The following is a 56,095-nucleotide window of genomic DNA, read 5'->3' on the forward strand; positions in this document are numbered from 1 at the left end:
CCCCTTCGTGCCTTGATTGTTTTCCCTTGTGAAGTTACTTAACAATTTTAGGCTTGTCTTTTTCAACGACGTTTTCCGAGGAGAGGGTGGCGTTGTGGGCCACACAGCTGATAGGTCCGTACGGCGGGCCAGAGCACCGCGACTACGAGGCCAAGATCAGCGAGGGGGGATGTCACAACATCATTGCGAGGTGCTTCGGGAAGATGGTGCCTGTGCGACAGGATCCAAAGCTTGGTCGCCTTCTTCAAGTGGGCGATCGCTACTCCCGCTTGGCTACACCGTCGATGTTGGCAGTGGGGTCCAAGCTGCGGGATTCCTGTGGGAAGGCAAAGGCGGGGACGGCGGTGCTACGCCGGGCGGTGCCTGTTGCGCCGGTCCCCGAGATACCTCGTCCGTTGAGTGGATACAAGAGGAAAGCTGCCCCGACTCCTTCTCCTTCTCTTGACTACGCCCCGGCGGACTCGGCGGATCCTGTCGTGGGCAGGTCGAGGTCCCCCCTGAGGGTGACCTTGGACCTGCACATGGAGGGGAAGATTGGACTCGAGCAAGTTCTTCCTCCTTCGAGTCACGAGGTTGAGGCTTTCACTCGTGAGACGGGGCTTCGGCTTCGGAGCGACTCAATGGTGGAGTTGTCGACCGGAGCCAGCGGTGCGGGCGTCCAGGTGTTCTCCATTGGTCGCGAGCGCCCTGAGGAGGATGCTCCTACCTCGGGTGAGTGCCCTTCTCTTTTGTTCACGTCATTCTTTTTTAGAATGATTTTGACATGATCTTCTTGGCTTGTTTTTAGGTGCAAGGGCCGCGGAGCCCGGGGTTCTTGAGGGAACCCGACTCAGGCGAGGCACGAAGCGCTTCTGACGTCCAAGGACGGAGCGAGAGACCCTTTCGTGACACTGGAGCTGGTGAGCATCCGTGACGCATCTCCCTTTGCCCTTTGGGTTAGCTTTGTGCTAACTTCCTTTTTTTTTGCAGGTGAGAGGCTTGGTCGAGGCCCTGGGTGCCCTTCCTGCCCTCAAGACTCAGGTGGGGACGCTTTCCGCTGCTTTGGACGTGGAGATGTCCAAGTCTACCCATGCCTTGAGTGTGTTGGCTTCGGAGAGGGTGCGGCGCGAGGCCGTGGAGGCTGAGCTCTCCCGCGTTTCGGCGAAGCCTGCGGTCGCGGAGACCAGGGCTCAACTTGCTGAGGAGCACCAGAAGGACGAGATCACGAGGACCCGTCGAGTTGAGGAGGACTTGGTGGTAGCCAACCTTGATAGGGAGCATGCCCGCGCAGAGGCAGCTTCCCTCAAGGTGGAGTTAGCGGCAGCAGGTGACGGCCGATGCTTGCTCCTCGTGCTCGTCCTCTACCGGATCGTCATTCCGAGGTGGTTTCGCTTTTGCTTGCCAGGCCACCGAGATTCAGGAGACGATGACTTGCCTAAGGAGTGTTCCCCAGCCGGATCTTCCTCCGTGTCACACGGTGGATGAGGCGAGCAGGGTGCTTACTTCCCAGGTGGAGCTCATTGAGCCTACCGTGAAGAAGTGCCTCCTGAGTATGGGTGCCCGACTTGTTTCGTCTGCGGTGGCGGCAGTCCTTGACGGCGGTGCCGGGATGAGCGGGCTTGAGGGTAAGATGTCTCACGGGGTGAAGAAGTTTCTGGCGGACCAGGGTGCTCCTCTTCGCGCTCAGGCTCGACGCTTCGTGCGTTACCTTGAGCCCGCTCTTCAGGAGGGTGACGGTGAGGCGTGAGCCTCGTCGCCCTTGGAGGTGGTGATGTACCTCAGCTGCTTACTTCTGCGATGTTGCATATCCCCACTTGACTTAGCCTCATGTCTAGCATGCTTAGGCTCTTAGTCGTAGAGGTCGTAAGGCAGCTTTTTTGTAGTGTTTCATGCTTTACTATGTAGTCAACATTATCGAAAATGTTAACCTAGCTTGGCATGTATTTCTCATGTTTCACCATGTAGTCGACATTATCGGAAATGTTAACTTGGCTCGACATGTGTTTTTTGGAGTACTATATTTCCTTCTTGTGAAGTACTATATTTCCTTAGTTTATACAGCTCGCGATCGTTCGCTATGATCGCACTTTTGTGCCATCAATTGCTGTCGCCGTTGGGATACGACTTGGCTTCGGCGCCTTAGGCCATGGTTACGAGCCACGGGTCCTAGTACCCTTGTGAGGGTCGCTATCGATATGCCGGTAGTGATCCGGACACTTCGACCTGCCGTTCGGGAAATTTCATGCGGAATTTTCCTTCTTCGGACTTCAGGAAGCTATGCTTTCCCGCGATTATTATGGAGCCTTAGCCCGGTTACTATCATGCAGGCCCGTGCGCGACGTCTCGCATACGGGTAGCATGGTTCTCCGAGGTAAGTATGCTCATGCATAACTCGCTTATTTACAGTTCTCCTTAAATGCGTTTTAAGGAGCTTCCGGCCCTCGGGGGACTTGGTTCTACTTGGCGGATGGCCTCGAGGCACGCTAGGATCCACCAAGGAACAAGTCGCTAGTAGCGACCTATGTCCATGGACATTTTTAGAGGACGCTTAGGCCAACGGAGGCCTTTTCGCATTCCTCGGCGAGCGACACAGGGGCAGCGGCTCTTCTACGACGATGAGTCATGTGAGTGTCTCGTGTCACTCTTAATTTTTCCTCAAGGACTTGTTTTTATTGATCCTTGCTTTCTTGTCTTAAGGTATGGCCCGATGGACACTTACAAGCCTTATGTAGACGTGGCCTCGTTGGCGCTTATGATCCCTCGAAGTTTCGTAGGGAAGAGGCCGGTTGGGCGCTGATGGTCTCGTTTGGGAGCGGCAAGGATTGCCCTTGAAGGTTCTCCTTAGGCGTAGAAACGTCGGAGCTTGTCGCCGTTCCAGACATGGACAAGATCTTGCCCTTTCATGTTCTCGAGGTGGTATGCACCATTTCCCAATACTGCGGTGATGCGGTATGGTCCTTCCCATTTAGGGTCGAGTTTGCGCTGGAGCTTTGGGTCGACATTCTTTTTCAGCACGAGATCTCCTTGGAAGAAGGCTCGTTCCCGCACTCTTGTGTTGTAGAAGCGTGCGGCGCTTTGCTCGTAGACGGCGTGCCTCATGAAGGCTTTGTCACGAGCTTCTTCCACAAGATCGATGGCCGTTTTGTGGTGCTCTTCATTTTCGATGAAGGCCATTGGAGTGGCTTCTTGGAGCCTTTCGACCCGAGGTGAGCGGAACTCGACCTCGGCGGAAAGAACCGCTTCGGCTCCATACACCAAAGAGAATGGTGTTCGCCCCGTGGAACGGCTTACGGAGGTGCGTATGCCCCAAACCACGCTAGCGAGTTCATCTCCCCATGTTCCCCTTGCTTTGCTAACCGTGTTCTCTACCCTTCGGCGGAGTCCTTGGAGAATCAGTCCATTTGCCCTTTCGCAAGCGCCGTTGCTCTTTGGGTAAGCAACGGATGCGAAGTGCAGTTTGATCTCAAGGCATTCGCAGAATTTGATGAATTCCGCACAGTCGAACTGTTTGCCATTGTCCACGGTTAGCTCTCGCGGGACGCCATATTGGCATATGATATTCTCCCAGAAAAAATTTTGAATGGCCTGTGACGTGATTTTGCCGAGCGGCGCCGCTTTTATCCATTTGAAGAAGTAATCAATCATCACCACGAGGTACTTGCAGCCCTCGTTGCATGCGGGGAAAGGCCTGAGAAGGTCCATTCCCCAGGGATATTCTTCAGGGAAGTCACGGGCGCATGGATTGACTTAGCCATTTTCTGGCAAGCTTCGCATTTCCGCAATATGGTGATTGCATCTTGCACCATGGTGGGCCAATAGAATCCCTGTCGTAAGGCTTTCGCCGCAGTGGCTCTTGGCGCGAGATGGTGGCCGCATATTCCTGAATGGATTTCCAGGAGGAGCTCGACTCCCCGGTCAGGAGTGATGCACTTAAGCAATGAGGCCGCCTCTTTCTTGTATAGGATGCCGTCGAGGAGGACGTACATCTTGGCTTTTGCGAGCCGAGTTTTACCGCTCGGGCCTTCTGCTTCTTCATCCACCTCGCCTGTCAAGGAACGGATAATCGGTGTCATCCAAGAGGGTGGAGCGTTGATGACCATGCTGGTCTTTGAAGCTTCGTCAAAGGCGTCGGCTTCTTCCTTTATGGATGGGGTGCGAATCACTTTGAAGAATGTGCCGGGTGGCAACGGTTCTTTGGAACCGGCCGTTCGGGCTAACCTGTCGGCCAGGTGATTTTCTCCTCGGGGAATGCGTCGCGCCTCCATACCCAGGAAATTCCGTTCCATCTTGCGAACTTTTTCGATATATTTCTTCATCCTTTCATCAAGGCATTGATATGACTTGTCCATTTGCTTTATCACCAGTTGGGAGTCTCCTTGGATGAGAAGGCGTCAGACTCCCATGACCTTGGCCAGTCGAAGTCCGAGAAGTAGCGCCTCATACTCCGCCATATTGTTGGTGGCGTTGAAGTCCAGGTGGGCGGCGTACTCCAGGATTTTTCCTTCGGGGCTGATGAGTATGACTCCGACCCCGCCGCCGTCGAGGCGCTTGGAGCCATCGAACGTCATTATCCAATGTGCTTCGGGGGGCTTGGTTTTGGATGTGATTTCTTCGGGTGGGGCTAGTGGAGCATGCCACTCGGCCACAAAGTCAGCCAGGACTTGGGATTTTATGGCCGTTCTCGCCGTGAGCTCTAGCGAGAAAGGGGCCAATTCCGTTGCCCATTTGGCGATTCTTCCGGTGGCTTCCTTATTGCCGAAAACTTCCTTGAGTGCGAAGGTGGTTGGCACCATGATGGTATGGCCCATGAAGTAATGACCGAGTTTTCGAGAGGCCATGAGGAGGGCGTAAGCGATCTTCTCGATCTGGGTGTATCGACCCTTCGCTCCTCCCAAGGCTTCGCTCACGTAATATACCGGGCGTTGTGACCCGTCTTCCTCCTTCACGAGTGCTGCGCTCACGGCGACCGAGGTCGCGGCAAGGTACAGGAGCAAGGGCTCCCCCTGCTTTGGGCTCGTGAGAAGCGGAGGGGTCGACAAATAGGTCTTGAGTTCTTCGAAGCCCTCTGAGCTTCGTCGGTCCACTCAAAGTTGTCGAGGCTTCTCAAGGTTTTGAAAAAAGGAAGACCCTTCTCGGCTGATCGGGCGAAGAATCGTCCCAAGGCCACCATTCTTCCCGCTAGGCGCTGCACATCTTAGACGGAGCGAGGAAGCTCCATTTCCATGATGGCCCGGATTTTCTCCGGGTTAGCCTCGATCCCTCGTTAAGAGATGAGGACGCCCAGGAGTTTTCCTCCTCGAACTTCGAATGCGCTGTAACATCCCAAAATTTCAAACTTTTACATGTGCATTGCATCCATGACCATCATGCCACAATTGCATATTTGAATTCAAATTTGAATCTCAAAAGGCTTTAAAAGACTTTGTTTCAATTTAAACCCTAGGGTTTACACCCATTTGAACTTTGGATTTTCAAACCAATAGGGTTTATTTATAAAAAGGGTTTGTTGCATATATAAGCTATCCCATAATTTTTGGATAATTATTTGGAGTTGAAAAAGTATTTTATTTAAATAATTATACAGCCCTAAAGGCATTTATAGAGCAAATGTATTTTTATATATTTTATTTTGAAGGGAAATCACTCCCAAAAGTTGAATCATGGTAAAACATGATTTTACAAATTTTCTGGACTTTATTTGGACCAATTTGGAGTTCAAAAATAAAAGATATCAAAGAAATAAGAAAAACAGAAAAAGAAAGCGCTAAAAGAAAAAAAGAAGAGAAAACCGGACCGGCCCGGCCAAATTGGGCCGAACCAACCCAGTTCCGCGCGCACAAGCCGAACCGACCGGCCCGGTTCACGCGCGCGCCCGCACCGAGCCGCTGACAGGCGGGGCCCGCCTGTCAGGCTCGTCTTCCTCGTAAGGAAGGCGCACGCGATCCCCGCGCCGCCTGCCTTCTTGGCCGCCGCACGCTCTCCGCCGCAATCTCCTCTCCCGTCCTTCCTTTTGCAGCCCTGAGCGCGTCCATTTAAACCCCGCGACCCCCTCTCTTCTCCCCCCTTGCTTCCCCAGTCAATCGCGCGACCACGCCGAAGAAATTCCTCGCTGGAGTTCGCCCGCGCCGCCGCCGCTTTCTCTCTCGCCGACGAGGTTCCGGTGAGCCATCCTCGTCGCCGTTTGCCCCTTCGTCTTCCTCTCTCTCTCACGCACACCATGACGCACGCCGTCTTCGTTTTTGTCCCTACAACGCCCCGACGACCCGAGCCGAAGCTCCTTGATCGATCCCGACCGTCCATCCATCTCCAACGGCTCAGATTAGATCTCATTTTACTCACTTAATCGAACCGGTACGCACCTATTAGAACGTGACACGTGCCACTGTAAAATAAAAATGAAAATGTAATTTTAATTCCCCGGAATAATTAAAAGGCACTTTTGCAGAAAAGCGCCTGTAACTTCAAATGATCATATCTTTTAATCTATTTGGCCAAATTTATTGATCCACACCTTTTTGGAATCCTTAGGAAATGTAGAATCTTTTGGCACTGCCCATTTTCAAATTTGAATTTTTGAATCACATTCAAATTGCAGAATAGGGTTTAATGCCATTTAAATCATAACTAATTATTTAGGAGTCCTTTTTGAATGAAACCAGTGCCCAAATTTTTTTTTTATTATCCTCTGTTCAATGGGACAGAGAAATAAATATTTTGAATTAATTTATTTGACTGATGCAAATAAAACCTTATTTTAGGGATTAAACCCTAGCTTTTGCTTTTTGTTTAAAAACCCTAATGCAATTGTCTTAATTATTTATGCTTAGGATCAGTAGATCACCCAAATAAAATAAACCAAGCTCATGTCACATGTATTACATTGCATCATGGCATATATTTTTACTTTTTTTGGTATTATGTGTTTATGTATGCATTGTTTGTATTGTTTAGTTTTCTCGGAGAGCGAACTGTGTGATTGCGAAGAGTGTTTCAATACCAACTACTATCAAGGCAAGTTCACTTTTATCATTCACCCATTACTTTATTATGCACTAGATTTTATTAGTTGCATTGTTAATATTATTATTGTATCTATGCTATGCTATGATTTCTCCTAGTAATATAGGATACCTTTGTCATGACCTTATCACCAATTGCCATCGTAGTAGTAAAATGCTATGCTATGATAATAAACGAGGGCGATATTATTACAATGTGATACTATTGAATTACAAATATGGTTTTCCTAGTGTATGCAAAACAAGTAATTCAATGAACCGTCCTGGGTGGGCTACTTTGAGGAAGTGGAGATGTATGCGACGTCAGGTCCATTTCTATGGGTCCATTTCTATGAGTTGTCTCGCCATTTCTATGGGAGCGCCTGCGTTGCAATTCAGGAATGCCACCCGGGGTAACCAGAGACTGGACTAGTTTCCTGTTTAGTAGCTTCCAGTACAACCACATGGTATTATGGGCTCTGCCAGGATGGACGTAAGAAATATGGACCTGGATCCCAGGTGACATCGGTATGTAGCAGTGTAGGTTGGAACGCGTCCCTCAGGTGGTTTGGGGGAATATGTTCTGAAAATTCCTGTAATCGATGCCGTTGCTACTCCACCTGGAGGACAGCAAGGGATTAACACGTCGATTTCTTGTGGGTAAAGTGTACCACCTCTCGAGAGTGTCAAACTAAGTACTTAGCCGTGTCCCCGGTTACGGACAATTATGAGCAACTAGATATTGGGGCTGTAAGGAATGTCTCACCCATTCCAATTTCCCAATAAAATGAATGGTTTGAACTGGGTAGGAGCATTGATGTTTCTACTCAATGTGCCTAGGTTGATAGGAGCATGCGTTTTTCTACCCCGTGTCCAATAGAATTAAAAACTACTTGATTAAAAATGATAGGATTGAACTATGATGCTTTTATGCAAACAGCCAAACTCCACCTAGCCAAATTTTGCATGTACTTGGTAGGTCCTTTATAACTCTGGTGAACTTGCCAATACATTCAAATGTATTAACCACGTAGTGGCTGCAATTAACATTGCAGGTGGATCCGACGATGAGTGAGGTTCGTCGTTTTGTCATGGGTCATGTGCTTACATTCCAACATGCTCTCACCTTGGAGTAGTTGAGGCCCTTCTGTTCTACCCTTTTCCGCTGCAGTTTTGAAACATTGTTTTATGATGATGAAACAGTATTTGTTTATGCTAGCCCAAGAGGTCATGCGAGGTTGTAAGTACTATTTAAATTCTGGATGATGCGATGTAATAAAGTACTTTGACCTTTGTTTCTGTATATTTCATCATGAAACTGTGTGTGGTAGTGAGTCGATCCAGGGACTAGCACAGTAAACACAGAGATCGAACCCTAGTAAGGGGGAGGATCGCTTCATGCGCACTTCTCCGGATTGAGCTTTACGCCGTACTTGCGGAGATTGTCGAAGGTTTCCTACAGGTCCTTGGGATGAGTTCCTGCAATTTGACTTTTGATGACAGCGTCATCCACGTATACTTCGGCGTTTCTCCCCAACTGTTCTTTGAGGATGAGGCTGACGAGGCGTTGGAAGGTCGCGCCAGCGTTCCTCAATCCAAAGAGCATTCTGCGATAGCAGAAAGTGCCGACGGGAGTGATGAAGCTGGTCTTTTTCTCGTCTTCCTCGGCCATGTGGACTTGGTGATATCCCGAATAGGCGTCCAAGAAGCTCAACCTCTCGCATCCCGCCGTGGAGTCGACCAATTGGTCGATCCGAGGGAGCGGGTAGTCGTCCTTGGGGCATGCCTTGTTCAGGTCGGTGAAGTCGACAAACATTCGCCACTTGCCGTTGGCCTTTTTCACCAAGACAGGATTGGCTAGCCACTCGGGACGCCAAACTTCTTGGATAAGCCCAGCGTCGGAGAGTTTAGCGATTTCTTGTTTGATGACTTCGCTTCGCTCGGCGGAGAGTTTCCGAAGCTTCTGCTTCACGGGAGCTTTGTCGGGTCTCACGGCGAGGCGATGTTCCATGACGTCACGCGGGTTTCCGAAGGTGACCAAGCGAAGAGGTCGGAATTCTTCCGGAGCAGGCCGACGAGTTCTTCCTCGAGTTTACTCGGCAAGTCGGCCCCAATCTTGGGAGATGCGTACTTCCTTGAGCTCTCCCTCGAGGAGAGGCTTGGGGACGTAGTCCTGAGGATTGGTTTCGGATGCTCCCATGCTCGAAAGCAAGTTAATACTCTTGGATGATTCTCCCTTTTTGGCGCACTTGGTCTCGTGGCGGTAAAGTGTCTTCCTGTCGGAAGATTGCTCGCCGCAGACCGTTATCATGCCCTTCGGGCCTGGGATCTTCATGCACAAGAAATTGTGGTGGATGGCGGCACAAAGACGGTTTAGCGTCGTCCTCCCGAGGATGGCGTTGAAGGAGGCCTCCATATCCACCACATCGAAGCGTACGAGCTCGGTTCGGTGATTTGTGGCGTCTCCGAAGGTCGTGAGGAGCTCAATTTGTCCGAGCGGCTGAATGGACTTTCCTGGTACGAAACCTGTGAGGGGATAAAGGGATGGCTGAAGGGAGCCGTTCTTGTATCCCCCCTGTGGCTCCATCAGCTTCTTTAATGTGCTCAGATATAGGATGTCGACGGAGCTTCCGCCGTCCACAAGAATCTTCTTGAGCTCACAATTGGCGACGATCGCCGTCACAAAGAGGGCGTCGTCATGTGGGAAGCGTATCCCCTTAGCGTCTTCTTCAGTGAAGGCAATTGGCACGCTCGCCCACTTAGGTGGTGGTGTCAGGGTGAAGGTTCCCACGACATTGACTTCGCGAGCGTACTCCTTGCATTGTCGCTTTGATCCTCGTCCCGTTGCGGAGCCCCCGAGTATCACTCCTACGTGATGTGCTGGTTCCTGCAATGGGAGGTTGTCTTCCTTGGGTGCTGGGTCAGCGACAAGGACGTTGGCGGGGCGCGGAGCCTCGGCTGTCTTCTCATCCTTGCGCCGGGCTTGCATTCGCGCCTGGAACTCTTCGCGGGCTGCGATGAGCGTGTTGCACTCTTCGGTACTATGGCTTGCCGAGTTATGGATGAGGCACCTTCCAGCTACTCTCTCGGTCGAACGAGGTGGCTTCTTGGCTTGCCAAGTTTTTTGAGGTGGTGCTTGCCCTTCGACGGCGAAGATTTTCCGGGCTTGGTCACCGGCGCCCTTTTTCCCCTACCTCCTCTTCTTCTTGGAAGACGAAGCGGGTGCAGGAGGTTTGTCGGACGAGGGAGTTCCTTCAGGAGCGGCACGTGGCGCGTCCTTCTTGGCGATATCCCCGTCTTCGCCCCGGGCGTATTCTTGCAAGATTCGATAAAGCTCTTCGGTCGTCTTTTGTGGGTTACGACTTAGGGCCCGATTCACTTCTCCTTGGAGAAGACCTTGCATGCATGCGTCGATCACGGTGGTCGACGGCGGGTTGGCGATTTGGCTTCGCACCTTCGGAAAGCGATGGAAGAAGCTTCGGAGGGATTCCCCCGGCTTTTGTTTCACGGCGTATAGCTCGTGAGCCTGCACGGGCTCCTTAAAGTTTCCCTGAAAGTTGGCGATGAAGACCTCTTGGAGGCGTTCCCATGAGTGCACGGAGTTCCTCCGCATGTTATAAAACCAAGTTTGCGCCATTCCGGTGAGCGCGAGCGGAAAGAGGTTGCACATCTCGACGGGACCTCCCCCGGCGGCCCGTATGGCGGTGGAGTAGACATCCAAGAATTGAAGAGGATTTGACTCCCCGTCGTACAGCCGTATCGTGGGCAGCTTGAACCTTGGCGGAAAAGGCGCGTCTTGGATCTCCCGAGCGAGTGGGTTGCAAGTCGGCCGATTCTTTTGGTTCCTTCGATGGCGAGGTCCTTGGATGGCAAGTCGGCTTTCGTCGCTAGAGGGGTCGCTTGGAGAATGATCTCGATGTTTTCTTGGAGGGTCGGAGCGTCGACGGGAATTCCTTTCGCCGTCAGCACGGGCTCCGGATTCTGCCACTTGCTCATTTTCATGCATGCTAGGGTCTTGTTCTCCGCGAGGCGCAGCTTGAGGTGGTACCTGGAGGCCACCTTGTTCGATCCTGGCGGGGGGAGCAAGGGGCGCTTGCGGGGCCATCGTAAAGCGAGGTTGATGTTGAGGGTGTGCGATTTGGAGAGCTCCTTGCGGCGGAAGCCCCAATAAGGATGATACCAAGGAGCTCCTTGGGCGATCGCGGCGAGCGCTAGTGGAGGTAATCCCGGGTTGGAGGAGTCGTAGGCAGGGACTCCTTAGTTTTCTGGCGCGGATCCTCCCGACGCCACATTGTTTCCTCTTGTAGGTTCCGAGGACAGGGTTACCACCGGTCGTTGGGAAGGTGGCGCGAAGCCCATCGAGCGAGGCATGCTGAGTTCCGTATCCCTTGCGGGGGCGGCAACCGTAGGCAGCTCGCCGATCCTTGCCACTACGTTGGTGGGGGTCGAGGGACCGCCTACGATGGTTTCGAGCACCTCGGTTCCTTCCGGAACGGCCGGTAGCGGAGGGGCGACCGCGACTTCCATCGTGGCGACCATGCTTGCGGCGGCGTCCGGATTGGTGATGTTTCCTTCTTCCTCGGGAGCTCCCGAGGCACTTGCTTTCTTCGTTTGCAACCGTGTAGACTTCACGGCAAGTTGGGGACCCGATGAAGTAGGCTTCGTCGGGGCCATTAGATCTTCAATTGCGGCGAGGGTTCTCCACGGTCGGCACCACTGTTGTTGTTCTTGACAACAGTTCGAGTAAGGGGTGCCAATGCTCGATAGCACAAGTACGGGGATAAAGTTGGGGCGTGTACGCCGGCCTTATAGCGAAGGTCCCCGTACACTTGGACAAACTGACACGTTGATATTTTTTTAATAGGTTCGGTCGACCCTGTGGGTACGACTTAATCCTATGTTAGAAAAGGCTTCGAGGGGGTTGTTAGCCTAGGGCTTGGGCCGAGCGGATCTTCCCAAGACACCTTTCGGCGAGAGGTTCGTCGGGGCCACCTCGTACTTGGACCGAACGCGTCTTTCCAAGTATCGAGGTTAAGCTACCCTCGGAACTCTAACCCAACCCCTTCTCCCTCGAGTCCGGGCCGAACGCGTCTTCTCGGATCTCGAAACTAGAGCTCTTTGCAAGAGGCTCTAGCCCTCTCCCCTTGAGTTTATTCATGTTGAGAGTGAATGATACATGCCCCCATGGGGGGGTATTTATAGCCTAGGGGTCCATGACAAAAGACCATGGCTACCCTTGAGGGAGAAAGAAAAGTGGGGGCAAAGTGGTAAAAGTAACTCCTTTGGTCCATAACTTTTGTGTGCACCATGGGGGAAAAGAGGGGCTTGGTCCATGGTCCACCATGGACTAAGGGCCCCCTCCTCACACCTTTCTTGCCCCCCACTCTAACTCATTTGACCCTTTGACCATGGCATGAGAGGCTTGACTCGTTGATTAGTCTTCCTTTGCCACGTGGGATTGACCGTGCCACGTAGGCGTTTCGACTTGTGTTTGCGAAATGTTGACTTAGTCATTGCCACGTAGGATTTACGGCCCGGCCCATATAAGGATTTTATTTTACTACAACAGTCCATATGATGGCCCGAGGAATTGCACATGAAGCACAACCTACGCTTGTCACAGATATTGATGTAGTTCCCCGGGAGACCGCGGTTGAATCAAATCAGATCTCTGTACCGAGAGGATGCTCCTCATCCACCCGCTGCTGGGCCGCAGTAGGAGCCGCCACTGCGGGAGGAGCCTGAGCTTGTGCGTGGGGAGGTGGATTTTGAGCGCACAGAGGGGCCTGAGCCTGGCCCTGCTGTTGCTGGGAGCGATGCTCCCCAGCTTGCTGAGGAGGACGCCCACCACGATTCGTGCCACCATACCCGCACCAGCCGTCGACGCCTTCTTCACCGCCTCCATGTTGTTATCTATGGCCCAAGACACACAAACACAATGAACTCAAGAGGCTTTGGCACCCACACACCTCGTGTTTTTTTTTCTCTTGTTCACTTGTAAACTCAGCTGATTACAAGTCTTAAGTAGAGAGGAAAACACACGCACACACTACTGCCCTGATCCGCTAATTGCTCTCCACTAGCCGGTAGTTAGAAAGCCACGAATAATCACGTTGGATACAGCCACACGATTCAGCCAGAGTCCTCCTCAACTTGCTGATTACTCGGTCACTCTAACGGCCATGCAACTCGGTCAGCAACAGCACACCTATCTGCATGCTACTTATCCTATCGATGCCCACACATGCATCCATTCTTCACTGGACTAGCTAATTCAACTAACTAAAGTACTAAACTCACTTAGTTTGCATGCACACATCTGAACACATCTCTGCGTGTGCGCTGCCACGGCTTGCTACCTGAACGACACAAATAAATGAACATGATGAAAAAACTCTAAACAACAAACTCCAACACATGTAAGTGTCACGGCTTCGGTTAAGGCTCCAAAAATCTCTGGAGAAGCTGAAGATCTTGGGGATTGGAAGCGGATGATGAGTGGAACGAGCTGGATAACAATCGCTGGCCAGAAATCTCTTCGTCGCCACCAAATCCCTCCGGATCCAGACGAGAGATGGGTGGTGGGCGGGCCTAGAAACCCTAGCCCGCGGAGGAGAGGTATTGCCCACAGCTGGCCGAAGTGCTCCTCTAAAACCTCGTCCTCCCCACGCCATGGCGGGACCCGCTGCTCAGCCTCGGTGGACACTCCTGGATACCATGTGGTTGGTGCGTCATGTGTGCGACCGGGAGATGTGACTCCTGCAGTGGGCGCCCCCAGGGGTAAGCGACTCCGCCCGTTGGGGTGTAGCAAGGACACGCTCCTCGAGAGGGGAGGCGAACGTCAGCCGACGCGCCGTCCAGCTCGCCGGCGGTGATCTCTCGTCGGAGAAGCAAGGACGGCATGGAGAACGGCCGGGAGCGAGAACTCCCATTTTATGCTTCGGTCCCATGGTCGGGAGGGTTGACTATAATGGATGCAACTTTATCTGCAGGTAGGAATAGCAAACTAACAACAACGAGGGGCTAAACCGAAGATGCACAATATTTACTCCGTCACGGACGAGTGGACGACAGACCCTCGCCAGATCACGCACGCACGAGATACATCGTTAGAAACCGGAATCAGTCCCCGGTTGTTTGGTCGCGTCACAGCTTGGAGTAGAGCTGCGGGGTGCACCACTTGAAGAAGGTGCCGGTGGGGAGCTCGCCCGGCGGGAGCAGCGCGAGCCTGGCCCCGACGTCGGCCACCTCCTCGGCGGTGCGCTTGCCCCAACCCTTGGTCATGTCGGTGCGCGTGAACCCGGGGCAGAAGCAGTTGGCGCTCACGCGCTCCCCGCGCTCCCGGAGGCGCCGAGCCAGGACCCGCGTGTAGGCGTTGAGGGCCAGCTTGGACACCGAGTAGTCCGTCCACACCTTGGGCCACCCGTGCTCCGCCCACGTCCCGTCCTTGACCTGCGCCAGGAACTGCGACACCATGCCCTCGATCTTGGCCTCCGTCAGCGTCTCCTCGTCCTGGAGCAGCCTCATCAGCGACGGGTTGCTCACCTTCTGCATACAATCCCACATATACACGTCGCAATATAAGTTTCGCTTCTTCGCAATGCATGTGTAGAGTTTTCTGTACCCATGATTTCAGCAAGGAATTTAATCAAATGAGTACAGCTGTTCAGGCAGAGATAATTCTGGACTGGGCCAAGATTTTCCTTGGACGGCGGCAAGGCATGAGATAACTACGAGCATGCAGTGGGCGCACTAGATCATGTGCCCAGCAGTTTCCTTTCACGGTACGTAGTGAGGCCAGTCATCGTGTGTAAAGCTTGCGCCTTTATTCAGTTGTGTGCAATAATGCCTTTGCACTAGTTGAGTTGCTGACGCCCCTATTACTGTTAGAAGCAACCTTGCATCTCTATTAGTAATCTGGGTATACCAAGCACATGAGAGACCTCACTCACTTTGTTTCTGAAATGTGTATCTCCCACCACTTTCAGATGTCCCAGGCCTTTTCCACCGATTGACCTATTGTTCGTGTGGTACCTTTTACACAATTATATCAACTACTACTCAACTAGCACGTTTTGCTCTACATCCATGCATGTCTACATGCTTAAGTAGGGGCTGAAGAACGGACGGTGGATCCTTTTGATTCATTTTTTACTAGTTCTTACTCAAAATATAGCTAGTGGGCAGGATTTAACACCAACCGCTCTCAATTATTGAATGGAATGCAGGTACAGTTGGGGTTCTTTAAATAGGAGAATTAAATCAAATTTGGAGTTTCGTGGAAAGAAAAGGTAGCATCTTCCCTTTTGCTCTGTCAACGAAAAAGAAATAAAAGACCTCGCTATGGAGCATGAATGGACCGGGACAATGTATTAGGTAGCACCCTGCTGATGTGATATGATTTAAGATAGGGACTTTGAAAATTATATCTTATCTCTATGGCTAGCCTCGTGCATTCACACTTGATAGTTCACAACTTTTAGCTAGCTGTGTGTCTCACTGACTAGTCAAGTTACTTGCTAGATTTGATCCAACAATAGTAGCACGCCAACAAAACCTTAGTAAAAACAGACCGTGGTGTTTGATACGCCACATACTATGTTGCAGTGTGACCAGTGGTGTTGCTAACTTGCAATACTACCTGATTTGAACAAAATGAGTCATATGGGCACTTACATTGAGAAGGCCAAGCTGTGAGCTGATGTTCAGGATCCGGCTGGTGGCTGGCGATCGCCGGAAAAGAGGCAGGAGTGCTTCAGTCAGCAACTTGGCCCCATAGAAGTTTGTCCTAAGGACCGTCTCAGCGTGCTCCACCGAGTTGGTGTCGATCTCATTGAATGACACGGCAGCATTGTTCACCTGCATCAATAAGAAAGCAACTCAATTTCAGCGTCACAGAAAGGCCATATCATCTTCTTAAATCAGACTGAAGCTCTTTAAGAGGCTTCGGCAAGCTAGTAAACAGCTTCCTTTTTCTTGGAGCCTTCAATGTGAGTGCTGGAACTGGAAAAAACACTAGTGAGTGCTGGCCGGTGTGGTGTATGTGGTACTGGAAAAAACACTAGTGAGTGTAGCTTTCACTCGCAAGTTCACAAGTATCAAGAGATACTTTCTAAAAGCTTTTGACAACAGCTAGCTGTTGACTTGATGACACAAATGGACCAACAAGCATACGGATGTCGATAAGATAAAATCATGATTAAGCAACTTGGAAGCCCTAACGCAGCTAGGGTGGACCAGTGGACAGTGTTATCATCGAATATTCAGGTGTAGGCCACCATTTGGCGTATGCCGGTAGCACAATCAAAGTTACTGATGCTGTCAAAAAAAAAATAGGGTTGGCCTGATAGCAGTTTGTACATGAGTCAATTCTGTGAATCCCTCTTGTATCCTGGTATCATGCACAATACAAATGAGGGGATCCCGTCTGCTCCCAAAAATCCGTCTTGTGGATGTAAAACCCTGGTTTTTCCTTCCCCTGCTACCAAACAAGACCTCGAGACCAGGGTGCTACAGAGCGTATTGCTAAACCGGAATATCTAGCTAAGCAACGAAAGGATTTGAGTACAGAACAGTCTGTTAATAAATTATGCTCCGTTTCATAATTCTTGTCGAAATATTACATGTATCTAGACGCTAGATACATCCATTTTAGGATAAATTTAAGACAAGAATTATGAAACGGAAAGAGTAAAAAGGAATGGTTGATCAAGCACGTTACCATCTCCTGGTCAACGCGGTGTTGCAGATTGGAAATTGGAATTAACCTGAATAGGTGCAGTAGTGACGGGACCTGGTAAAGCAAAGCAAAGTCTTTGCTAGTTGAGTGCTCGGGTTGGTCACCAGACGCAAGCAAAGACCGGAAACAAACTAGGTCCAGGTGTGTACTGTACCGACCATCTGCATATTCCATTAATCCATTTCCACGGCACTGTCGACACGTCACTGTGACGCAGCAGAGCTCGCGCGGACCGGGTTTTGCCGGCTCGCCGTCCGGCGGCTGCAATTAAACTTGGGGTTTGGGTTGAGGCTGCCTCTCCCTGCGGCCCCGGCTTTGGGTTTGCACGGATGCGACATGACGTTTTTATTCCGTTGGTCGCTAGCTGCGCTAAGCTGTGGGGCTGGGCCGTGGCCGGTGGTGACTGCCCCTGCGAGTCTGCGGCTGCCTACGAGACGGGGCAATAATGCAGTGTGAAAACGGGACGGATCAAAGTGATCCTCCTCCTACGCAAAGCGAGACGCACTCCTAGAGCTACGGATCACGAATTCACGATGCGCATGGGTGCGTGGAATCGTGGATATCCGTGTCTGATCCACGGTTCTAAAGAAAAGGCGGAAAGAAGATTCAATTCCGTTTCGCGTGGCGCTCCAGAGATTTGACTTTCGGAAAAAAGATGAAGACAGACAGACAGACAGTGAGACAGAGACCTATCCTATCCCGGCGGGCGGAGCAGCTAAGGAGCTAGAGGAGAGCGACGAGTTGTTTTGTTACCAGGATGTCGAGCCCGCCGACGGCGTTGCGGAGCCAGCCGGCGAAGCCGGCGACGGAGGCGGCGTCGGAGACGTCGAGGCGGCGGAAGACGACGGGGAGCCCCCGGTCGCGGAGCGGCGCGGCGGCGGCCTCCCCGCGGACGCCGTCCCGCGCCGTCAGCACCACCGTGAGCCCCTGCTCCGCCAGCCGCGCCGCCAGCGCCAGCCCAATGCCCCGGTTCGCGCCCGTCACCACGGCCACCGTCTCCTTTGACCACCACGCCCTGCACGAGGCACCAGGACCCTCGTCAGCCGTCACCACAGAACCAAGCAATAATGCCCACCAACAAAGCCGAGCCGCGGTGAAGGATTGATTACCCTGTGGGAGACGGCTCCTTGGAGCTGGAGCTGGAGCCCGAGTAGTCCATCTGACGAACGGCGCGGGAAAGAGAGGGGTCAGTTGCTTTGCTCGGGCGGGCGTGCTGGGAAGAAGAGGCGGCTGCCGGCGCGGGAAGGTGGCTGGTTGGCTGGCGACTGGGAGGAGAGATATTTATACACGAGCTTGCTTATCTCTGCTGGCTGCTGCTGCCCGCATGGCTAGAGAGGAACTATAGTCAACAGTGGCCGCTATTGATAGGACGCTACCTTTTGCGCTGCCGCTCGCTCCGCTTGCTTTGCTCTGCTGCTGCATGATTGCTTCCGCTCGCTGGTTGCGTTGCGCTCTCGGTAGTGGTCGCTACCTGCTCCGATCCGGTCCGTTGTGAATTTTTAATTTTCCGCCGTTGCTTACGTCGTTGATGGTGTTACACGATGGAGTAATTGTTCCAAGGTGTTGCCTGTAAGTCGTCCGTTTTTTAAGAAATAAATTTTAAATATCATTCGAAGTTTTAAATCTGTTGGATTAAGATTTGAAAATCATCCCATTCTCTCATCTCTCATTTGCTATCGTTGATTAAGATCTGATGGCTAATATGTTGATTGATCTCTAACTAAAAAAGGGTGACTTAGCAATAGCAAAACCGTTGTTCAAAATATGTTAGGAGTATCTATGGTTAGAAAAAATATCGCCCTAGTTAAGACTCGAAGAAAAAGTCAAAATTCAAGTTGAAAAATGGCGTCAAAATTACAATTTTATATCTTGTTTTCCATGCGGGAAATAACTATGTGTGTGAGTGTTTTTTTTTCACATAAAACCTTTCTTCTGACCCTGACCCTCTTTATTTTGTTGGTATGTGTCACATGTCAGCTTGTTTTTTCTTCGGGGCTATTGTTTACTCTAAACTCTAATGACGTGTTTGGTTTGTTGGGTCACATCTCACTAGCACTCTAAGATACAAGCTGAGGCATGTTTGATTTCTTGAATCGTAACTAGAGGATGCATCCGAAGCGCAAAATTGGACGACCATCGAGCCAGGACTCGGGATACGTCCGAATTAACCGTTTCTCTTATGCAGGTCGCCCTTGCCCACACCTACATCTTCATGCGAATTCACCCCACGGATCTCTCTTCTTTTTCTTCCTCACTCCCGCTCCCTCGTCATCCCCACCTCACCCAGCCTTCTTCGGCGAGTGGATCAACCCCCGGTCAACGCCTCCTACCTCCTCCACGAGCAGCGTTTCTTCTTCGTCCTCCTTGCCGCCTCCTTCCTCTACGGACATAGGCTCCAAGGGCTCTCGACACAGGATCCTCATGTGCTCTTCTTTTATTTTTGCAAGACAATCAAACACTAGTCTGCAACTCAATTTTGCATCTTCTGAGCCTGTATCCCTCTACAGATCCTGATGCGATGCAAGTGAAATTCATCAAGACAACCAACCACACCCTAAAAAAAACATTTAGGGGAGATGGCTGCCAGGCTGACTTGTAATTGGCTAGATGTCAATAGCTGCGAGTTAACTAACTACTAGAGGGTGGACGTAGTTGATCGGCAAGTGGAGTCCACTGTCACTAATCACTTGCGCATTAGCAGAATGTTGGGCAGGGGAGCGGTTGGTTGCTCGTTATTTTTTCTCCCAAAGAAAAGGAACCCGTGCACCATTGGCCGTCATTCCGGTCGGAGATGGCATAGTTTAGTGGCACACCAGACAAAACGCCGACCATATGTTTGGTCAGATCGTGTTATTTCTAGATGAGCCCAAACTGCAAAAGTTCCCATCGATATAATCTATCGTCCAGAGCTTCTCCCAGCGGACCAGCTTCTCGGTTCCAGCTGCGGTTCCAGGCAGCTGAATCTGTTAAAAGGAGAAAATTTCCCATAGGCTGCTACTAGAGGTCCAACCCAAATCATGTGTAAAAGGGTTCCTACGAGAAACCGGTCTCGAGCAGTTTCTGAGGCTTCTCCGCACGATCAATTTCGAAATTGCCCCCACGACGAACCGTTTTTACAGCCGGAATGCTACCGCCAAGTTTTCCAACTGTTTTTACAGCCAGAATGCCAACGCAAGTCCACGAAAAACACACCGAGACCCGATCCCCTCGCGCGCAGTCGCCCTCCACCGTCGTCGCCGCTCCTCCCCCGCCCCACCTCCCCTCCACCTCCTCCTCCCCATCAAGGGCGGGCTTCCCCATCTACCCCGCAGACGTCACCCTGCGTCAAGTCGTCCAGGAGCTCGTCTCCCGCTAGGGTTCCGCAGCCGCCGCTGCGCCGTAGCCCTCGCCTCCGGTTCCGCCCGCAACGCCCCGCAGCCTTCCACGCCTCCTCCTATGAAGCTCCGTTGCCTGCGCTCGTGGCCCTCGCCCTCCTCTCGTGAAGCTCTGCCAAGAGGAACCAGATGGAGGGTGAACAAGCCTCGACGAACTCGCCCCTGACGCCAGCCGCCATGAGAGAGATCCATGCGGGTGAGAGAGATCCATGCGGGTGGCGCACGTACCAACCCGCAATCTCCATCCAACGTCTGAAGTGGTCTGGATCTGGCATCTCCTTGCCCGACGGCCTCTCACAGGATCCCCTTTCATGCGTGCAAGCAAGAACAGAAATTGGAATTTTCTTATACTTCATTCTTGTGTTTACTACTCCGCGTTCAATGCTTTGCTGCCTCCTCCCGTGGAGTAGTAGTTGCTTCCCTCAAAAATTCAGCCAAAGTTGATTTTTGGAGAAGCTGCAGCCGAAAAAAGAGAGTCATTATGGGCTTTCACGGCAGTATAATCTGCTGGTGGCTTTGGTGTGTTTAGGTGACTTTCGCAAGACGTATGGAAGATTAATGAACAAATGGAATGATTTGAATATGCGCGCCACTTGGAGGCTCTATAAATGCTTGATGGCGCCACGAGTCCACGCACCGTTTGCTAATCCAAAGGCAGACCGATCGTGCTCTCCAGTACCGGCTGGACTAAGCTCGTGGTTTACATCAGGTTATTAAGCTTGCGACGGCTGGCAAAGGGAATGGCGCTTTGGCGCCATGCGATGTGCGCGACAGAGACGCCAGACGTGTGGCCTGGACGGGATTAATTCTGCCAGAGGGAAACCGCGTATGGGGAGTCTGGAGTCAATGTCAATCGGAATTTTGGTCCAGACTCCGAACAAGCATTTAACCGAAATTAATCTTGTCAGGCTTTCAGAGCTATATTGCTCGAGGCAAACTTCTTTTAGATATTTAGATAAGACAACAAAACATGTTGTACAATAGGTCATCTTTTAGTGTCATATCTTATAATTTATGTCTACATAAATAAAACTTATCAAATACTGTAAATATTAAGAAATGGTGAAATCTAGTACAATGAGTAATTTGCCTTTTCCTCCTCTCTCTTCCACATCAGCAATTATCTTATATCCGAGTGTTAAGAAAAGGCTAACGTCATCCCATTGTACACGCCCTTAATCTTCTTGGTTTCATTTGGCCTTTTGGGTAAGCATGTCTCCAAGGTATTTTTTGCAAAACAATCCGCATATGATGTTTCAACAGCCCTAAAATTAAAACTTTTATCTAACCAGATTTGGTAGTTGGAGGTCTTAGAAATAGTGTACCACTTTGAGCAAAAATGTGCAACAGGAGAATCGCACATCACAAAACTTAATATGGAACTAGGCAACTGCACAACTGTTTTTGTGCAATTCTATGACTTACGATATCCAATTTGGTCAACCTAAAAATACATGAACAATTTCTTGAAAGACCAAGTAGCAAACCCATTTTTTTTACATGTTGTACCCAAAGGTGTCTCCTTCTAAAATAGTACTCTCTCTGCCGAAAATAAGTGATTCTATGCAAATTCAAGTCACTTATTTCCGGACGGAGGAAGTGTACGAAGTCTAATGAAGAGCTCTTCATAAAACGGCGTCTCAAAACTTTTTGTAAAACGGTGTCTCAAACGGTATTATTACGCCTGATGGCCTCCTGATTGGCGAAAGAAGATACAGACGAACCGTGGGTGCTTTGCTGTATTTTCTTCTCTTAAGGTTGGTTTCTTTCAGCAAAACTCATGTGCAATATAACCATCATCGTACTTATCCACACACACAAAAAAAAGGTGAGAACTGAATGTGCTGAGTGTGTTGAATACTTACTTGGTTTGATTGGTGGAAAAAGCCTTCATTTTTTTCTTTCCTTTTATGGTTGCTGTTAATTGCCTTGTCTGTGTCGATTGTGGTCATTCGACTATCCAAACGTTAATTCAAAGTTTGTATTGTCAATTCATGGCCAAATTTGTTACTGACTGCAACAGGTTATTTGGTTTGACCGGTGAAAAAAGCCTTCATCTTCTGTCTTTCCTTGTATGGTTGCTGTTAATTGCTTTGTCTGTGTCGAGTGTCACTAGACTATCCAGACGTTATGGCCAATTTTGTTACTGAGTGCAACTTGTTGAACTTCTCCCATTAGGGTGGACCGCTGGAGCTGGACGGTTCGCCTGTGTTTGCAAGTTCTTAATTGGGTGTGAACTCAGAAGACACGAAACGAGCGAGCGGCTACTGCTAGGCGTCAGTACTGAGATTACAGATAGGCAGCAAAGTTCAGAACAACTTCCGGGAGCTGATATGCGCGAATCCCAGAAGCTAAGAAATCCCAAAAGGAAATCGGCATTAATCATACTCACTGATATAAAAAATTCATCCAGAATGGAGGCGAATGAACTGGAATTTCATTTGATATATAGAGCACAACAGTTGCATTACAACACAACACAAACCAATGAACGAATAATCCCGTCCCCACAACATAGGTAAAAGCAGAATCAGATACTACTAATTTCTCTCCCAAGAACTATAGGTTCTCAGTAATCTTCATTCCAGAAACGGTCTAACGCGGATCAGGCCTGGAAAAGCCACGGCCAGTTGCCGGTGCCGTCCTCGCCGCCGACCTTGGCGCTGCGGCGCATGGGGTTGCCGGCGCACTCCCTATCGACGTAGGCGTAGTACCTGAGCACGAAGGCGAGCGCGAGCGCGACCCACTCGAGGCAGAAGATGGCGATGCCGAGGCCGCCCACCATCCGCAGGATGACCGCGCCGTCCTCCTCGCGGACGTAGGACTTGAGCCCGTCGGCGAGGAACTCGGAGGTGCGGGAGAAGGCGAGCACGGCGGCGGCGCCCTGGAGGATGGAGACGACGACGGTGCCGGACATGTGCGCGGTGTAGACGCGGCCCCGCGGCGGGTCGGGCGCCGCGATGACGGCGCACCCGGCCACGGCGGCCGCCACGGTGATCGCGTGGAGGAGGATGAGGAGGAAGCCGTCCACGGAGGGCACCAGGCGGAGGGAGAGCGTGAGGAAGCCGCAGCCGGACGCCGCGCCCAGGATCATGTAGTTGGACACCAGGAATGCGCGGCGCGCGCGGCGGTGCGCCGGAGACGCCGAGTCACCCGCCGGCGGTGCGATCACCGAGAGGCCCATTTGCTGCTGCTGCTGGCGGCGGCGATTGAGCGCGGAGAGCGAGCGAGCGGAGAGGCTTGCGAATTAGGGAGTCGAGGAGGAGTGAGAGTGAGGTGTTGTGGAGATTGTGGGGGAGAAGCAGCGGAGTATAAATGGGTGGAGGAGGAATCCGACCGTTTGAGGAAGAGAGGGGGAGACGAAGGGGAGCGGAGCTTCAACGGCTAGTTTGAAAAAAAAAAGGCGAAACGGACAAAGAGACAGCCAAGAGGGGTGGCCGGCCGTTGGAGAAGGACACCATGCTTCCGTGGGACCCGTGTGAGCGTCTCTCCCCGTTAGCTTACCTGCGAAGCTTCTTCTTCTTGTCTTTTTTTTTTTTTTGAGGGGGAAAGGCACCAAGCTTCTTTCCCATGAATACTGCCGGGGAAGCATCGAGGCCCGCAGACCCCGACCATGTGCTCTCTGCTAAACAGGCTCCTTCTGTTGAGCTTAGCTGCCAGGCAAGCCCATCTGAGGCCCAAATACATGGCCATGATTCCCCCCCTCTCTCTCTCAACTTTAAAGACAAGGCCCATATGAAACTGACATTATATCCTAAAAAATATTCTTCAATAAAACTTCTAGGCTTTACATCAACTTTATGGTTTTATTTGTCAATTTAATTTTCTTATATAGTTAAGACGGACCAAAATCCATGTCGACTTCAATGGATTTTGGTCCGTACATCCCCCCCTCATGTCATTTTTTCACGAAATAGACGGTTTCAATATGCACTGTTTTGTTTTGTTGTAATTAACTAGGGTAAAAGTATGCTGACCATAAATTCGATGGCCTCAATGTACATTGATGGTTTCAATATACCTAGGAAAACTTGTTTTGGAAAAAGTAACATCTTCCGTTTTGGGTGTGCAACTTATCCGTGCATATTGTCCTATCTTCTTGGCGTCGTCGACAGAATTTTTTCCCATGTTCTTTCAAGTCTTTCAACGACATATTTATGTCTATGTTGGTATTTGGTAAGGTCATGTCAGATTTGATATGTTCAACATGGTTGCAGGATCATCTTAGTATGCCGGGGACTGCTCCTGGCGAGAATTAGAGTTTGTGGTTTTGTCGATCACAAATATGTCTATTGGTCATGGGGAGTCAGGGTGGGCGTTCGGTCTAACCGAACCGATCGGTGCGGTTCTTCGGTGCTCGGAGAAAATTCGGTTTCTAAAAAGTCGCACCGATCGGTCTTCAGAAATATCAGTAACCGATGGTTTCGGTCAACCGAAAATTCGGTTCGGTTAACGGTTTTACCCAATCGAATCTGAAGCCACGTTTGATAGCAGAAATCGATAGAGTTCCTAAAAATTGAGCTAACCTTCCCCAATGAAAGAATAAAAGCAAATAAATCAGTTGAAAGAACATCGCATGTACCACTCAATTCCTTGTGCGGACATGAACACATCAAGAAATTAAGAAATATTCCCCACAGGATGGTACAGGAGATTGAATAAAGAAAGAGAAGAAGATGCAAATTTTTGGCTGTCTTTGAGATGGCTGTACACGAGCTGGAGGCGCACGAAGGAAAGGAGTACATAGTCAACGTCAAATTGATTTCCACATACGATGGACAGCAGTTCGGTAGTCGCCACTGGCTCGCTGTTGTCGCGCCGCCGCCGGCTTCTCTTTGAGCCACTGCGCAAGTCGGAGAATGAGAGACGGGGCAGGAGAAGCAGTGCAAGACAAAATCTTCGAAGAGGAGGTCGGCTGCCGGGCCGGTGTAGAGAATGCGATGGCAATGACGGCCAGCTAGGGTTGGAGGACGGGACAAGTCAAGGAGACGAGGACGACGAGTTCAGGAGTCGGGCAAACAGTTTGGCTAGGGCCTGGCGAGGATGTCACCGTCAGGATGTCGTGAGGACGTGTGGGGTGGGCTTGGCCTGGCCGCCTAAGGCCCAAGGTGAAGGCGATGCATCCAGATGCAGAGCTACTTTTTCGTTACGGTAGGAAGATTTCGGTTCTTCGGTCTTTTTCGGTTAACCGAGCGTGCTAACCGAATTAACCGAATAAATTTCGGTTCTTCAAATTTGTTGACCGAAAATTTAAACGGTTCTTCTGTTTCGGTGCAATCGGCTCCGGTTCTCGGTTATTCGGTGATCGGTTTCGGTTCCTCGGGTTTTTTGCCCATCCTGAATGGGGAGCATTCATCTTCCTTGTAGTTTTTTTTTACATGCATCTTCCTTGTAGTTAGGTGTACAATATCTATTCATTTTGCCGTTGTCTGAAATATATATTATATTTCTTTGCTTAGGTTCAATATTTCTTAAGTGTATTTCCAGTCTGACTATTTCTTTAATATGCTATCAAACAAATAATATTAAAATTATTTATGGCCGACATCTTTAATATGTTATAAAAATATTGAAATCATTTATGGCCGACATAACAACACTAAAAACATTAAAAAAAAGTGGTCTCGTCAATTGGATATTGCATTTGTCCACATCCTATGAAAATTGATCATGTAATTTGGTAATGGCTGAATTTTTTTAGGGGAGTAATAGTTTAATTTCTTTGTTAAGGAGTTAGGACTTGGAAATACCAGTTCATCTCAGGAATGATTTTTGGTCACGTTCGTAACTTTTTTTTTTACGAACCACGTCAATGACTTTTAGCTGATCTATTTTTACGCTGGCAACTACCGACGTTGATGAACTGTTGATCGGACGGACAAGGGCTTCTCTAGGCGGGCGCCGCCGCGACCCAGGTCTCGACCATTCCGGAAACTTCAGCCCCCAAATTCCTCCCCTTCCCGGCGGTCCCTTCACGAATTTCGTGTCGCCGCCGGCGACGAGCCTGGAATCCCCACCCACATCCTCCACCCCCCCTGCGCGGAGACCCATGGACAGCAGCGGCGGCGTGGGCTGGTACGTGCTCGGCCCGAACCATGAGCACGTTGGCCCCTACGCGCTCTCCGAGCTGCGAGGTACCTCTCCCCCTAATCCACTCAATCTTCTCGTCTAACTACTTGTGCGAATGCGGACGTAGATATGTTACAGGCTGCGTTTCAATCCTCGCAAAAAATCGAAACTATGCGTGCGGCCTTGTTCCCAGTCCACAAGGCTCACTAGCTGGTGGTTCCTGTGTATCGGGTAGTTTTGAGACAGTATGCAAGGCGATGCAAATCCAAGTATTATGTGTTGTTAGATCGTGCCAGTTGGCGATGTAACCCGTAAGCTCATAAATATCCTTTTTAACCAGTAATTTGATGTTTCAATGGATTTGGGAGTAACGCTAGTAGGTGCTCTCAACATTCGATTTTGCATTCTAGAGTGTATTTTTTATCATGTTAAGCGACGTTCAGTTGCTGATTTTCTGATGCTTTGTGGCCACCGCTGTTGTGTTATAGTAGTTCCTAGCTCCAAGCTGGCACAGTGGCACATAACGGTGGAGTTGTTGGCACAGGCAGGTTGCTAGAGCTAGGATTTATGTCACATGGTGAAGTTACTTGCCTGTTCTGTGTCGATGTGTTATTTGAGACTCAGTTAGCCTCCTTACTTTCTGAAGAACTATGTGCCCTGTTTTCGGTGTGGTCTGTATTTAAGGAACTTGGCTCCCCTTACAGAACATTTTGCTAATGGGTACCTCAATGAGAGCACAATGCTCTGGGCTGATGGGAGGAGTGAATGGATGTCATTGTCTTCGATTCCGGAGATCCATTCTGGGGTCACAAAGAAGGATCAACCTGAACAAGGTTAGTTCCTTCTACGTTATCTGTAAAAAATAATTAAACATGGTTCTATTCGAGTGGTCTCCTGACGTTCTTTCAAATGACTTTTTGCTCCAGAAACTGAAGATGATTTCGAGAAATTCCAGAAGGAGGTTATAGACGCTGAGTCAGAGGTGGAGGCGTTGAAACCCAAGGATGCAGATGGTAACTTAAACAAAGAGCACGGCATTGATGATCCTGACGAGCGACCATCGTCCCCACCAGATGGTGTGGAAGAATTTATTGATGATGATGGCACCATATACAAGTGGGATCGCATGCTGAGGGCAATGGTTCCTCAAGTAAGTGTTCCTGTTCCGTCGTTACTCGTTAGGATTTACAGTTTATAGTAACAATCATCAGATGGAATGAACTGTGGGTATTAACTAATCAGGATTTCAGATCACTTGCGCATAATCACGTAGTGAAACAAGTGCCAACTGCTAACCGTCTCGGCTTCCTGATTTATTAACGTTAGATGGCTTATTGTTTCAGTAAAGTTCATGCATGGCATTTGGCGCCTTGGTCTTTTCACACTGAAATGCTGTACTTGGTCGTTGGTAAGATTTTACTCTGGCTAGGACGGTCGGTGCAACTTGTCTCTCTGAAGCTGCCTTCCAGCCAGCCTTTGGAAATGGTGTAAACTATCTATGAACACATACCATTTCTATACACAACTTGATTCACTGTGTACTTTATCCTTGATTTGTCGATGAACCAACCTAGAATAATATCTGTAGGGTTGCCAGATCGTTCATGTTGGAATAGTTGGTAAGAAACAGTTCATGTTGAATTGGGATCAGAAAAAGTGTTTTGCTAATAAGAAACTATACCAAGTCACATTCTCACAAACCAACTCCGAGAAATCGAATTGTAAGTTTAAGTCAGTGGGATCCTTCACAACTTAATGAGCAACAGCTCTCAAATCTTGCAATATAGCCTGAGTATCTCTCTCCAGTAACTCTGAATACACGATAACTCAGACATGTCTCGTGTAGCTCTCCAAATGTAACTTACATTCTCCAGTGTTCACCAAGATTTACACCAAGTAATGTGGATTAGAAAAACAAAGTCGTTGTATGTGCTTGACAGGTCAGCATCAGTTTGGAAATTTTACGGAAAAAAATCTACCCTTCCATAAACTACTTTACCGAAACCAAGCTTCTGTCAAGTACATAGTGTACTTTCTCTCTATTTATCATTCGTCGTCATGTATCTTTCTCGTACCTATTTCTCACAGGCAGAAGTATGAAATTAGTTTTAGCACCAACTGAGTTCTTTTTCATGAGAAAAGCTACTATGTTTTGTTAATTTTAGTCTAAATGGTGGTTTAGCAGAGTCTAATGATTTATTATTGGTTTTGAACATTGTCAATGCTCCTTTAGGCCTGTGGGATATTTTTGGAAGATTGTATTCTATATTGCACAAGCTGTTCTTCCTTTCAGGAGAAGTACATTACCCTATTCGTGTTGTTAAACATCCCTAATTATTGTGTTAACCAGCTATTCTAATCTGTCGTGTACCTTCTACAGAATGATGTATCAGGTAAAACAGACGGCTATGAAGAGAATGATGAACCGGGTAAAAAGGATGACTATAGACTTGAGGACATGACTTTTGCACTCGAGGAAGAAGTATTTCAACCACCAGATATTCCTGGCTCATCCACATTAGATGAGAACAATGCTTCAACTGAAAAAGAAATTAAAGAACCAGTAAAGGTAGAAAAGAGACAGGAAAAGAAGCGGAAATCTTCTGAGAAGCCTGTTGAAAAGAAGGTACAGTTCTCAAGTTATTTTGAGTGAGTTCTTGATAAGTTCTGCACAAGTTAATTCTTCCTAACTGTTTTTTCTCGGGTAGGAAGCTAACAAACCTCCAGAAAGTTGGTTTGATCTCAAAGTCAACACACATGTCTATATTACTGGTTTACCTGATGATGTCACAGCTGAGGAGGTAAGTTACTTGTATCCTCCAAAGAGGCCACCTTTCGATTTCCTCTTAGGAAGGCCATTCTCAAAATTAATTGCTTAACACTTTCATGATTATATAATAAGTTTGGTTCTGACAGTTGATTCCTTTTGCAGATTGTAGAGGTATTTTCCAAATGTGGAATTATAAAGGAGGTAAGGATTATTTTTCTGTCTTGCAGAGCCAAATTAAACAAGATGCAGGCTGATTTCTTTAGTCTTGAACCTTGATGGCATCTCCATTCTTCCCTATGGAAAATCTTGGTTGTAGCAGTGCAAGTTGAAATTGTGTTGAATGTGTGTATAGGATACAGTTGTCCTGTATATGCGGAGGGGTAGGTATTGGAGTCGAACACGTGTAACCTGACCATAATATATAATGACCTCGGGGTAGCCAAAATAGACTAGAGGAAACTGGTAGGACAAAATACGAGATCATGGACAACAGTCTAACGAGGTTAGAATGGCCCGGCAGTGGTCAGAGGCATGGAGGTTCTTGGCAGTGCAGCTTGTATCATGCCGATTTAATACACGGGGAGAAGCACCCGAGCAAGGGCTCCGACATGCAGGCTTCAGCCGAACTTTGTCATCAAACATTGTCTCGTCTGGTCTACATTCTGGAATCCTATATACCTACGATTGCTCCATACTGAGTATTTTTCTTGCCTTCTCCTTCATCGACATCATCATCCAAGTCATCTTAATAAATGCATATATGAGTGCATGCATGCTTACGTTTTTCCAAGTGACAAAATTACCATCTTTTTGTGTATTTATTTTTTGGCCTTTTTGCATGTCTCTTTCTCTCTTCAGTTTCATGCCTTCTTTGGATTGGCGTTCCGTAGCAATGCATCCAGTTGTCTCAGATGATTGGACACCGTTTTTAAACAGTACTCAGTAGTCGGTACCATGACCGATTAACAACACAAAATTTGTAGTTTGACTTGTTTAGAATCTTGATACCTTCACATCTTCACGTCAAAGTTGTTCGTTTTTGTGTTAGACGAGCATAACTGTCAAATCCACTGAACTTGCAGTAGGAATTAATGATGGTACATATTGTCACACCTGAGAATTTACCCATAGATTATCTTTGGATGGATACTGTATTAATTTGAAATGAAGGCCAGGTCTAAATTAAACCAAACATTTAATACAGTTTCCTATATTTGGACAGAAATGCCTCTTCTTTAGAGCACTGATGCACCTCTAAATGTTTGATGATATAGGATCCTGAGACAAGGAAGCCCCGAGTGAAAATCTATACTGACAAGGAAACAGGCAGAAAAAAGGGTGATGCTCTAGTGACCTATCTGAAGGTATTACCTTCAACTTACCTGATTGCCTAGGATTACTAGACACTGTATGGAAGTATGCGTGCTCATTTTATTTTTTGTGTGTACATATTTCTTTCAATGATTCAGGAGCCTTCTGTACCTTTAGCAATTCAACTATTGGATGGGACATCATTCCGCCCTGGTGGCAAGACCCTAATGTCTGTAAGCGTGGCCAAATTTCAGCAGAAAGGTAACTTCACCAAAAATTTTACCACTACTACAAAATTATATTACTAATGTCTTTGCCTCTGCTTCAGGTGATGTTTTTATGGCCAAGAAAGCAGATAAGCAAAAGAAAAAGAAAGGCAAGAAGGTTGAAGATAAGATGCTGGGATGGGGTAACTTCTATCTCTGTTTTATGCCTTTTTCATTATTATGGTTGGTTTGAATATGTGGTGTGCTTGTTACAAATTCACTCAGCTATTTTTTTCAGTTGCTACAGTGTAGACACAACCCAACTGGGTGTCATGTTCAAGCTTTCCATGTTTCACACTAATTAGGGATGTAGTAACATGTAGCATTTGTGTGTGTGTGTGTTAACCATTGGCACAATAGAAGCTGATACAACTTTTAAGGGCATGTTTTGTTCATGACCACAGTCTGCCAAACTTTGCCACAAGTGTGGCAGCTCAGTTAGACACTGTTTGTTTGACTGCCACAACTGTGGCATGCCTTGGTTTCTTAGCAGCCTATCGCACCTGTCACAAATTCATACTTTTGCCAAACCTTTGGTGAACAATTTCTCCGCCACACTTTTGTAGCTTGCCACAGTTCAGTAGAAAAAGTGTGTCAATACAAGGCTATGAACCAAACACTCCCTAAATCTTTTCCTGCTACTCCCTCCATCCAAAAATACAAGGACAAATTTGATGATTGAGGGAAACGAGGAAAAAATGTTCCTGAGAAAGGCTCTGAAGTCATATGTTTTACTCCCGGAGTAAATTGCCCACCAGACCAACCGCAGCGCAGCATTGAATAGAGGTGCAATTAAGAATCAATTTGGCAATGAGTAACGAGGACATAGGGGCGTGTGATGGGAGCTCAAGGATAAATTTGTCCTTGTATTTTTGGATTTCTCATATTAGGATTTGTCCTTGTATTTTTTTAGTTGAGGGAGTAGCAAATAGCTCTAAGGCATTAAGTTACATAAACTTAAGTACACAGGGTATTAATCATTATTATGTTATTGGTTGATGGGCAGTTGCTTTTTCGTTATTATCTGCAGTCCTGCAGGCAAAATAGCTTTATCTCAATATTGAAATTTCAACTCCTTGTATTCTCGTGACCATTTTCTGTTATTAGGTGGGCACGATGATAAGAAGGTGATGATTCCTACCCAAGTGATTTTGCGGAATATGTTCACTCCTGCTGAATTGAGAGTAAGTAGTGGAATTATATTTGACGTGCTCAAAAGTAATGTGCCCTTTTTTATGGAACAATACATTGTTGATTGCTACCCTTTGGTTCATATTTTGTAGCAACTTTCTTGTTCATGTCTGTTGTATTAAGGAATAAGTTCCTGATCGTTGCAGACTGATGAAACTTTACTTCCTGAGCTTGAGGAAGACGTTAGACAGGAATGCATGAAGTTTGGTCCGGTTGACAATATCAAGGTAATTGTTAATTTCACTCACATGTATTTGTTTGCCATCATAGGAAAATCACACACACATAGTTTGATCAGAGAAAAGGGAATTGATAAAAAATTGCTTGCTTCTAACATGTTCAGGACTCGGTATGGATGCATGCCTGATGACTCTTCTGTATTTCAAATGCTTTACCAGGCTGATTTCTAGTTTTGTTTCTTCATCATGTAGAGGCTTGATATGGTCAAAAGACTCAAAAACCATATGGGGTACAAAAGTTACTGGTTCTTTACCTCTGGGATGTGTTGACCACTTTTAGCCTGCCTAAGCACTGTGACCAAAAGATACACTGGAGAACTACATCTGCATTCTACATCAAATTGTTATTGCTATGCCACAAGGACTTGAATTCTGGTGGTGTGGTGTGATTGTATCCCCCCACCCAAATTCACTTCCTGGGCCGTAGCCTTTTTTTCTCGTAACCCATAAGTCGAGTGTGAGCCAGAAGTTAGATCCGATCTACCATCTGCCTGGCTAGGGCTTTCTTAACTTGTGCTAAGTTTTATTTTTGTTAATGATGAAATATATATATATTGAACATAGGAAAGTTTCAGAATTTGCCGTGACAGAGAGAACTGGCCCTGATCACCAGGGTACTTGTATCTTTTCCAGCTTACCACTTTATTTTGCATGTTGTTGTTGCAGGTTTGTGAAAATCACCCGCAAGGAGTTGTATTGGTTAAATTCAAAGACCGGAAAGATGGTATCAAATGCATAGAGGCCTTAAATGAAAGATGGTATGTTTTAACATTAAATCACTCTGCCTTTCTTTTATCCTCTGGTTTGTGGTGTGGTTATTATCTATGTTTGCTATGCATCTTGAGTTTGTCATATACCTCCATGAGATTAACTTCGAGTGCTAAAAAATATTAGCTTAATGAGAACACTGGAGAAGGGAAAGAGCTCTGTTGTCGGCATTGTGCATGTTTGGCTTTCTAGGTTATCTACCTAGGAAATCAAATACCTCGGTTAAATTAATTTCTCGTGTTGGAAAAAAATGTTTGCTTGATGACCGATGAGAACACTTTGGAGAAGGGAAAGAGCTCTGTTGTCTGCGTGTGCGTGTTTGGTTTTCTACCAAGGAAAATGGCTCTACAATATTTTTTGATGTGCAGGTTTGGTGGGAAGCAAATACATGCGAGCGAAGATGATGGCTCGATCAAACATTCTCTCATCCGTGACTACGACGCTGAGGTGTCAAGGCTGGAGCGCTTTGGAGAAGAGTTAGAAGAAGAATCCACATAGGAAGTCAATCATCCGGTGTTTTAGTGCTGTTTTGTAGCTGATAGCTTGGAATTACAACACAAAAGGAAAGAGAGAATAGTTGGATCATCTGTTCGCTTGTTATTGATCTTATTAAGACTGCTTCTGGGTTAACTTTAAGCAGCCAAACTATTACAGTTCATCGGCTAAAGTCTGTCTTGGTGTACATCACAGAGACACTGAGCCTTTTGGCATACTAACATGCACTACTTGCTGCTAAGCAACTTGCTATTGCCCCCTTTTCTCACTGACATACAACCATACCGCTGACGCTATCGGGACTCTTGTCTTGTCAGAAATATCGTTATTGCCACTGACGCGACCAGACCTCCTGGTTGCGAACAAACACTTCGTACACCTAGATAGCCAGATAGGGATGTACTAGAAGGTTATCGTGTAAGTTGTTTTATTTCCTTAGATTGAGTTGTAATTCTGTTGTTTGCTTGTTAGTTCAATGTTTGATCCTCACATTAAGTAGATAGATGAAACAAAGCCAAAATGTGGGTCTTGTAGGTGTAGCTCCTTTTCTTGCAAAAGATGCAGATTTGCTCGTTACCTACCTGTCTGACTAGACATTATGAAAAGATAAATTTAGATTGTTTAATTTCTTCCGTGCCTAACAATATACTACTCCCTTCGATCCTAAATTCTTGATGTTATTTTAGTTCAAATTTGTACTAAAACAACGACAACACTTTATGATCGGAGGGAGTACTAGATTCGTCTCAAGCTCAGTGATCTGAATTACTACTTCCTTTCCTAAATATAATCAAGTTTGTAGAAAAAATACTAATATTTACAACATCAAATAAGTATACTAGGAAGAGGGATATCATGATGGATCTAATAAGACTGATTTTGATTTTTATTTAGGACAGTTAAAACATCATACATTTAGAATTGTGGGACTAGTATGCAAGATATCATTATGTCGAAAAGAATGATAACGATCATCCTATTTATGCAAGAGAGCACTAAGTACAAAGCAAATGAGAAATTCAAAAAAAAAAAGTTTACAGCAAAAAGGAAGATGAATAGGAACGCTAAACAAAATGTCTGAGCCCAGGTTCGAACTGGGGACCTTTAGTGTGTGAGACTAACGTGATAACCAACTACACCACCCAGACGGTTCTGGCAAAATGCAAACTCAGTCCTTTCTAAATTTTTCTTTCAAGGTACACAGTAATGTTTCGTTGTTATCCCAGAGAACATATTCTTTCCCTCTTCTAGGCCCCGTTCGGCAGCGTACAGATCCGGATTGGCTGGTGACGCGAGAAAATGATTGACAAATGAACTAAGTACAATTCTTTTCATTCCTCTTGGGTCAAGCCATGGAATGGATTAAACAAACAAGGCCTTACGGATTTAAGAGGCGACACCCAGGAAAGGTTAACCTTTGCATTCTAAAACCAGAAATTCGAACCAATGACCAGTAGGCACCAAGGCCTTACAAAAGTGCAGCAACAGTGTTTTTGTACCCCAACTTGGTGCCAATCAAAGAAACAACTGTATACCGCTACGAGATAAATGTCATTTCCTGCAAAATGCGGACCCTATAGAGCGGCAAAACAATAACAGTTTGACTAACATACAATTTCTGAAAAAAGAAATAAAGCGGTTCAGATCGAATATATAAATACTGTCGCTATCCCTCAAGTTACAATAGTGCAGCAATATCAGGTATTTCTTACTAGTTGCAGGATGCATATAATGATCCAACACCTAACACTCCAATTGCCAACATTCTCTTGAGAAACATAATGGAAACTGATTCCCACAACCTTCAGACAGTAATCTGAATAGAAATACAATCTACACCCACCAATTGATAACTTAAAATGAAAGTGGTTTCGGGAGCAGCTAACTGGCTTCGGGTGTATCAGTATAGCATCTAATTCTTTGCATTCCCAAAGAACTTAGAGAGACGAACAGGACCTCCTTCCTCCTCACTATCACTGCCAGCATGCTTTGATCTTGACCGGTGCTTCTTATCCTTCTTGTTTCTCTTTGATCTTGAACGTGACCTGGATTTTCTTGAAGTCCTATCCTCATCATCACTGCTTGATGATTCAGATGACGAGCTGGAACTTTCCGATGAACTTCTGTGCTGTTATGAATGCAGAAGTTGATAAGGGGACAAAAAAAAATCCGTTCCAGCAAGTTAAAAGACAGAAAAATGCTATATTATCTACAAAAAAGAAAATCTGTGAACACTTAGATTTACATCTTTTGCAGATGCTAACTTAAACTCATTTAGATATAAGATTTTCTTTCGGCTTTATTATTATTATTATTATTATTATTAAATGCATATCTTTCAGGCCAGAAAAGGAGTCACTTAAGTTGGAACACTATTCAATTCACTTCAGATCAGAACTGATGCACCTAGAACATATCCCTAACTATTACTATCCGTATCTGGAGACCATACCTTCCTCCTCTTTTTAATCCGTTTCTTTGCATCCTTATCCTTCTTTTCTGTATTCCAAAATCTTTGTCAGAAGACTACTTGACATAGCAATAAATTTAAGGAACAGCTGACTAAATGTAGGAACCATCATTCAGCAGGCTATTAAGTTACTTTACCTTTCTTGGAAGAAGATGATTTTGACTTTACGTTGTCTCTTCCACGACCTAACTTTTGGGCTCTTTCAGCATCTAGTTGAGCTCTATACTCTCTCATCATTTTATCTTTGTCAGCCTCAACCTCACCTCTCTTTAGCTCCTCGTCCTATTAAGGAACAAGAGCATCATTAATGTACTGTGAAAGTACTGAGAATACAAAAGCGTAGCTACAAAGTGATCTTACAAGTACTAAAAGTCTCGGGCCCTGCTTGGAACATTGTATGTTTTAGTGGGAGGGCTGGTATTTAGTTCAACTTTGGGGTGAGATGAACTAAATACTAGCCACTCCCACAAAAATACAACGATCCAAGAAGGGCCTTATGCTGATCTGCGATAACCTTGCTGGGTAAATGCAGAAAACAAGAAATCGTTTGCAGACCAATGTTGACTTAGGTTGATTAGTTTGGACTTCGGAATCAGCATAAAAAAGTCTGTCTAAGTTGCAATTTCATATCATTATCCAAGAAACCTAAACAAGTCAAGGAATCAAAATCAAGTAAAAAGGCATCACATGAACTCTGGATTAATAAAATACTGGGGATGAGTGTTGTGCCACTGATAAATGCTCCAACTCGTTTCCCTTTTATGGCTGCACAGGCCTAAGTGTCTAATAGCAAATCACAGCTAGAAAAACTCTCAGGTCTGCAAACCAGGGAAGATGTGACTGTACACAGATGGCGCAGGACAAAGCTTCTACTGCAAAAGTTCAGGTTGCTAATCTACCCCCTATGCTATCAGAGCTTCATACGTCCCTATATGCACTAGAAAGCTAACCATTCCAATTCCCAAAATCAAACTAGCACATATCAGGTTACAGCAAATTAAAGCATCATGCATAGCAGAGAAAAGTATGCCTGAAATTCAGCATCTATCATACAGTACATGAACTCGGGAATAGCATAATCGAGAGCACCAACAAGGCAGCAACACATCACATAGCAGAAGCGGCAGCGCACCAGCATGGATAAAATCATGGCTGGGACACACAAAATGACCAGCGAAGAAACTAAATCCGCTAACAAAGCTAGCAGGGAGCAAGTGGCGGTCGCACATACCTTCTGCTTCTTCTTGAACTCCTCCCACGTGAGGGTGTGTGTCTTGTTGAGGCTGGCCAAGCGCGCCGCGTGCCACTCTGGAGAATGAAATGAACCGTCCGTCTGTGACGGCCCTCGTTAGTAAAAGCCCCCTAAAACAAAACTATTAACAGCAGTTAGCCACGGATGTTCTCTACGTTCAGGCAGATCTTGGTAGGGTTTGTAGGGGAGGACAATCACGACGATACGACGGATTACGAGCTTGGAACTAAGGGCGGTGGGGGTGGGATTGAGGATCTGTGGAGGGAGGGTGAGGAAGGGGACCGACCATGCCGTCTTCCTCTCCCTCGCCGGGGGCGCCGGAGGACGACCCCAGCCGCGCCCTCTGCATCGCCTTGTACGCCTGGTTCTTCCCCATCTCGCCTCCGTCCCTCCCTCGTCGATTCCTAGCGAGCAAGGCCCGAGGACCAGATTGGAACCTCGAAGGGGGGAGGCGGAGTGAGAGTGGAGATCCCTTTTCCTCCTCTGATACGCGTGCGCCGCGAGTTGTGACTGGTGACGGCGATAACGCCGATAAGGAGAAGGGGAAGGGGAAAGGATTGGGGATTCTCCGCTGCCGGGTTTTGAACCAACTCAGCCATGCCAAAATACCAATTAAAATTTGATGCTTGTTTGCTTTGTTGTCAAAAGTTTGATTGCCAATGACCTTTTACACATCATTTTCACAGATTTTTGTCAAATCTTTGGTCATGTGTGGGCTCAATAATTGTTGGCCAAATAATTGGCAAGCCAAATTTTGGCAAGATTTGGTAGGGTTGCATTGGGCATAAATCAAACAGGTCCCTAGTGTTCGATCGGAACCGGATGGCCTGATTGGGCACGGTGAAACACAGATGCGTGTTAATCCACATAAATAACGCTCTTATATAAGTCCAGCAAAAATAACCCTACTAGTATAAAATTTTAACTAAATCTAACCTCTTTGCTCAACATCAATTTCTATGGCGTCACACGTGACTAGGTTAATACAATTTCGCAAGCACTATGGCCAGATAACAATTTTTAGAAATAAGAATTTCTCAATCACAACGTGAGCCGTCCGATCAATTTTAACATTCGCACGACTACCTTTAGGTTTTTGTTTATGTGTCTTTGACGTAAATGGATGATCAGGATCATTATTTTTCAGTCCATTCAACCGTAGTTGAACCCTAACAAAGATATGCAATACTAATCTTAACATGTTAGCATGTAGAGTTGTTAAATCATTTGAAAGCTTGTTCAACCAAAAGCTGAGGGCAACCGCAAGGGCTGGCTCTTGATTGACTCTTATCTGAAATTTGCTAACATAGAAGAAAGAGAAAAATGAGAGATAAGAGAACTGACTCCGCTCGTCACGGACTCAAGACTCGGCTAAGAGTCTACTAAGAGAGTCGACGTTTCAACATTGTATACAACACATCACTTTTAATGCCAAGAAATCATCTATTATCGGTTTGAAGACAACACAATGTACACGTTATTTTAGTTCCGACTCTAACCTAATTGGTTAAATCCAAATAATCAAGAGGATTTTACCGTGGAAACAAAATCTAGCTAAGTCGTTATGGAGAAATTCTTTTACAAAGTACAACTGAGATAGTTTTTTTTACAGCTAGTTACTATCTCCGATCCCAAATTGTTGTCGTTTCTTCCAAAAGTGACATAATGCAATGTCTTCCAAAAGTGGCAAGAATCACGGACCTTTGAAGCGTGTTCAATTGTTTCATTATCTCCGAATCCCGAAAGGAGAACTGAGTACATTGCGACCGTGCCGGTGCCGCCTGCATCCACCATGGACAGACTGCACGAGGAAGAAGCATCCGTTGCTTGGAAGTTGAAGGTCTCCAACTCTCCATGGAAATCTTGTGTTGGCGAGTGACCGACTGCTCACTAGCAAGAGGGCCTATTTTGATTTCCGAGTGTCATCACCAACAAAGGCCGAAATTACATATGCGCTCATTCAAATAGCATAAATTAAGACTGATACTTATTCAACATATATACCATCTTTATTCAGATTATTATTCGCATCAGACTTGAATTTTATTGTCCCATCCGGCCAATCGGTATCTCCATCTCAACGACAACCGGTTGAAAAGTCAGTTGCCGTTCACCTACCTAACGATCGGCGGCACCGGGGACTAACTATACGCACGCAGTGTCGCCAAAGCGACTTATGATACGGCCACAACTAGGCAACTCGCTCCAACGCAGCAGGACAAACAAATCGGCCGTCATTTACAGTTGCAGTTTGCGCTGCCACGGACGAAAACAAGGGTAAAATGGACTGCTGATGTTAACAAGACACGACAGTGCTTGTTAATTCTTCTGTCGTGTCTTGTTAATTCTTCTGCCTATCATCGCGCCGTTTCTTCCTGTTCATTGTTTTCCCCAGTTTCTGATGCCAGCTTCTTAATGTCTTCCACGAGGATTTTCCCTTCTGTGAGGCATAGAAATGGGGAAGATCTTAGAGATATATGAGCAAGGAAGATGGACAGTGATCTTAGAGATATATGAGCAAGGAAGATGGTGTAGGTGTCAAGATTGAACCTCTGTCTTTGGAAAGACTGGTTATGAGCTCTTGAACGCCTTCCTTCCCTATGGCATCTTTGAGATAATCTGCCGCTGCTGCTACCTCTTCAGGAGTTACTTTGCCATCGCGGTCCCTGCGACAAGATCAGCTTATTATTGATGAAGGAAAAATCAAAGAGGTTCGCAATGCAATCCAGTTCTCCTTATTTTGTGGTATACAGTATGAATGAACAAATCATGCTTATAGCTGAAAAACTTGATCATGCATAATTTTTCTGCTGCATTAGAATGACATGAAGCAGTGATCTAATAGCCATCTGGAGTTCTTAACTCAACTCTGGTAAAGCGAAGCTAAGGTAAGCCCAAACTTGGACTCTTCTGATCTCTACCCAGACAAATCTACTGAATTTTAGATTCTACTGGATTTTACCACTCTCTGCTGTTATTCACAAAAATATCAAGATGACAAGATCAAAGAAATGCTACCACAATTTTTCTACAGATATTCATGGCAAGTAGCAAGAAACATGCTAGCAAGTGCCTCACGAGTCATGACAGCCTCAAGCGCATGCAAAGAGCATTTACCTATCAAGCAGCTGCCAGCGGTTGCCTATTCGTTTATCAACATAATCAATCTCCTTTTCTAATTTCTGAAGCATGGCATCAATCTGAAAATGCAGAAAAACAGAGTATCAACAGTCAACAGTAGCCCCTTTGTTATTAAAGAGAAAGGTAGAAGCCTACCCAATATAACAAGAGAGACTTCATGATTAGAGCTTCGAGACACATGGTTGCATGGTTTTTCTAAGCCTTTCCTTTATCATGTGGTTAAGTTTTCTTGTCTTTTGTTCTCTACTTTTAACCCTTCTTGTACATTACTTTATCTATATTAATATCTATCTTCAGTAGGGCTCTACCCCCTCCCTTTTTCATCAAAATGGGGGATAAAAGAGACTTAAATCAAGAACAGTATTTAATTTAACTTAGTAAATACAGAGCAAAGACATGTGAGTGAATACTGCAGACTGCATAAGCTAGTCAATACAGCGTCACAGACATAAAACACGAAAGGTAGCTCAGACAAATGAAAATGTTGATAAGGATGAACTGGTGACATAGTATCATGAGTGGTTGCTGTGATTGAGTATTTTATTCAGAATTAACTTGATTTGAGTATTTTATTCAGAATTAACTAAGATAATAGTGCAACTATGTAAGCCAACAAAAGAGATTGCTTCAACATTAGACTATAATAGTTATGATTTTTCAAATTATACCAAAGGGTCATTCTGTACAAGGGCAGAGCGTGCCAAAGAGAGTTAAAGGTCATGATCACGAGTATATCTAAAACATACTCCCTTCATTCCAAAATGTAGGGTGCACACACATTCCAAAATATAGGTTTTGTTAAGATACCCCATCTAGCCATCTCACCTAAAAGACCGATCTGATAGGAAGAGGAGATTTGATACACTTAACATATCTCTTCTATAAAGCAAAGATAAAACACAGCCATATTTTCTTAATTTATACCCTTCTGTTTTCTGGTAATATGGTCAGTGATTTCCAATGGCTACCTGTTGCCAGAAAGAAGATCATTTATTATATTTGTTATCACAGGTATTCTAGAAAAAAAATGTTATCACAGGCCAATTATATAAAAGGTACTGTTTAATTTTGGAAATTGAACAAACTTGGTATGGATGTAATAAAAACAAAATCAACTATTATCAAATTAAGCCCACAGGGCCAACTCTATTCTTCTAATTGAATCGCAGGGATCAACCGTTGCGTCCTCAAAAAAAAAAAAAAAAAAAAAAAAAAAAAAAAAAAAGCCCGATCCATTGCCAAAGCTCATTACTAGCCGAGCACATATTTTGTTTTCCTTATAACGTCATGTAAGCCAGTCTAGTCTAGTCTTAGGCTTGTAAAAAACTGTTCTTTCTATCAATGCATCGAGATGCAAACATCATGTAAGCCAGTCAACAATTCATGAAACTTCACTCTTCTCAGGACTAGGGTCTCTATTTAAGCTACTAAGTACTAACATACACTTCTATTGAAATCCAAATAATGGACGCTTCTGGATAGAAGTTTCAGCAGAGACAATAAGATATTGCGGTTTAGATGCAAAAAATATATTCTTACCTTCTCTATTAATGTCGAAGAAACTTTTTCTCCTGCAACTATCTCTACAGCATGGTCTGATTCCTCCCTAGCCGCCTTATATGCCCTCCTAGCCTCTTCTTCATCCTCTGTGCCCTCCTTTTCCAGCATGGTGTTATATAGTTCTATCTGCATCACAAGTACGGGTTCCGATATTACATAATGCAAAGTGGCATCTCATAATTAATTCAGTTCACCTTCAACTCATACCTCCTTATTGACAAGACTCAGAAATTCTTCACGCTCCTTGGTAACAGACTGCAAGTGCAAGGAAAGGCACAAATTAAGAAAGTGCAACTGAGTGTTAATGGAAGTTTGTCTAGAAATGCAGGATACAAATATTTATGAACACAAAATTAGGGTCATACAGAAGAAGACGCGAGCACAGCCAGTGCTTGACTGATATTACAAAGGTGCTCCTTCTTCTCATGTTCTTTCGATTTCTTTAGTTCCTCTTCTTCCCTTGCAGTAGGCTGAGTCATTTCCTTCAAAGCCAAATCCTCTTCAGTAGCCTCTGGTTCCTCTAGCTTTGCTTGATCTTCTTTCTCTTGCATTTTCTCCTCTTCCTGAGTATCATTTGATATGCAGAACAAAAGCACTAATAACAAATTATCATTCCCAACATAGCTGAAACATAAAACAGTGGGACTGAGAAAAATGTATAGAAAACATTTTTTTTTCATCCGGATAATATACATAGCTGCATAGATGAGTTACATATTAAATTGGTAACCAAGGAACAAAGAAAACCAGATAGTAAAATTGCATCTTCAAGTTGGCTAGGTAATTACATGAATAACTAAACTTTATTGCATTAATAAACAATACAAAGAAGAATTTACGCAAGATGGGATCTCACTGTGGTAGCATTTTTTATTGCATGTTCTTTTAATAGTACCTTCTTACGCTAAAATTTAAAAATAGCTGTGATTTACTAATCTTTCAAGGTTCACTACATTTAGATGACATAAACATGAACAGTTAAGTCAAACTAACGTGAAGAAGAAAATACGATGCTTGTACATCAGATATCACATTTCTGCATTTCAAAGCAAATCATCTTACCAAAACAATGGATACTAAAAATTTATGGGTTATCATCCTGAATTTCTATTTAATATCTTAATATCTAACTTGAGAAGAACTTCCAAACTAAGAATAGGGAAACAATTTCATGCATTGGGGGGGTTGGTGAAACAGCTAAGAAAGTGAACATTAGGGGAGACATGTGTCTAGCACGCCTACCCAGAAGGCAGCCAAGAATCCGTGTTTATAGTACCTTGATAAGTTCTTCCTGCATCTCCAGGAATTCCAATTTTCTCTTGCGTTCAGAGACAGAATCTTCAGAAGGTAATACTGTCCCTACTGTATCCACAACTTCATCTGGCAGAGAAGATAGTGTTGCTACAACGGCCTCCTCAGGCTTTATTTTTCCAGACACGGTAAAAGCTCTGAGAGAATTTTCGAACAATGGTTAGAACTTGAACATAAGCATCAAGTCAAAAGGACAATTGTGACCAAAATTACCTTGATAGAATCAGAAGAGATGATGGCACCGAATAATTAAGTGATAGATCCAACCAGTCTTTGAGCTGAACACAGAAGTAAGTGTAACTCATACACTAGCATAACCGGATGTTTTTTACCCTATGTGCCAACTCTTTGGCATCTTCAATAGATGCAAACAATCCTGGCCACTACGACAACCGTGATACCACCCTTTTCAGGGTGCATAAGAAAAGAACTCCCCCCACCATGTTTCTCAAGTGCGCTGTGGGGGTGTGGTGAGGGCATGTTTCAAAATTACGAATTGTCCCTGTATACATATCTGGTTGCAACAGTGCTTTGTAGCTTTTGCCTTCCCCACCCAGCTGTTCCTGGCCCATCAACTTGCGGTTAGCTTGCTAACTGCAGCAGATCTAATCAACCTTCTAGTTGACTGGTCCACATACAAGTGGCATTATAGGTGTGCACACATACCCACCATGGCATGGGGTTATTTTTGTATTACCAAAATTGGCTCTAGGACATTGTACATATGTGGCATAATCCATGTGGAATGCTAACAATTAGCAAAACATGCAAAAATAGCAGGGTATATGCTAGATAAGTAGGCATGGATGGCAAAAACTAAACTAATAAAGTGGAACATGAACATCTAAAGCCTCCAAGAGCACCTGATGTGCTTTATTTAATGCCATGACCTAACCAGCACCTTGGTCCTTGGATGTCTTCAAAACAAACAAACCTGATGGCACATCTCCTCTGTTGACAATAAACCAAGGTGGCCACGTTCACGACAAGCCTGTCGAAGCTCCTCGTCAGAAAGAGACTCCACACCCTCAGCCTGGATCATCTTGTCGTCATTCTTAATGCTGTACATATACACATATAGATTTTTGTATTACGGTTAAATACCAAAACTGTAACACAATTTGGATGAGCAATATAAGAAAGGAAACATCAAAGTTTGTCTTCAAATACGAAGGAGGTTTGAGGCTGATGCAATAATCAACTATTATTATGTTCCGGACCTATTATTCTGAATTCAGGGTATGTTTGGTATCTTAGCACGCTGGTTTTCTTTTGATGGCAAGAACTCGTGCCTACTGATTTAGTTATTATACGTTACTTTTGAAGGCAAGAAAATGGTTAATGTTTATTTTACCATCAAACAAATAACCACGTTGCAAATGTCTAAAAGCTGTTCTTTTTTGGGGGATAAAATCGATGCGTACAGCACTGTAATTTGTGCAAGAATCAGCAAACTGGAACTACAAGCTCTTCGTTCCAGAATCGATGAATCAAGTACATCAATAGAAGTCCATCTCAACACCATAGGAGTTGGCAGGTACTAGACAGCCAGAGGGCACTATGCTGGCTTGTGGCTCACACCAGCATGGTCCTGCGTGGCCATGTTCGAGCATGACGTAGTTGATGAGGGAGGTGATGTCGTTCGTCTCGGGGTGCTTGACTGTTGAAGTAGCAGGCACCCTCCCCAAACGGTTATTCTCGCAAGAGAATATTGCCATCGAGGGCAAGTCGATTTTGCTCTCCTTTGTAAGCAAGCTTTTCCTGGTCTAAAATGGCTAACTGGCCCCTAAAACCTAGGATTTTCTTTTGTGGTACTAAATGCCAATTCTAGCTCAGCAAGGCTACAGATTTACAGAGCTTATAGTCTGGGTTCCAAATGCTCCCTAAAATCCTCAAAAATGGGGTATCCGTTTGGTGGACTTTCTGGAAAACAAGTCAAGTTTTAGTTAGTAGCTGATCTTTAAATATGTAACAGTACACTAAAGTAGTCTACGTTGTAGTATTTGTTTGGTAGGATATCTGGAAAATAGTTCAAGTCGAATTACTAGCTGCTCTTTAAATATGTAACAATACACTAAAGTAGCTCACTTTCTGGGCCTATAATTTTGAGTTTATGATGATGTCATCAGACACTTTTTTTCATAGGCTTCCTGGAAAATATTCTTACTCCAGTTTGAGTTACTAGCTGATCTTTAAATATGCAAATTGCAATAAGCTTGCATTAGTAATGATGCAGCTCTAAAGTTGAAGAACAGATTTGCATGCAAGTTATGTTCTCCATCATACTCTGACACCTACATTTAGAAGCAATTTAAGGACATACTCTTGTAATTTCTTCCGAAGCATGAATCTCAAGTAGTGGTCTGTACCGAAAGGCTGAATCCCCATATATTTGCACATGTTTACTAACCGCGCTCTGCAGAAAAATGTTATTAAAAAACAGTAAGCTGGTAGAATCAAGGATTAAGTAGATAATCAATGAAACCCCAACCTGTTCATGTTATCCAGAGTGAGCTCATCGTTAAACAACTTTGCAAAGCTCAAAATTTCATCATTGGAAACATGTTCCCCTTTCCTGACCTAGTTGCGATTTCAAGAGTACATCACAAAGAAACGTCAATACCGTGCAGTTGTGCACCTTTTGATTTATGGATTCAAGTAGAGGCGTTTTCTTCTAATACGAAATGAAACACGCTTAGGTGCGTGTTCGAGGAAAAAAAATTGAACGATAAATTGAACCAATACCTTGTCCAAAAAATCATCCAGGTCTTCAGCTGTCTGTTTCATCTCTCCACTACGTGATGTTTGAACTTCTTTTGCCATTTCCTTTGCTGTATCTTGTAAGAATTTTGCATATTCCATCCTTGCTTTCAGTTTCCTTTTTAATGCCTCCTGTATGTGGGAAAATGAGATGCAGTCCTGACCATATATGTATCGATTTAGTGATTCTGGTGGTAGGACAGTGTCGGACACCTAGGTCAATAGTACCTCTTCTTTCATCTTGTCCTGGAAAGTAGACGGCAACATGTTTGGGAACAACTTGAGGAACACTGGCAGTAAGAATTCCATGAACGGAATGATGATAAAAACAGCAAAAGGTACGAGCCTGAGCATGTCTGCCGTTGTGCGTGTAAGCTGTTGTCTCTCTCTCCTTGTAAGGCTCTTTCCACCAGCAAGTTTCACCAACATTCTAGATGAAATCCTAACATCTGCCCAAAGTAGCTTAGTGCCCAACCAATAATGCTGCAGTGTAGAAACGAATTCTTCCTTCCAATGCTTCAACTTCGCGGCCCAGTCAGCTCTTAAAACCACAAAACGAAATTAAAGTGTCAAAACAAACAGCTACCCATGAAAAAGAGCAAGACATCAGATATACTTAAATTCAAATAAGGGAACCAAGACCTGCTCATTGAAGCAACAACGCGCAGAGCAGGACCAATACCAAGAAGCATTGCGCAGAATTTCTGTATGATTGATTGGTCAGTATTTTGAACTTCCTGCACCTGCTTTGCTTTAGCTTTAGCTTTTGCAGTATTTAAGCCTTCAACTGCCTGATCACACTCTTCTGGAGACGCCTCCCTTGTTTGCTGCTTCTGGCCCTCACTCTGCTCATTCAGAACACCAAACTTAGGCTGCCCAGCTGTTTTTGATACTGTGTGGACTGACTGCAGAAAATACCTGGCTCCCAAGGGAAATCCAAAATTCTGTGCTTTAGATACATATACAGCAAGAGAAACACCAAGGGTTGGGCTCCGCAGTAATCCATTACTAAGGCCCAAAAGGCCTCTCTTGCTTAAACTATACTGTGCCTTCTCACGGTTAGAATCTCCCAGGTTCTGCTTGGGCAAATGACATATAGTGCTGTGCTCAATATCACATCCAAATGTTCCTTGGCTAAAAGGAGAATTAGATGAATGTAATAAAAGTGGCGCATTAGTATGCTCCAGAATATATTTCCTTCTCCTAACAATTGCCCTCGAGGCCATTCTCTATTGCTGCTTCCTTTTCTCAAAAGAATGCCGGGGTCAAGCCTCTCCGGGTGGAACCCTGAAACATGGCAAACCTCAATCAGATGCAAGAAGTAGGAAGCCAACACATTATTTGTCAGAAACATAACTTTGGACCATTCACGGAATAACAGTCTTGCATGACATCAACGATAGTTCAACAATTCCTAAATAAGTAAGAAAATAATATATTCCATGCCTAAATAATCAGCATTGTCCATGACTCGGTTAAGTCCAAAACCAGCATTGTCAAACTGTCCCAAGAATGACCAGCCATAATTAGCTTACAATACAAACAATAGTTCAACCAGAAAATACATGAAATCCACAAAGGCATGCATGAATGTCGCCATGTACTTCACCACAATAAACAATTATAATCATGGCATCTTGTTCAGTGAATATCCTAAAAACATTCATGAGTATGAATTGGCATACATGATACATCGCCAGTAAATTTACAGTCTGACTGACTGACTCAAATTATAACTGCTCGACGTGCTTGTCTAATGCCACGGTCCATCTGATTCACACTATTGGTTGCCATCATGTGAATGTGTTCATCAATGCCAATCATAGGATTTGAAACATCCTGCAAGGCCCGGAGACTAATCACGTCATATCCGTGACTTGTCGAATCAAAACCTGCACATTCCACTTCCACTGTCGCCAGCTAAGCATCGTAACGGCTGCACCCTGCCCGCGAGCAAGCTCACCCTACCGGATGATGATCGATGATCTATTCCCGCAAATGGCCAATCGGAATGCGCACAAAACCGCAGTCACGGAGGCCCCGAAAAAAAGCGGAGAAAATCACGACGCGCGCGGTCAAACAGGACGAGGCCGAGAGCTACAGCCGGGACGGAGGGGCGGGCGCTCACCGGGGTTGTGGCGGCTGATCGACCGGGCGTCGGAATCCGTCGCGGCACGCCAGCGTTGGATCCGAAGGAGGGGGTTGCCTGCCCGCAAGGACCGGAGGAGAGAAGGGGAGACGTGGAGTGTGGAGTGGGCAGGAAGAAGCGTGGGAAACGAACGCACGAATTTCTGGAATAGGAAAATGCTGCGGATTTGGAGAAGAGAGACAGGGTATCCCGTATCCGCCATCCGCATCTCTCGAGTCTCGAGGGAATCAGTGAAGTGGGGGCAGAGGACCGGAGGAGGAGAGACAGAGTCGGGTCTCAAAAGGGGCAGTTGGGGATTTGGACGTGGCCTGCATGAGGCCGTTCGTGGGCTAGAGTCTCCTCCAGCCCTGGACCGGAATCTATCGATCCGTGCAAGCCCACAGGCTACACGGCCTGGCTGGGTTTGCGACAGATGTCAGATTGTGAAACCCTAGGCACGAGGAGAAAAACCACCGCTGCCCTCTTCGTCGGTTCCCCTAGTCTCTGGTAGCCTATTGGCCATCAAGAGCTGAGGAGAACCACGGATCAACATCTGGCCATTGTCTTAGTATCTTCTTTATAAAATTTTGTGTATCCTTGGCGACGGCGTCCTGACAGTGGAGGCGACGACACTCGGATTTTTGGTTTCTCGGCTCCATCCCCGTTTTGGCATGGCTATCATAGTCTACTCCATGGAGTTTGTGGATCTCACGGCTCGTAATTTCGTGATTTTGGTCTTCTTCCTCATCGGTTCGGCGATGATTCAATGGTTTGACAACCTGTCTTGCGAGGGGTGTGTCCCTAGCCACCGCGCGTTCAACGATCTTAAGTTCTCACCTACTGGGGTGGACGGCTCATGCGGTTCAATAAAACTTACAAGTTTGGTTCAGCTTATGCATGTTTGGTCTTTTACTGTTTCATCACCAGAAATTTGGAGAAACATCAAGATGCAAAAGACGTAGCTAGAGAAATTGGATTCAAAGATTTGTTATGTAACTTTCGGTTTATCCGAAATCTTTATTGTCGTTTTTGTTTTTCAATCAGATGTACTTTATTCGTTGAATAAATAAAGCAAGATCGTTGTTCTAAAAAAAAGACAGATGTCAGATTTAGTAGTCCTCATCCAGAACCCTAGCTGTCGAAGAAAAAGACACGTTCCAATCTTCATCGTTTTCCCTCGCAACATATTGGGCTTCAGGAAGCAAGAAAAAGTACAAAGCAATGTTTGCCATATTATTTTATTACCTTTGCCTTTAGTTTTTGTGTGTCCTTGATGGCGACGGTTTGAAAGTAGAGACTACGACGCATGGACCACAGGTCTTCCATCTTCATTCCCGTTCCCGTGTGATTATCATGGTCTACTTCATGAAGCTTGTGAATCCAATACCTCATAATTTTGTGGTTTTGTTCTTTTTCTCATCAATTCGTTGATGATTTAACTGTTTGTAGCATGTCTTGTGACGGTGTGTCTCTGGCCATAATGTGTTTGGCGATCCCAATTCTCACCCGTTGGGGCGGCGGCTCACGCTGCTATGTAAAACCTACAAGGTTAGTCGTCAGATATTTGGAGAAATATCATAACGCAAATAACACAGCTAGAAAAGGGGTTTCAAAGATATTCTTTTTGGTATGACTTTGGTTTATCAGAATTTTTTGTTGCCATTCAAGTTTTTTCATCAATTATGCTTAGTTCGTTGAATAAATAAAGTCAAATCATTTTTCTATGAAAATGAGTTCACGGACGGTAGTTCGTATAGTTTGACTTAATTGTTCACCACCAAAAATCACTTTATACATTTGGTCCATTGCCCCACTTGGGCTTGCATTAGATAGAGCTCACAGATTTGTTGTTGTATGAAATATTATAGTTGGAATCAAAATAGCAGTCAATTCATAAAAATGTTTGCATGTCCACAGAACAGAACTGAATCTGGCCGAGTCTCGCCGAAGATCACTGGAGCTTGCCGGGGTAGTCGCCGGAGATCGCCAGAGCTTGCCGGAGTTGGTAAGAGGTCGGGGCAGTTGTAGCCCAATTTTATCCGATTTAGATAGGTATAAAAGGCTTCAAATTCGAAGAGAGCTTTTTTCGTTCAGGTCCAGTAAAAAAAGATTGAGTATCCAATTTCTAGTCTTTTTTTTAATCAAACATCTCGATCTGACACCGGTGAGAAACGGCAAGCGGCAGGCCTTCCGATTCCGAGAAGGAGGAGTTTGTCGTTGGCGAGCGATGGCGTCCAGAAGCAATTATATCTTTGTGAACACGTATGCCATTAATTGTGCAAAGAAACATCTACAGTACAGGCCGGCCATGCGTGTGACGCATGCCTCCCCCGTATCGCGTGCCACGGTTAACGTGTGTGTATAATACAAAAAAAAGAAGAATTTTACACGGTCACCAGAAAAATTGCACTACCAACCGAACCCCCCTTTGATCTACTCAACAGGATACCCGGCCGGCCGGTCGATCAGATCAGATCATCATGCATATCAGAGACCCCTTCTCACTCACGGCTTCCAGGCGGACGGCGGCGGCGGGGCGGCGGGGAACATGGGCGGCACGGCGGAGAACATGGTGTTCTTGTCGACGGCGCCGACCCCCGTGCCGCGGCCGCTGTCGGTGATTGCCACCAGGGCGGCCACGAGCCCAGCGTTGCCCACCAGCGTGGGCTCGTTCTGCGCGTAGCTGATCCTTGCGTCCTTGAACTGGTCGTTCTTGTCCGGCCCGCCCACCATGGCCCCCGTCAGCACGTTCGGGTCGCTCCCCTTTGCGTCGCGCCACTTGTTCCCCCCCGTGCACGAGTACTTGACCCCGTTCTTGGGCGTCGACGCCCCCCTGTGGTGCAGCCGCCTCGGGTACTTCTTCCCGTACCCCACCACGTAGCTCATCTTCTTCGGGTTATCCCCCAGGATGTAGTTCAGCTGCTCGAATCAAAATCGTCAGAGACTAGCTAGCAAGCAAATTATACCACTCCAGTAAAATGTGTATTATTTGCTCAATCAATCAGAAATTCAGAATTGTGCTATTAATTAGTAGTACCTGAGACTTGGCGAAATTGCGGAGGTCTTCGACGGTCATGAAGTTGGGCCCGCAATACCAGCCAGGCACATTGACAGCCTCCATGTAATCAGCATACAGCGCGGCAAGGAAAGAGTTGGCCACGGCATACTGCAGCGCCTGGCCCCTCCCATGGTTGAACTGGGCCAGCCCGCCCTTGGTGAAGTTGAACGCGGCGAACTTTGGGAAGTACATGCACATGTTCATGCTGGTGACGTTGTGGTACCCCATGAGCGACTCCTCGTACGGGTATCCCGGGTTGAGGAACATCCGGAGCCTGGACAGGAGCAGCGTGGCGCCCGGGAGCTTGTTGTCCCAGCTGAAGACGGAGAAGTCGAGGATGCTGAAGAATGCCTTGGCGTTCTTGGGGAGCCTCGGGTCCGTGGCGAAGCTGATGTAGCTGTTGTTCCCCGTGGCGTAGTACATCCAGGAGGCGCTCCACATGTACTCGTCCCAGTAGCTGGTGGAGTTGTAGTAGTACTCGATGTTGGGGTTGGCGCGGGAGTACGGGGTCCGCTTGCCGGAGTCCCGGGCGAACTTGTACACCGTGGCCGCGCCCCGGACGAGTTTCTTGGAGTAGGCCGGCCTGTCGCGGAACACGATGGAGGCTGCGGCCAGCGCCGCGGCCATCTCGCCGGCCAGGTCAGGCCCTGAGGTGGTTGTCTGGACCGGGCGAGGGTACGCCATGTCCTCCGGGCGGTTCCAGCAGTAGTGGTCGTCCGGCGTCGTGCCGTTGATCTTCGCTGTGCCCACCTGCAGAGGAGCACGTAAAACGTTTCACACTTTGAAATGCTTTCTTTTTCTTAGGCTTTGTGACCGTGGACTTAGATGGCTAGCGCGACAAACTGAATGTGGATAGAATTTCATGTTCGGTAACCAAAAATTAACAGCTAATGTGCCCTGTAGCATAGTGACTACATCCCGGTATTTTATTTCCTCGGCGAGCTGGCTTGGCCCGTCAAGCACATGTAGACCATTGGGAGTTGTGCCCTAGCCTATTTAGCTGATGTTGATGAATAAAGGGTCAAAGGTTGTTAGCTGTGCCGCGTGCCCATCCCTATTTCTGGAAGGGGGAAAAGGCTGTTCGGTGCGTATTGAATTGGACACGCAAGTAGTAGCATTATTGCACATCAGACTCTACTCTTTTCCCCTTTATTTGCCTTTTAAATGGACGGATCAAAAGCACCACTTTAAACACAGCACTCCCTTTCTCTTACAGTAGTTTTTAACTGCCTTTTCCAATTTAAAACTACCTTAAATTCTTGATGTTTCTACAGTGCAATTTTTCTATGGTTGAGGCCGATCGACAGCGAGAGCTCACCTGACTGTAGACTTTGGTGATGGTGGAGGCAGAGGAGTTGAAGGTGAGAAGCAGATAGTCGGTGCCCCACTTGATGAGCTCCCTCACATGGTCGTACTCGCCGATGGCCTTGTACCTCGCGCTGTACTCCACCACGGACCAGCTCAGAAGCGTCATGGAGAAGGCCATCGGGAAGTGGAACTTGATGTTGTCGCCGGCGTCGTAGTAGCCGCCGACGAGCCCGCCCTTGACGTCCGTCAGGTCGGACCCGTCCTTCAGGCCCGAGTTCCCGCGCCACGGGATGCCGTTGTTCTTCGGGAGCTTGCCGGCTGTCACCAAGAAGAAAATAGAGCGAAATGTCCGTGAGATCAATTGTCTTAATAGTATCGATTCTGATTGATTTGGTTTGTTATTAGTGAACTGAAATTTCAAGCTGCAAATCTGAGTTAAATGGCTAAAAGTACTGTTTATGAGCAAATGAATCGAACAGTGCAGATAATATCTGGCGTGATCAAGATCTACAAGTGCAGAATGCAGAGTATATCTGTCAAGATCCAGAAACAGGCCAAGATCTACAGTCTAACTCTAAAGGCAACCATGTATCGGGCTAAGTTAAAGAATGGGTTAATTGGCTGGCCTACATATGCTTGAACGTGCCAAGAACATGTGCGTGAACGTGCCAAAATTCCTACCAAGAGCAATTGGGATTTCGGAGATTTTCTCTGAATACCATATTGTCCCTTTCTGCAAATGTGTAGGGACAGTGAACAGTACAGAACGTTCCATCTGTGGAGTTGCGGTCGTACGCAGCTGTCCTCAACTCCTGATCGCTGATTGCAACGCGGAGGTTTCATTTTCCGCCTTTTGCTTGGCATCAAAGCGCAATTGTGCATTTAAGACCAGGGATCAAAACTAGAAAATTTAATGCAAAGTAGTTCTACCGTTTCCGCGGAAATTTCTACTCAAATTCTCGATTCCAGACACAGGCGATCAGATCCTCGCAGCTTCCTACGGATCATAATCGATCGACTGTTTGATAAGCATGCGTGAAGAAAACATCGATCAAAAGGAGTAAGCTTTTCTTCTCGTTTGTTCTTGGCGGCTCTGTGAAGAAAACAGAGAAAATCAAGTATAGGAGTACTCACATTTCTGGGCGTTGAAGAAGAGGAGAGCCTTGTGGAGCGCGTCGGTGTACTTGTCGGGGGGCGGGGCGTGGGGCTTCTTCTTGGGGATGGACTTGGCGATGATGATGGGGAGGCCGATGAGGACGAAGGCGCCGAGGACGGCCCAGAGGATCCACCACAGCAGCTTGCGCTTGACGACGACGCAGCCCAGGTCCACGTACTTGTCCTTCTTCTTGGCCTCCGGCGGGCCGAGAAGCCAGCTCTGCTGCGTCTCGTCCAGCTGGTGGTGCTGCTGGTGCTGCAGCGCGCCGCGGTCGATGTCCATGTTCCGGCTGTGGTCGTCCTCCGCCCCGTCCGCGATCTCGAAAGACCCGCCCCAGTGGTTCTGGGAATGCATGGTGTCCCGGCTTAGAGCTTGGACGGCGGCCGCTTGGCCGGGATTGCTGATTGAGTTGGCTCGCGCGCGCGCGGTTCGTGTGGATCAGCGCATGAACACGCTGGAGAGGCCGCGGTGGTGAGCTAGCGAGGAGGAACCCGGGGGAGCAGGGTGTGGAGCGGTGGCTGTTGGGGTGGGGAGTTTTGAAGAGGAGGGGGAGTGGTTGACTTGGGGAGCTGGGGAAGTTGTGTGTCCGTGTGGGGACTGGGGAAGAGATGGCAATGAAGGGTAGTTGGGGATTTCTGTGATTTTCTTTGCCCCTTTGATTTATCCATTGTGCTATGGGTACCAAGAAGGTATAGAATTCCATGCTAACTGTGCACGTTAACATGGAGTGCACCCATCGGCACTCACCGTGGTCCATCCTCAATCCACTCCTTCTCTCTTGCTCTCCAATGGTTTAGTGCAACATCGCCGGATCAAGTGCGAGTTATAAGGATGGGCACTGTTCTAAAGGTGAGGTAACTTCTGCTAACAAGCGGTAGTGTGCCGAGAAAATAAGAGATCATGCCGGCGGCTATGAGAGGCGGAGGATGGAGAATGATATGGATTGCGATACACTGAGACGGAATGGTGCTAGTCTTGGAAACGCAAAAGGATGATTGTGGGAGGAGGAGGGAAGAATTGTTTACTTTAAACAATCTCGTTTCTATTACGCCTACTTTCCAAAATAGATGGCATCCTAGAATGTATGCGTCTAACTTTTTAATTTGACTCATAAAATGGTGGTATGGAACTAATACTATTAGTTTTGACATGAAAAGTATTTATATATCTCAATTTTTTTCACTCGCCTACTTATATATGGAAAAAAGAGTTGCTAATCGAAGATCTTGTCCGTGTCCAAAAAATATTCACAAGTAAAATGATTGTTAGAAACCATCACAAAAAGATGATTAATGAGAAGACACCATTTCTTTGGGAGATATGAGAAGACAACATTGTCCAAGAAAAGACATCCCTAGGTAATGTGTACTACTACCTCTGATCCTAAATTATTGACTCAAATCTGCCAAAATATGGATGTATCTATTCATAAAAAGCGTCTAGATACATGTAATATTTCGACAACAATTTAGGATCGGAGGGAGTATTTTCTTTGGTCTCAAGGCATTAGGTGTGTCTTAAAAATGCAGTACTATTTTCTTGGGTCTCAAGGCAAAATGAATTAGTAATAAGAAGCCGACATGTCGGCTGCATTTGGGGTAGATATGTATAACACGCATATGTTTTTTATGCTACACTCGGTGCAGTACTTCCAACTCTAGTATTATGTCGTTCATCGTCCTGTATTTGTACGAGGATGAACTTTTCATATATGCTCCGATAGATACCGCAAGTCGCAACTAGAAATTGGATAGTTCCATTATTACATGAGATCAGGCAATATATGTCGTGACTAGTCAGAAACCATCCATCAGTTCTCTCATCACACTTATTGTACTCGCATTGACAAAGACCCTAAAACCACCATCCATGCATCATCACGCAGGGAGCAACGCCATTTCGGTGCCTCCCTTCCTTTTGTGTGCACATGAGTTACGCGTGCTGTGTACCCGTTGCCAAATTCAGTAGTACCCACCACCGTAACCTCTCTCTCGGTCATTGGGATCCGTCCGGTACAGACTAGAGACTGGCTTTGTGGATTCCGAACGACGCGACCGTTCCACCAGAGAGAACGGGATTCCGTGTCTCGGTTTACACCGATCGGTCGATCGGGCCGTAACCGATACGCTCCGCCGTGCGAAATATCGGGCAGAAACGAGAACGGGGAACCATTTGCTTGCTTATATTGCTTTCCATGTGCGTGTTTGGTGGAGGCATATTCTCGTTCCAGAGACAGCAGAGAGAGCCAGAGAGGGACTGAGTGGTGGCCCGTTGGGGCCAGCCGGGCGCGCCGCTTTGGCCTTTCCGGCCCATGACGCGCATGGGATCGGGGACGAAAGAACAGATCTCTTTTGCCGTTACATATGGGGAACGGGAAAAGCCAACAATATTGATTAGTTTAGAGAGTTTGACAACAAGCTTCGCAAATCTGGTCCCGTGAATCGGCAGCGAATTGCAAGCTCAACAACCATGTGTGTTTCATCGATCGTCGAGCGTCGGTGTCGGTCGCTCTAGCTCCAGTCAAGGATGGAGGGACACATGGTTTCTTCCTGCCTCCCTCCTTCGGTTTGTTTATACGATTAATACCACCCGGCGTAAGCATGCTCAGCCTGGCAAGAGGCTGGCAGCACCAATCATGTATGCACCCCTTGATGACTTTATGATTAGTTTGCTACTCCATCGATCCTACAGTAGATGCGTGTGCGGGTATTCTCAGCTCCGCTCGCTTTCGTGTACACTGTGTACGTAGGGA

General features: G+C 46.5%; 6 protein-coding genes, 1 long non-coding RNA gene and 2 other non-coding genes across 11 annotated transcripts; 2 read left to right on the plus strand and 7 right to left on the minus strand.

The window, feature by feature from the left end:
• Positions 1 to 12,934: 12,934 nt before the first annotated feature.
• On the minus strand, positions 12,935 to 18,100 carry LOC100844524 ((+)-neomenthol dehydrogenase). Its single transcript, XM_003580012.4, has 4 exons — positions 17,826 to 18,100; positions 17,470 to 17,731; positions 15,654 to 15,836; positions 12,935 to 14,525 (listed from the first exon to the last, which is right to left on the minus strand). The coding sequence occupies exons 1-4, from the start codon at positions 17,873 to 17,875 to the stop codon at positions 14,124 to 14,126; spliced, it is 897 nt and encodes a 298-aa protein (XP_003580060.1). The 5' UTR covers positions 17,876 to 18,100; the 3' UTR covers positions 12,935 to 14,123.
• A 1,608-nt stretch (positions 18,101 to 19,708) lies between these two features.
• MIR7720 (microRNA MIR7720) lies at positions 19,709 to 19,820 on the minus strand. Its single transcript, NR_127001.1, has one exon. It is a non-coding gene; the product is annotated as a microRNA MIR7720 (primary transcript).
• Positions 19,821 to 22,505: 2,685 nt separating this feature from the next.
• On the minus strand, positions 22,506 to 23,389 carry LOC100844835. Its single transcript, XM_003580013.4, has one exon. The coding sequence runs from the start codon at positions 23,272 to 23,274 to the stop codon at positions 22,696 to 22,698; it is 579 nt and encodes a 192-aa protein (XP_003580061.1). The 5' UTR covers positions 23,275 to 23,389; the 3' UTR covers positions 22,506 to 22,695.
• Positions 23,390 to 25,962: 2,573 nt separating this feature from the next.
• On the plus strand, positions 25,963 to 33,452 carry LOC100845144 (splicing factor U2AF-associated protein 2). The gene is made up of 13 exons (XM_003580014.4): positions 25,963 to 26,224; positions 26,864 to 26,992; positions 27,086 to 27,309; positions 28,540 to 28,785; positions 28,868 to 28,960; positions 29,092 to 29,130; positions 30,204 to 30,293; positions 30,399 to 30,501; positions 30,569 to 30,649; positions 31,614 to 31,690; positions 31,844 to 31,924; positions 32,603 to 32,694; positions 33,073 to 33,452. The coding sequence occupies exons 1-13, from the start codon at positions 26,140 to 26,142 to the stop codon at positions 33,200 to 33,202; spliced, it is 1,470 nt and encodes a 489-aa protein (XP_003580062.1). The 5' UTR covers positions 25,963 to 26,139; the 3' UTR covers positions 33,203 to 33,452.
• An 821-nt stretch (positions 33,453 to 34,273) lies between these two features.
• Positions 34,274 to 34,347, minus strand: TRNAV-CAC. The gene has a single exon. It is a non-coding gene; the product is annotated as a tRNA-Val (tRNA).
• Positions 34,348 to 34,814: 467 nt separating this feature from the next.
• On the minus strand, positions 34,815 to 37,494 carry LOC100845652 (corepressor interacting with RBPJ 1). 2 transcript variants are annotated; one of them, XM_003580016.3, is made up of 5 exons: positions 37,208 to 37,482; positions 36,901 to 37,002; positions 35,807 to 35,951; positions 35,652 to 35,698; positions 34,815 to 35,327 (listed from the first exon to the last, which is right to left on the minus strand). In XM_003580016.3, exons 1-5 carry the CDS (start codon positions 37,295 to 37,297, stop codon positions 35,112 to 35,114), a joined length of 600 nt encoding a protein of 199 aa, XP_003580064.1. In that variant the 5' UTR covers positions 37,298 to 37,482; the 3' UTR covers positions 34,815 to 35,111. The 2 variants fall into 2 exon arrangements, with proteins under 2 accessions (XP_003580064.1, XP_024312020.1); XM_024456252.1 differs by having other exon boundaries at positions 35,148 to 35,322; positions 37,208 to 37,494.
• Positions 37,495 to 38,886: 1,392 nt separating this feature from the next.
• LOC100845958 (LETM1 domain-containing protein LETM2, mitochondrial) lies at positions 38,887 to 48,098 on the minus strand. Of its 2 annotated transcripts, XM_003580017.4 has the most exons (15): positions 47,822 to 48,096; positions 46,336 to 46,980; positions 45,922 to 46,234; positions 45,679 to 45,825; positions 45,425 to 45,513; positions 45,257 to 45,349; positions 43,868 to 43,994; positions 43,147 to 43,211; positions 42,899 to 43,070; positions 41,988 to 42,185; positions 41,830 to 41,877; positions 41,602 to 41,748; positions 40,039 to 40,121; positions 39,472 to 39,587; positions 38,887 to 39,361 (listed from the first exon to the last, which is right to left on the minus strand). In XM_003580017.4, the coding sequence occupies exons 2-15, from the start codon at positions 46,917 to 46,919 to the stop codon at positions 39,279 to 39,281; spliced, it is 2,265 nt and encodes a 754-aa protein (XP_003580065.1). In that variant the 5' UTR covers positions 46,920 to 46,980; positions 47,822 to 48,096; the 3' UTR covers positions 38,887 to 39,278. The 2 variants fall into 2 exon arrangements, with proteins under 2 accessions (XP_003580065.1, XP_024312112.1); XM_024456344.1 differs by lacking the exons at positions 38,887 to 39,361; positions 39,472 to 39,587 and adding an exon at positions 40,987 to 41,030 and having other exon boundaries at positions 47,822 to 48,098.
• LOC112269503 lies at positions 39,498 to 40,092 on the plus strand. The gene is made up of 3 exons (XR_002961360.1): positions 39,498 to 39,632; positions 39,741 to 39,809; positions 39,956 to 40,092. It is a non-coding gene; the product is annotated as an uncharacterized LOC112269503 (long non-coding RNA).
• A 1,972-nt stretch (positions 48,099 to 50,070) lies between the features above and the next one.
• LOC100846262 (endoglucanase 12) lies at positions 50,071 to 53,923 on the minus strand. The gene is made up of 4 exons (XM_003580018.4): positions 53,322 to 53,923; positions 52,198 to 52,505; positions 50,859 to 51,629; positions 50,071 to 50,740 (listed from the first exon to the last, which is right to left on the minus strand). The coding sequence occupies exons 1-4, from the start codon at positions 53,695 to 53,697 to the stop codon at positions 50,327 to 50,329; spliced, it is 1,869 nt and encodes a 622-aa protein (XP_003580066.1). The 5' UTR covers positions 53,698 to 53,923; the 3' UTR covers positions 50,071 to 50,326.
• Positions 53,924 to 56,095: the final 2,172 nt, after the last annotated feature.

Source organism: Brachypodium distachyon, chromosome 5 (genome assembly GCF_000005505.3).
Source record: "Brachypodium distachyon strain Bd21 chromosome 5, Brachypodium_distachyon_v3.0, whole genome shotgun sequence".
NCBI lineage: Eukaryota > Viridiplantae > Streptophyta > Magnoliopsida > Poales > Poaceae > Brachypodium > Brachypodium distachyon.

Excerpts from the sequence above, each read along its gene's own strand:
- LOC100844524 (XM_003580012.4), bottom strand. The coding sequence starts at position 17,875 with ATGGACTACTCGGGCTCCAGCTCCAGCTCCAAGGAGCCGTCTCCCACA. Across the intron at positions 15,837-17,469 it reads TCGGCGGGCTCGACATCCTG|GTGAACAATGCTGCCGTGTC; the intron begins GTAACAAAACAA and ends TTATTGATGCAG. Across the intron at positions 14,526-15,653 it reads CACAGCTTGGCCTTCTCAAT|AAGGTGAGCAACCCGTCGCT; the intron begins GTAAGTGCCCAT and ends GATTGTATGCAG.
- LOC100844835 (XM_003580013.4), bottom strand. The coding sequence starts at position 23,274 with ATGGGCCTCTCGGTGATCGCACCGCCGGCGGGTGACTCGGCGTCTCCG.
- LOC100845144 (XM_003580014.4), top strand. The coding sequence starts at position 26,140 with ATGGACAGCAGCGGCGGCGTGGGCTGGTACGTGCTCGGCCCGAACCAT. Across the intron at positions 31,925-32,602 it reads GTCCGGTTGACAATATCAAG|GTTTGTGAAAATCACCCGCA; the intron begins GTAATTGTTAAT and ends TTGTTGTTGCAG. Across the intron at positions 32,695-33,072 it reads GAGGCCTTAAATGAAAGATG|GTTTGGTGGGAAGCAAATAC; the intron begins GTATGTTTTAAC and ends TTTGATGTGCAG.
- LOC100845652 (XM_003580016.3), bottom strand. The coding sequence starts at position 37,297 with ATGGGGAAGAACCAGGCGTACAAGGCGATGCAGAGGGCGCGGCTGGGG. Across the intron at positions 37,003-37,207 it reads AGGGAGAGGAAGACGGCATG|ACGGACGGTTCATTTCATTC; the intron begins GTCGGTCCCCTT and ends GGGCCGTCACAG. Across the intron at positions 35,328-35,651 it reads GGATTAAAAAGAGGAGGAAG|CACAGAAGTTCATCGGAAAG; the intron begins GTATGGTCTCCA and ends CATTCATAACAG.
- LOC100845958 (XM_003580017.4), bottom strand. The coding sequence starts at position 46,919 with ATGGCCTCGAGGGCAATTGTTAGGAGAAGGAAATATATTCTGGAGCAT. Across the intron at positions 42,186-42,898 it reads TGCAGGAAGAACTTATCAAG|GAAGAGGAGAAAATGCAAGA; the intron begins GTACTATAAACA and ends AATGATACTCAG. Across the intron at positions 40,122-41,601 it reads CTTCGACATTAATAGAGAAG|ATTGATGCCATGCTTCAGAA; the intron begins GTAAGAATATAT and ends CTGCATTTTCAG.
- LOC100846262 (XM_003580018.4), bottom strand. The coding sequence starts at position 53,697 with ATGCATTCCCAGAACCACTGGGGCGGGTCTTTCGAGATCGCGGACGGG. Across the intron at positions 52,506-53,321 it reads CTTCTTCAACGCCCAGAAAT|CCGGCAAGCTCCCGAAGAAC; the intron begins GTGAGTACTCCT and ends TCTTGGTGACAG. Across the intron at positions 51,630-52,197 it reads TCACCAAAGTCTACAGTCAG|GTGGGCACAGCGAAGATCAA; the intron begins GTGAGCTCTCGC and ends GCTCCTCTGCAG.